This window comes from Malania oleifera, chromosome 5 (genome assembly GCF_029873635.1).
Source record: "Malania oleifera isolate guangnan ecotype guangnan chromosome 5, ASM2987363v1, whole genome shotgun sequence".
NCBI lineage: Eukaryota > Viridiplantae > Streptophyta > Magnoliopsida > Santalales > Ximeniaceae > Malania > Malania oleifera.
In genome coordinates this window covers 96,931,530-97,003,618 of record NC_080421.1, presented here as the reverse complement: position 1 = coordinate 97,003,618, position 72,089 = coordinate 96,931,530, and the positions used below count along the sequence as shown (strand labels likewise).

General features: G+C 36.8%; 1 protein-coding gene across 2 annotated transcripts; it reads right to left on the bottom strand.

Moving 5' to 3' along the window:
- Positions 1–21,558: 21,558 nt before the first annotated feature.
- Positions 21,559–43,712, bottom strand: LOC131155586 (OVARIAN TUMOR DOMAIN-containing deubiquitinating enzyme 5). Of its 2 annotated transcripts, none has more exons than XM_058108822.1 (4): positions 43,562–43,712; positions 37,384–37,496; positions 22,428–23,304; positions 21,559–22,057 (listed from the first exon to the last, which is right to left on the bottom strand). In XM_058108822.1, exons 2-3 carry the CDS (start codon positions 37,485–37,487, stop codon positions 22,428–22,430), a joined length of 981 nt encoding a protein of 326 aa, XP_057964805.1. In that variant the 5' UTR covers positions 37,488–37,496; positions 43,562–43,712; the 3' UTR covers positions 21,559–22,057. The 2 variants fall into 2 exon arrangements, with proteins under 2 accessions (XP_057964805.1, XP_057964804.1); XM_058108821.1 differs by having other exon boundaries at positions 21,559–21,935.
- Positions 43,713–72,089: the final 28,377 nt, after the last annotated feature.

Below are 72,089 nucleotides of genomic sequence, written 5' to 3'. Positions count from 1 at the left end.
GTGTTAATGCAGCATGGAAGAGCCATTGCTTATGCGTCTAGACAGCTTAAAGAATATGAAAAGAATTATCCTGTGCATGACTTAGAATTAGCCGTAGTGGTTTATGCTTTAAAGATCTGGAGGCATTATTTATATGGTGGAAAGTGTGAAATTTTCACAGATCATAAGAGCTTGAAGTATTTCTTTACCTAGAAAAAATTGAATATGAGGCAAAGGAGGTGACTAGAACTTATTAAATACTACGATTGCACTATTAGTTACCACCTAGGGAAAGCGAATGTAGTAGCAGATGCTCTGAGCAAGAAATCAGTGGGATCAACGCTAGCAATTATGGAAATTCAACATACGATCTTAATGGATCTGGAGAGACTTGGTGTGGAGTTGGTAGAGGATGGTCCACAGGCATTTATTGCCAGCCTGATTGTACAGCCAACACTATATAAGAAGATTAAGATAGCTCGGGGTGATGACGCAAAATTGACAGAGGTAATGGCAAGAGTGCAGAATGGTCAGGGAGAGGAGCTCAGTATCTCTGATGATGGAGCTCTAAGGTTTCGCACCAGATTATGTGTGCCTACAGATGATGATATCAGAAGAAGGATTTTAGAGGAGACACACAAATCACTATACACAGTTCATCCTGGCAGTACTAAAATGTACATGAATCTGTGAGAGTATTTCTGGTGGAGTGGAATAAAAAGGGAGATTGCAAAATTTGTACAGCAGTATTTGACGTGCTAGCAGGTTAAGGCTGAGCACCAGAGACCAGCAAGTCAGTTGCAACCATTGTTCATTCCAGCGTGGAAATGGGATCATGTTCCTATTGATTTTGTTACGGGGTTACCATTAGTGCAATAGGGGTTGAATTCAATTTGGGTGGTTGTTGATCGTCTGACGAAGACTGCTTATTTTATCGCTATTAAAGTCGATTATTCCATGGAAAAATTGGCAAAAATATTTGTTCAAGAGATTGTTCGCATCCATGGGGTACCAGTATCCATAGTCTCGGACCGAGATCCTCGGTTCACTTCACGATTTTGGAAAAGTTTTCAGGAGGCTATGGATACCCAATTAGCATTCAGCACTACTTTCCACCCCCAGATAGATGGGTAGACCGACAGGACAATCCAAACATTAGAAGATATGCTTCATGCTTGCGTGCTTGATTATGGGGGGTACTTGGACCCAGTTTATGTTGTTAGTCGAGTTTGCTTATAATAACAACTATCAGGCTAGTATCGACATGGCACCTTATGAGGCACTGTATGGTAGGAGATGTCGTTCTCCTCTTTTTTGGGACAAAGTAGGAAAAAGGTGAATTTTGAGTCCAAAGATAGTATAGCAGGCTTATGATAAGGTCCGACTAATTAAAGAAAGAATCAGTACCACGTAGAGTCAGCAGAAAAGCTACGCAGACACTCGCTGCCAGGAATTAAAATTTGATGTGGGGGATCGAGTATTCTTCAAGATAGCTCCCTTGAAAGGAGTTATGAAATTTGGGAAGAAGGGCAAGTTAAGCCCTACGTATATTGGCCTTTTGAGATACTAGAGAAAGTAGGGTCAATTGCCTATAGGCTAGCTTTGCTGCCAGTTCTGTGTCGAATATGTTTCACATTGCTATGTTTAGAAATACATCCCAGACCCGTCCCACATAATTAGCTATACAGAAAGAGAGCTTAAGGATTCACTAGCCTATGAATAAGCACCAATACAGATCTAAGACTGGAAAACATAGGAACTACGCACTAAAGAAATTCAGCTAGTGAAAGTTTTGTGGAGGAACCATGCTATAGAAGAAACTTCATGGGAGCTTGAAAATGAAATTAGACAGAAAATACCCGCATTTGTTCCAAGAGGTTTAGTGGTAATCAAGTAAAATGTAAATAGTTAGGTACTGTTTCTTTTGCAGGTATATGTATTGATTTAGTTAGTAGGTAATCTTTTAGTTTTATATGTGTCATCTCCTAGAATTTAGAATGTAACCACGGTATTCCTCCGCTATAAGTGAGGGTAAGTAATAAAAAAAGTAGACCATTTGCCTCATGGGATGATAGATTATATGGATGGTGTCCAACACAGAAAGTAAATTTCGAGGACGAAATTTTATCAAGAGGGGAGAATGTAATAACCCAAGAAATTAATCAGGGTCTCGTCGATGAACACAGGGGATTCATCGACGAAAATACATGAAGGTCTCATCAACGAGGACATGTCTCGTCGACGAGAAGTTACCGAGAGGGGGTTTTTGGCAGTCTGAAATTTGTCAACGAGGAGTGAAGGTTCGTCGACGAACTTCTTCAGGGACGCATCGACGAGATAACGTGTCTCATTGACGAATTCAGGGCAATAAATAGTTAAAACCTGGATTTTTCAGTAAAATTTGGCGCAAGAATCCTTCCTTTCTCTCTCTCTGTCTCTCTCTGTCTCTCTCTCTCTAAACGTCTCTTTCTCATTCTCTCTTCAATCCCGACTTCGTTTCTCACCTAATCAACAATCTGAAGCCACCACGACGCTCCTAGGAAAGTTCTCTGCAAGTCTACCGGAGCAGTTCGTTGGTGGAGTTGGTTTGAATACCATCCCAATTTTAGGGTAAGACATTTTATTCAGAATTTTCCTTTCCCATAGTTATATAAAATGTTGTATGTAGAAAAATAAGAATATTTTATTCTGAGAGATGTTATTTTCAGGGTGTTGAGTGGGGAACCCTACGGGAGTAATACCAGGCTCAGTAGGGGGCTTTTTCGGAAATCAAGGGAAATATGCTATGCTAGGAGTTTTTAATCAAATTATCAGAGACTTTATGTATATACATGTATACCAGTTTATTATTTAGTTTTTACAGAATAAGAGTTTTTAATGAATGTGTGGCCTAAGTAGATATTTACATGATATAAAAATTACACAGCTTTTTAGCATATCATGTTATATAGTATATAGACAGATATTCAAAGATATTTAACAGACATATATAAACAAAATTTATTCAGTTCAATATATTACAGTTGTAATAACCCAAATAAAAATTAATTAGGGCCTCGTCGACGAACATAGGTGATTCGTAGACGAGGGTGAGTTTCGTTGGCGAGAAGATACCGAGGTGCTATTTTTCCAAGTTCTGAATTTAATCAACAAGGAGAAGGCCTTCGTCGATGAACCTACTTCTTGACCTCAACGACAAGATGACGTGGCTCATTGACGAAGCCCATGGTATAAATAGTGCAAATCTCATATTTTTACGCAAAAAAATCGACAGAAACACACTCTCTCTCTCTCTCTCCTATCTATGGTTTCTCTCTCCTCTCTCTTCAATTTCAGCTCCGACGTTCGTCGAATCTACAATCTAAGGCCACCATAATGCTCCTAGGGAAGTTCTCTCCAAATCCATCGGAGCAGATCGTTGGTGGGACTGAGTTGAAATTCATCCCTAGTTTAAGGTAAGGTTTTTTATGCAAAATTTAGTCTTCCAATAGTTATAGGAAATGTTATTCACGAAGAAATACTGAAGCTTAGTTCTGGGAGTTGATGTTTTCAGGGTGTTGAACGGGGAACCCTACGGGTGCAAGACGAGTACATTTTAGGGGGTTTCTTTTCATTATCAGGTAAGGGAATAAACTAAAGCAGTTATTTTCCATGCACACTATATTATTATTTATCAACAAATTTATTTTCAGGAAGCATGTATTATATATATATATATATATATATATATATATATGGGGGTTGGTAAAAATGCATATTTGGGAAAATACTGCTATTATGTTGAAATGTATACATATACTAGTATGAAATGCCAGAAAATATGATTTTAGAATGGAATGTATGGTTTATTTAGCATTGTGTGGCATGAATATTATTTTACATGAAAAATACCATGTTATGGCAATTTTATGAATAAAGCATGATTTTAGAGATTATAAAATGATGCAGTATATTATGATTTTAAAATACATAGTAAATGGATTTTTTATTCAGACTGATATGTAGGAAATATTCGGCGCAAGACCATGATTGGTAGCTGGCACAAGGCTGTGTTATATGTATGATTTCAGCTCAATGTCATATTTATGAGATATTCGGCGCAAGGTCAAAGATATGAAAGAAATTGGCGCAAGGCCATATATATATATGAAATTATAGAAAATGCTATTAATCCATTTGTGTTAAACATTATATTATCATGTATTATATGTTATCAGAACCCAGATGGTAGTTCAGTTCAATTCCAGGAACATGGTACCGTAGCTACACAGATTAGATTACTATGTTCAGACTTGTGCTAACTGCCCCACAAGGGGGTGGGAGATGGATAGTTGATGTGGCTTTCATTGTAGATTTGTAGACGTCCACTTGGCAGTCCGGACCAAGATGTGGCGAGCCCATCGTACTTACAAACATTTTTGACTCAACAGTGGTCGGCCATCCATTGTCGAGTCCTGCCTTCAGGCTGCATAACCTATTATGAGGTTGTAATACATCACATCAGCTAGCTATATATCCCGTGTAAATTTTTAGTATTAACAGTTATATCAAACATTTCATGATCAATATGAATTATTAGAAATTATGAAGGTATATGATTATTCCATTATGATATGATGAATGTTTTCTAGCATACGAAATGTACTGTATATGTATTATAGCATGAAATATTCATGTTGCCACACACCTGTATTTAGTTTATTTTTCCTTACCGAGAAGTGTCTCGCCCTCAAACTTAAATAATTTTCAGGAAACCCAAAAAGACCAGCGGATCGAGGCCGCCGTTGAGATAGTGTGGTTTTACCCTTCTAGGAGAGTAAGTTTTTGATCTAGGAATAGAAGATTTATGTTAAAGGTTCCTAGATATGTATATATTTTGTATTTTTGGGAGATTGTACATAAACACAATATTTTGGGATATAGTTGACTCTGGTGTTATGTATTTTATGGTTATAAAAATATGATTTAAATTTACCGATGCTTAGGTTTCCGCTGTGAATATCAGGTGTGTCCCCATTACCCATGGGTTCGGGTTGATATTATTTTTAAATATGTTTTATTATATGATAAGATAAGTAGGTCGTTACAGTTTGGTATCAGAACCTAGGATACTAGGTTCTGTAGACTCAAGAATGCAGCAGTAATAATACCAGAGTATAGGATAAAGGAATTTGAGGTCTGGTTTTGTGGTCTAGATGCAGAACTTCCGTGGTGGTTTATGTGATATTCCTAGGGTGACGATTTCAGGAAAGTCAAGGTAAACTATCGTCGAGTTAGGTATTTAGGTTGCAGGATTGAACCTTGAATTAAGGTTAGGAGTGATGAATTAATTAAGGATATATTATATTAGTTGGATGATATGTATAGTGAAGGGGTTCTAAGTTAAGTTATTTTTTTTTCAAGATGGACCCTGGTGGCAGTAGTGCCCATGCCAGTGGAAACAAGGGAGTTGGAACCTCAGGCGCTGCGAGCGGTGATTCAGATGCAGTTTTATGCATTGTAGCACAGTAAGTTATGGCTGAAATTGCCAAGAGCTCGAGGGAACAGGGTGGTCTATCGGCAAGCCACAATAGCTCAATCAAGAAATTCATTAAGATGAATCCTCTGATTTTCTCAAGAGGAATTGATCCTGCAATTGCTGAAAACTGGGTGCAAGAGATAGAAAAAGTATTTGCAATGTTGCAATGTTCGGAGGAGCAAAGGGTGCTATTTTCTACCTACAAATTGATTGGAGAGGTCGAGAGATGGTGGACGGGTGTGAAACTCTTAGAGCAGCAGAGGACAGTACCTATGGAGATTACGTGGGAGTGGTTTAAGGAGACATTCTTCGACAAGTATTTTCCAGCCTCGTCCGGGGAAGCTAAGATAGAGGAGTTCCTAAATCTTAAGCAGGGACAGCAGACTGTACAGCAGTACGCGGAGAGATTCATCGAAGTATCTCGCTTCATCCTGTATATTATTCCAGATGAGGCGAAGAAGGCCCAACAGTTTGAAAGAGATCTGAGGAGAGAAAAATATAAGTAGGTGTCGATTCTGAAGTTGCAGGATTTTGCTGAGCTGGTGAACAGAACCACTATAGTAGAGATTGAAGAGCGGTTGAAGACTGAGGAGTAGAGACAAAAGAACAGATCCACACCTTCTGGTTCCTAGCAGGGAGTCGACCATAGTTCGTGAAAGAGAGGTGGCTATTACAGGGACCGGAGGCAAGAGACAGGGAATCGTGGATTTCAGGGTATGCAGCCACTTCCAGCTTGCCCGACTTGTGGGAAGAGACACCCGGGGGAGTGTCGTGCCGGGCGAGGTTTTTGCTATTGGTGTGGGGAGCCAGGGCATGTGATGAAAGATTGTCAAACTCAGATTGGTGCTGCTCCTACTTCTAGACCTGCTCGAGGAGGCTACCAGGTGCCACGGGGAGGCCAACAAAGGAATATAGCCCCAGCCAAGGTTTTTGCTCTGACATCGGGTGATGCTGAGACAGTCAGCGACGTGGTGACAGGTATAGTTAATATGCTTTCGTTTAAAGTTATTACACTATTTGACTCGAGGGCCACACACTCGTTTGTATCTATGGGGTGTGTTAAATTATCTGGGGTAGACACACAAACATTAGATGTTGAATTATTAGTAGCTACACCGACCGGGTCAGCAGTGAGATGTAGTAGGATGCTCCGTGGTTATCCAATTGATGTTTAGGGGAGGATTCTATCTACTGATTTGGTAGTGCTGGACATGCATGGGTTTGATATCATTTTTTGCATGGATTGGCTAGCAGCTAATTTTTCCAATATAGACTACCGTGCGAGAGAAGTGATATTCAAACCGCCAGGAAGACCAGAATTTAGATTTACAAGGTCATGAGTACAATCTCTACCTTAGATGATCTCAGTTATCCAGGCAAGGAGACTACTCCTGAGTGGTTGTCAAGGATTTTTGGCCTTTGTGAAGGAAACAATAGGGAATGAAGTGAAGCTCACATGTACGCCAGTAGTAAAGGAGTTTACAGATGTGTTTCCAGATGAATTACCAAGTTTGCCACCTGATCGTGAGGTAGATTTTCCTATTGATCTATTTCTAGGTACAGTATCGATCTCTAAAGCACCGTATCGAATGGCGCTAACAGAGTTGGCAGAACTGAAAGATCAATTTCAGGATCTACTTGATAAGGGTTTCATACAACCTAGTGTATCCTCGTGGGGAGCTCCAGCATTATTTGTGAAGAAGAAGGACGGGTCTATAAGGATGTGCATAGATTACAGAGAGATTAATAAAGTGACAATCAAGAACAAGTATCCTCTACCCTGCATAGATGATTTGTTTGATCAGCTCTAGAGTACACGGGTATATTCTAAGATCGTCCTCAGATCAGGCTACCATCACGTAAAGGTAAGAGCGGAACATGTATCGAAGACGATTTTCAAGACCAGATATGGGCATTACGAGTTCCTTGTTAGTCTGACGAATGCTCTTGCGATATTTATGGATTTGATGAATAGGATTTTTCATCCATATTTAGATCAATTTGTTGTGGTTTTTATTGATGATGTACTAGCATATTCGAGGAGCTATAAGGAGCACAAAATATATTTGAAGCGGGTTTTACAGATACTCATGGAGAAGAAGTTGTATGCCAAGTTCAGTAAATGCGACTTCTGGCTCGAGAAAGTTGTGTTTTTGGGGCATGTTATCTCAAGAGATGGAATTTCTGTGGATCCTAGTAAGATTGATTCGGAAATGAATTGGGCTAGACCAAGGAACGTCAGAAGATTAGAAGTTTCTTGGGGTTAGCTGGTTATTATCATCATTTTGTTGAGGGATTCTCATCTTTATAAGGGCCTCTGATGCAATTAACCAGGAAAAACATCAGATTTGAATGGGACGATATTTGTGAAAAGAGTTTTCAGGAATTAAAGTAGAGGCTAGTCACAGCACCAGTATTGATCATCCCATCAGGGGGTGAGGGTTATATCATTTATAGTGATACATCCTTGAAGGGACTTGGCTGTGTATTGGTGCAACATGGCAGGGTGGTGGCGTATACATCTAGACAGTTGAAAGAATATGAGAAGAACTAGCCTACCCTTGATCTTGAATTGGCTGCAATGGTACACACATTGAATATTTGGAGGCATTACTTGTATGGCGAGCGGTGTGAGATTTTCTTCAACCACAAGAGTTTAAAATATTTCTTCACTCATAAGGAATTGAATATGAGACAAAGAAGGTTGTTAGAGTTAATTAAGGATTTTGATTGTACTATCAAATACCACCTAGGAAAAGTAAACGTGGTAACTGATGTACTGATCAAAAAATCCGTGGAATCAACATTGGCGACTAGGGAGATCCAGTATCCGATCATAATGGATCTATAGAAACTCGGCATCAAATTAATTGAGAGTAATCCTCCAATATGTATCTCCAGTTTAGTGGTACAGCCTACTCTGCAAGAAAGAATTAAAGCCGCTCAGAAGGAAGACCTAGAATTAGCAGAGATATCAGTTAGAGTGCAGAATGGACAGGGGGAGGAATTCTATTTGTCAGATGATGGAGCTTTGTGGTTTCATTCCAGGTTATGTGTTCTTGCCGATGCTGACATCAGCAATACTATTTTGGAGGAGGCTCACAGATCCTTATACATAGTTCATCCCAGCAGTACAAAAATGTACTTGGATCTGCGAGAGTTTTGCTGGTGGAGTGGTATGAAGAAGGAAATTGTCGAATATGTAGTGCAGTGTTTGACGTGCAAGTAGGTAAAAGCTGAGCACCAGAGGCCAACAAGTCAATTGCAGCCGTTATTTATCCCAAAGTGGAAGTGGGATCATATATCTATTAATTTTGGCTCAGAGCTGCCATCGACATCTCATGGCCAGAATATGATTTGGGTGATAGTAGATCGGTTGACTAAGACTACCCATTTCTCCCTATCAAGATTAGCTACTCCCTCAACCGTTTGGCGGAGATTTACATTCATGAGATAGTTCATTCTCATGGGGTGACAGTGTCTATTGTGTCAAATCGAGACCCACGTTTCACGTCACATTTCTGGAAAAGTTTGTAGGAAGCTTTAGGGTCTCAGCTATCGTTTAGCATGACATTCCATCCTCAGTCATATGAGCATATTTAGAGGACGATACAGATACTAGAAGACATCCTCCGAGCATACGTATTAGATTTTGGGGGCAGTTGGACTCATTTCATGCCGCTGGTGGAATTTGCGTATAATAACAATTATCAACCCACCATTGGCATGGCACCGTTTTAGGAACTGTACTGTAGGAGATTTCATTCTCCTTTATATTGGGACGAGATAAGTGAGCGCCGAGTTGTGGGACCAGAGCTTGTATAACAGGTGTATGATAAGGTTCGGCCATCAGGGATAGAATCAGTGAAGCTCAGAGTCGACAAAAGAGCTATGCCGATAATCGCCGCAGGAAATTATTTTTTGATATTTGTGATTATGTATTTTTGAAGATAACTCCATTAAAAGGGGTCATGATGTTTGGAATGAAGGGTAAACTTAGCCCTAGGTTCATCGGTTCGTTTGAGATTTTAGAGAAGGTGGGATCAATTGCCTACAAGTTAGCTTTACCACCTGCGTTATCTAGGATGCATGACGTATTCCACGTTTCTATGTTGAGGAAATACGTCCTAGAACCTTCTTATATTTTAAGTTTTGGTGAATTAGAGCTCAGTGATTCACTAGTCTACGAGGAGGTACTAGTGCAGATTCTGGATAAAAGAGAACAGGAACTACATAATAATAAGATTCCTCTGGTAAAGGTTCTATAGAGGAATCATGCAATAGAAGAGGCATCTTGGGAGCTCGAGGAACAGATCAAACAAAAATACCCACAATTGTTCCAAGAAGTTCTGATGTAACTAGAAATGTAAGTGATTGTATAATGTTTCTTTTGCAGGTACATGGAATAATTTAGTTAGTAAGTAATATTTTAGTTTTGAGGGAATTTTCTTTTTTATGTGTAATATTCCAGGGCTTAGAATGTAACCACGGTATTCGTTCGCCATAAGTGAGGGTAAGTAATAAAATAAATAGACCGTTTTGCCTTTAAGGGATGATGAGCTATATGAATAGTAAATTTTGAGCACAAAATTTTATAAGGAGGGGAGAATGTAATAACCCAAATAAACATTAATTAGGGTCTCGTCAATGAACACAGGAGATTCGTCGATGAGGGTACAAAAGAATCTCGTCGATGAGGGTGCGTTTCGTCGATGAGAAGATACCGAGGGGCTATTTTTCCAAGTTCTGAATTATGTCGACGAGGAGAAGGCCTTCGTCGATGAACCTACTTCTTGACCTCATCGATGAGATGACGTGGCTCGTCGACAAAGCCCCTGGTATAAATAGTGCAAACGTCGGATTTTTACGCAGAAAAATCAGCAAAAACACACACACACACACACACTCTCTCTCTCTCTCTCTCTCTCCCTCCCTCTCTCTCTCTCTCTCTCTCCCTCCCTCTCTCTCTCTCTCTCTCGTATCTATGGTTTCTCTCTCCTCTCTCTTCGATTTAGGCTCCGACGTTCGCCGGATCGATGATCTGAGGCCACCACAATGCTCCTAGGGAAGTTCTCTCTAAATCTGTCGGAACTGATCGTTGGTGGGACTGAGTTGAAATTCATCCCTGGTTTAAAGTAAGGCTTTTTATGCAAAATTTGGTCTTCCCATAGTTATAGGAAATGTTATTCACGGAAAAATGCTGAAGTTTAGTTCGGGAGTTGACATTTTCAGGGTATTGAATGGGGAACCCTGCCGGTGCATGACGAGTACATTTTAGGGGGTTTCTTTGCAGTATCAGGTAAGGGAATAAACTAAAGCAGTTATTTTCCATTCAAACTATATTATTATTTATCAGAAAAATTTATTTTCAGGAAGCATGTATTATATATACATGGGGGTTGGTAAAAATGCATATTTTGAAAAATACTGCTATTATGTTGAAATGTATACATATACTAGTATGAAATGCCAGAAAATATGATTTTAGAATGGAATGTATGGTTTATTCAGCATTGTGTGTCATAAGTATTATTTTACATGAAAAATACCATGTTATGACAATTTTATGAATAAAGTATGTTTTTAAAGATTATGAAATGATGCAGTATATAATGATTTTAAAATACATGATAAATGGATTTTTTATTCACACTAATATGCAAGAAATATTCGGCGCAAGGCCATGATTGATAGTCGGCGCAAGGCCGTGTTATATGTATGATTTCGGCACAAGGCCGTATTTATGAGATATTCAGCACAAGGCCGCAGATATGAAATAAATGGGCGCAAGGCCCTATATATGTATGTATTTATGAAATTACAGAAAATGCTATCATTTCATTTATGTTAAACACTATATTATCATGTATTATATGTTATCAGAACCCGAATGGTAGTTCAGTTCAGTTCCAAGAACATGGTACCGTAGCTATACAGATTAGATTACTATGTTCAGACTTGTGCTAATCGCCCCACAAGGGGGTGAGAGATGGATAGTTGATGTGACTTTCAGTGTGGAGTTGTAGACGTCCACCTGGCAATCTGGACTAGGGTGTGGTGGGTCCATCGTACTTACAGATATTTTTGACTCATCAATTGTCGGCCAGCCATTGTCAGGTCCCGCCTTCGGGCTGCACAACCCATCATGGGGTGTAATACATGGCATCAGGTAGCTATACATCCTAGGTAAATTTTTAGTATTAACAGTTATATTAGAAATTTCATGATCAGTATGAATTATTAGAAAGTATGAAGGTATATGATAATTCCATTATGATATGATGAATGTTTTCTAGCATACAAAATGTACTGTATATGTATTATAGTATGAAATATTCATGTTGTCACACAGCTATATTTAGTTTATTTTTCCTTACTGAGAAGTATCTCCCCCCCCCCCCAAACTTAAATAATTTTCAGAAAACCCAGAAAGACCGGCAGATCAAGGCCGCCGTTGAGATAGTATGGTTTTACCCTGCTAGGAAGTAAAGTTTTTTATCTAGGAATAGAAGATTTATGTTATGGGTTCCTAGATATGTATATATTTCGTATTTTTGGGAGATTGTACATAAACACAATATTTTGGAATATAGTTGACTCTGGTGTTATGTATTTTATGGTTATAAGAATGTGATTTAAATTTATTGCTGCGTAGGTTTCCGCTGTGAATATCAGGTATGTCCCCGTTACCCACGGGTTCGAGTTGATATTAATTTTAAATATGTTTTATTATATGATAAGATAAGCAGGTCGATACAACAGTATTTACAGAATGTCATGTTTTCTTAATGCCATAACACTCAGATTATATAGACAGGTTATACAGACAATTTATACAGATAGATTATACAGTTTAGCATCCAGATGCTATAATTATATTATCCAGTTATTACAGTATTTTCAATACAGAATTATAGTGTTATGGTTATTTTGGAAACATGATGAAAACAACAAAGATAATTATAGTACATGTATTTTATACAGTATCAGATCCTTGAGTAAATAATACAGACAGATACAATCTACAGAACACGGTATGGTTTCTATTTACAGAATAGAGTGCAACCACATATCCTCAGATAGTTTGTGGGTACCGTCAAACCGTGCTCAGAGTGGATATAGCTCCCCAGTTTCTGGGCTGAGGGGGCTGGTTTGACGAGGTAGCAGTCTAGTTCCATGCTTAGGAGAGGATGCAATGTTTTCGGACTGAGGTAGTATAGAGTACAGTGACTTACCTGGTAGGCCAATCAGAGTTAAGTCCCGCCTACGGGCCCCACAACCCTATCATGAGAGGTCAAATTATAATATACATATTTCTAGGAAAAAGCCCTGTTATGTATATGTATACAGTTTTATTGCATTTGATATATATAGTATGATATTAGCAGTATGAAAAATAGAAGGTACAGATGATATAGTTATATTTTAAGTTACGATAAATGTAAGATATATTTTTACTGATTTTCCAGCTTATACAGTTTCAAATGTTATTATTATAGTTATGCAACTTGGTCGCCACACACTAATAATAGCATATTTCCACTTACTGAGCGTCAACTCATCCCATTATTCTAATATTTTTCAGGTGAACTAGTTAGGCGAGCAGATCAGGCTCGCAGATAGAGAGACCCCTTTTGATTGCCCTGTATATAGGGTAAGTTTATGTAGGGAAGTTGAGTTTTTGGGGAGATGATACCGGTGTATGTAATTATGATGTGGGAAAGTACTGAATTCTAGTATTGTATGTATATATGTGGTTATGTGATTTATGTTTTTCTGCTGCATAGGTGTGCCCATTACTTACAGAAATACTTCAGTGCTTAACTGATGCCTAAGAGACTATAACAAGGACATTAAAGTGATATTTATAGATATATATATATATATATATATATATAATGGAATAATTTTTGGGTCGTTACAACTTGAACAGGTTAATCATTCAGGACACACACATGTAAGTGAAGTGGAAGCTAGAAAGAACTCAAAGCACATAATCATGGTTGATTCCATAAAGAGTCAAAAGCAAAAGAAGAAGACATTTGTTTTAATTGTAAATACATTTTGTTTCTTTATTTGGTCTATAATATTGTGGTCTGTAATAACTGCATCTCATGCATGATAGGCTTGTTGGTGTATATGTGTGCAATGCCCACCTCCCATGAATTAATTGGCACACTAACTTGGCGTATGGTTCAGATGAGGTCAAAGCGATAGACCGCCATGGTACTACGAAGACAGAAAACGTTCCCCTCCGAGACACGGGGGTCCGAAGGTAGCGCCCCCAGTGGGGGGGGGGTATGGGGCAATGACCCCCGAGATGGTATGGCCTCTCCGGTGTGAACGGTGGACATGGTATGTCAAAGATGGCCACTAATGTCAAAGATGGCCACTAATGTCAAAGTTGGCCACTAATGTTAAAGTCGGCCACTAATGTTAAAAACGGCCACTAATGTCAAAATCGGCCATGCTAGGTGAGCTATCATCACCTACCATGGTGGGTGAGCCACCTATGTGCTTCTTCCACAAACCAGAGGCTATAAATAAGACCCCCCCCCCCCACCGGGGCACCAAACACATATCGACTGCAAGATTGTGTCCTCTTTTGTTTTTCTATTTGTTGTCCTTTCGCCATTGAAGCTCACTTAGTGAGTGCATGGTTGGACAGATTGTTGTAATTCGATTATTGTAATAAAACTTTGTGTTATCTCTTCAATCGTTTCTTCAAAATAGATCTTGGTGTTGTTATTATACATGGTATCGGAGATGAAGGCTACTAAGAACAAACAACTATAATTGTTGAGACGTTGCAATGGCAGGAACTTCATCTTCCGCTACTGCATCTCCACCAGCACTTCAGATACGTCTACCAGCATTCACCAAAGGAAAACTAGACGGAACGAACTACACTTTGTGGAAGTTTAAGATGAGTGCTATTTTGGATTCATATGAACTACTTGATACAGCTTAAGGTATGGATCTAGAACCGATTGGCACGCTTGATTCCACCAATCATAAGGTAATCATCCCTTCAGATGCTGCCCTCATCAAAGCATGGAAAAGGCGGAATGCAGATGCACTTTGTGCTATTGTTTAGGTGGAAAATCATATGCTTTTGTTATTGTTGATGACTATTCTACGTTCACATGATTTTATTTCTCTCACATAAAAATGTATTATATGAATAATTTACTAAGCTATGCAGGAGAATTCAAAATGAAAAAGGCTATAAGATAACTCACATAAGAAGAGATAGAGGCACTGAATTTAAAAATGATGGCATAGAGAATTATTGTGACCTGGAGGACATATCACACAACTTTTCTGCACCTAAGACCCCTCAACAAAATGGTGTGGTAGAAGGAAAGAATAGGTCATTGTAGGAAATGGGTAGGACTATGTTGAATGAACATAAATTTCCTAAATATTTATGGTTTAAGACTAAATACTGCATGTTATGTCATGAATAGGGTGTTAATTAGACCTTCACTTAACAAAACCCCATATGAATTATAGAACAACCATAGACCTAATATTTCTTATTTTCATGTTTTTAGTTGTAAATGCTTTGTGCTTAGGGATAATGAGCATCTAGGGAAATTTGATTCTAAATCTAATGAAGGCATTTTCCTTGGTTATTCTCTTAATAGTAAAGCATATAGAGTTTTTAATAAAAGAACTTTAACTGTCATTGAATCTATTCATGTTGTATTTGATGAATCTAATCCATTTTCTAAGAAAGATGATGAAGATGATATTGACATTAGAAAATTCTTAGACAAGCCATCTATTGAGAACAATATGAATGAAAATTCAGAAATAAATGATAAATCATCTGAAGATAATCAAAATGAGAATGAAGTTTAGGGATTGCCTAGGGATTGGAAATTTATTAGGAACCATCCTATAGATCAAATCATGGGTGAACCTTCCCATGGTGTAGTCACAAGATCTTCCTTAAGAAACCTAGTGAGTCACTCTGCTTTCTTATCCCAAGAAGAACCTAAAAATACTAAAGAAGCCATAGAGGATGAGTCCTGGGTGATGTCTATGCAAGAAGAACTTAATCAATTTCAAAGAAGCAAAGTGTGGACCCTAGTTCCTAGGCCTAATGATCATACAATTATTGGAACCAACTGGGTGTATAGAAATAAGAAGGATGAGAATGGGATAGTAACTAGGAATAAGGTTAGACTAGTTGCTCAGGTTTATAATCAAGAAGAGGGGATAGATTTTAATGAAACCTATACTCCTGTTGCTAAAATGGAAGTCATTCGTATGCTACTTGCTTATGCTGCTTTTAAGAACTTTAAATTAAACCAAATGGATGTTAAAAGCGCATTTCTTAATGGCTACATTAACGAAGAAATGTATGTAGAATAACCACCCGGTTTTGAAAATCATAAATATCCAGATCATGTATATCGATTGCCCAAAGCCTTGTATGGATTGAAACAAGCTCCTAGAGCTTAGTATGAAAGGTTTAGTGATTTTCTACTAAAAAATTAGTTTACCCATGGCAAAATTGACACTACACTATTCATCAAATCCAAAAATGATGATATGCTTATTGTTCAAATTTATGTTGATGATATCATTTTTGGAGTCACTAATGTTGAGTTGTGTAATGAGTTTGCCAAATGCATGCAAAGTGAATTTGAAATAAGCATGATGGGTGAACTTAGTTTCTTTTTAGGGTTGCAAATTAAACAAGCTAAAAATGGTACTTTTATATGTCAATCTAAATATGTCAGTAACTTGCTAAAGAAGTTGAACATGGAAGATGGTAAAATTCTTGGTACTCCTATGAGTTCTTCCTTTAAACTTGATAAAGATGAGCAAGAAATCCCTGTTGATATTAAATTGTATCGTGGCATGATTGAGAGTCTTCTATATCTTATAGCTAGTAGGCATGATATAATGTTTAGTGTGTGCATGTGTGCTAGGTTTCAAGCCGCTCCTAAGGAATCTCATCTATTAGTAGTAAAACGAATCCTTAGGTATCTAGTTGGAACCATAGAGTTAGGATTATGGTATCCTAAGCATACGACCTTTGAGATTGTTAGTTATACAGATGCTGACTTTACCGGTAGTAAGGTTGATAGGAAGAGTACTAGCGGCACTTGTCACTATTTAGGACAATCTCTAGTTTCTTAGTTCTCCAAGAAACATAACTCAATTGTCCTATCCACAACCGAAGTAGAATATATTGCGGTTGGTAGTTGTTGTACTCAAACTCTATATATGAAACAACACTTGTAGATTTTGGGTTACACTATGATACAATACCGATTAAATATGATAATACTAGTATCAATATTTCAAAGAATCCTATCTCACATTCACAAACTATACATCATTTCCTTCGTGATCATGTGCAGAAAGGGGATGTGGCACTTGAGTTTGTGTGCACAAATGAGCAGTAGGAAGATATTTTCACTAAACCACTTCCAGAAGATAGGTTCATACAGATTAGACATGAGCTAGGTTTAATGCACAATAAGAATTCCTCCTAGATATTTGATAGATTGCATAAACTTAGGAGGAACTTTCTAACAATCTTAAGTCTAAACAATTGATATAACAATCGGTATCACTTTAAATCTTTCATTGGTTTAGACTCTATGAATTTGGTTGTGTTTTGAAATGCATAATCTTCATATCTATGTTTTATGTCTTGACAAGCCAAAATTCTCCAACGGGCATAAAACAACTTGTTTTCATCCAAACTATATATACGCCCTCTTAAGAATTAAGAACTTTAGATAACTAATCTAAAACAAGTGCTTTGGCCCTAAATTCTATCTTATTCTCAATATTGTCAATCCTTGGGAGAAAGCTCTTGAGCTCAATTTTGATTGTTCTTTGAGAATTTCTTAATTTTGTGAGCTTCATATTGTAAATCTTCCTTGTGAGAATTTTTTTTTTTTTTTGTAAGCTTTATTGTATTTGGTTTCTTTGGTCCCCAAAAAATAAGGACTGTAATTTGGTTGCCTTGTTTCCAAAAAACAAGGAGCGTAACTGGTTCCTTGGTTTCCATTAGAATAAGGGGTTAGTGGTATCTCAAGGTAGTTAGCCTTAAGAGAGTGGATATTGGCGGGGATAGCCAAACCACTATAAAAGAGTTAACAAAATTATTTTCTCTTCTATCTTTGATTTTCTTTAATATTGTTTGATTTGCTTGGTTTGTTTGAATTACATTAGATTTTGTATCAAACAAATTTAATTTTATTAAACTTAATTCACCCTCCTGCTGGGTTGCCACTTGGGCCAACACATATGTTGATTCATACACTCCCATGCTCACAATCATCACCCTATGCATGTATATACTCAGCATATACATACTATTGTAGGAAGCGAGAGAGAGAGAGAGAGAGAGAGAGAGAGAGAGAGAGAGAGAGAGAGAGAGAGAGAGATGTCTAAGAGAAAAAAAAAAGAGTTTTTGCTCGAGAGTCCTCCAGAGAACTTCAAATTCCTCTCCTCTAGTGCTTTGTTCTAGATTTTTTTAAAGGTGAAATTGGAATAAATAATAATAATAATAATAATAATAATAATAATAATAATAATAATAATAATAATAATAATAATAATAATATTGACCTTATTGGTCATATCCCGTTTTGATCATGATAAATACATTGGTATTTATTGTTTGTCGAGTTTGTGTGTAGGATCAATTAGCAAAATCATATGGTGACACATGATGACTCAAAGGAAAAATGAAGACCCAAAGTGTTTTAATTGTTGTAATTTATATTCAATTCATTGGGTCTGTAATAATTATTTCAAGGTCTATAATAATTTATGCGTATCATGCATGTAGGGACTATAAACTCAAGACCATAGATGGACCTTAGGGATCACTGGTCAACCGACGCCGGATTTTTAGGGTTAACTCAAAAGGTCCTTCGGAAGACCTTAGGACCTTGCACAAGCACTTAAGAAAAATCCCCATATTCTTACAAATAATATATATGCAAAATGGGGTAACTTAGGACTAAAAGCTAGACCAAATCTCAAGTTTGAAAGGGCTTCGGGTGACCAAACTTGTGCGTTGAAAACACCTCGGTCGACCAAACAAGTGAAAAGTCAAAATGTTGACTGTGGCTCGGGCGACCGAACCTATTTGAACTAATCATCAACGGTTTACCAAGCTCGAGTCTTGACTTTTCCTAGTATCCTCAGGCGCCCGAACTTCAAGTTCATTTTGAGCTCGGGCGACCGAACATGTAAGTTCAGCAAACCAAACTTAAGTCCAAGTGACCGAATCTCAGACATTTTGAAAAATCGTTTAGTCACCCAAACCATTTTTCAAGCACCCAAAATTCAAAAATTACTTTTCTTTATATGTCTGTTCGGACGACCGAACCTATGGCTCGGTCAACCGAAACTCTCGAGTTGACCTAATTTTTACTGAGGTTAATTAGGGTAAATTAAGGTTATTTTTACTAAACTTATTTAAAAAAATTTTAATAATTCCCCTGATGTCCCCAACTGTTAGCTTTATTGTAATCCCAAGAGGGGGGGTGAATTGGTATTTTAAAATTTATCCCCTAGGTCAATCCACTAACAAAAGAATTATACAAGCCTAAGGTCAATCTAATGCATATAAAATGAACCAATATATATTTTTAGCGGAAATTAAACTGCACTAGAAATTTAACCAAGCATGCACAATAAAGCAGTAAAGAGGACAACACCAAAAATGTTATCAAGGTTCAGCAAACTGTCTGCGTCCCCGCCTTGACTAACAAGCACAAGGATTACACTATAAGCTCACTTAGCAGGTGGAGCGGCACATAAAACAATTAGGTCAATTAGCATAGGGCTGACCTCAACCTTTACATACAATTCTTCTCGGACTGGATTACCGCCTCCTCAGGCCACACTTAGAAAACAACAGTATTTCTTAATAATAAACTGGATACATTGATTATGATTCTCAATCAAGCAGATATGTACCAAATGTAATCAATCAACCACACATCAATAGTATAGGAAATTGTAAGCTCAGTGATGTGATTTTGTGCAAGCAAACACTCAGCAAAGCATAGTCACAAATATGATCAAGAGTGTTCTAACAAACTATTTCTTTGAAACAAGATATAACAAATCTTAATAATAGATTAGGGTTTCAAAGATGCTGATCAAATATTTAATCTAACTCAAAATATTTTCCTCAATGAAATAAGCACAAGAGTTATTTGAAAAATATAACTTGTAAAATACTTTGCACATAAAAATTATAACTATAGGACTCTTGCAATGACAATGTAAAGATCCTCAAGCTACTGAGTTTTCCCAACACAAGATTTATCCAATTTAAATCTATGGGTTAACTCTTTGCTTAACTCTTCAAAATCAATAACAATCAACAACAAAAATATTGAGAGTATTAAGCAATCTATAACAAAGCAATAACACAATAAGAACTCTCACAATAGTAGGATTGATAAAAGGAATGAGTGTATGAGAGGATTTGGAGTAGAATGGGCAAAATAAGCTTTTTGAGTTTGAGAGGATTTATTGCTAATGATTTCTGTAATCTCCTCCTAATCTTCACAAATGAGGTCCTATTTATAGAAGTAAGCCAAATTATAACCGTTAAGGACTCATAGGGCATTATTAGAATTGTTTTAAAACCATTTAGAAAAAAATAACCCTGTTTAACTAATTTTAACCTCAGTAAAAAAATAAACAACCCGAGAGTTTTAGGGTGCCCGATCCATGGTTCGATCACCCAAACAGACTCAATTAAAAAAGTCACTTTTGAACGTTCGGGTGCTCGAATTAGGGCTTGGTTTGTTGAACCAAGGCATTTCGATTCCGTCCGCATTTCGGTCGCCTGGTCTATAATTCAGTTAACCGAACTCATGTGTTCAGTCTCCCGATGCCCATTTTGAACATAAATGTTCGGTTGGCTAAGTTGGTGAAAAAGGTCACCTCATCTGTTTGGTCGACCGTGGACGGTATGTGTATTTTAGTTTGGTTTTCTGAACTCAGGTCAACATGTTGACCGGTCCACGGTTCAGGCCCTCGAGGTGTTTTGAACACAATGAGTTTGGTAGCTCGACCTCTCACAATTTTGCCTAAGTCCAATTCATTTCAATCCTTTCCCCTAATAATGTAAGCGGTTATGGGGACTATTTTGTGCATTTGTGTAGGGACCTAAGGTCTTTCTAAGGTCTATATACTTACAACAAACCTATATGCATGATATGCAAAGATTATTACAGACCTTTTTCGTATAATTACTATTACAAATCCGAATTGAATAATAATATAAATTACAACATAAAATAATTTTTAGGGTCTTCAGACTTTACTTCATGTGCCATCAATTTATCTGCTAATGTAAACCAGCACACAAACTAGATAGCCATCAAATACTTGAGTATTTGTCATTATCAAAATCGGGTATGACTTATGAGGTCAACATTCTCCTCCTTTTTTATGATGATAAATATACCATGCAAAAAAGTGAGTATAGTCTTGAAAGGCTCCCCCTAACAGTATGCATAATGTTAAATATTTATCAATACAAACATTTTTTTAAATACGACCCAATTTTTGCCTCTTCTCTTCTCTCCCTTTTGGCAACAGCAAAAAAGGTTATAAAACAAATAGTCATAGGAATTGGGTATGATGCATTAATATACAAGATAGATTTGAGAAATTTGTAGAAATTTCGGCAGCATGCCGTTTGAAAATAGGACATTTTCTCAAAAATACCTATATAGAAATGACCTGTTTTGTGTTTTAAAAATTAACAATTTATCCATAACTACTTAATTTATCCAACTTGACCATCATCCCTCGCTTAATTTCATTGATTTGGTCTCATCAAACTTAAATGTTACCGATCAACTCAATTGGTATTTGGCTACGCCCATTTAACTTCTTATTAAGGTCAAGTTCTCCAACCTCAAACTTGTATCTATCAAAAACAAGACATTATCATCATCATCGTCATCAACATAATGCTTTCACAGGATGCTTATCAATGAGTTCAATAATAATAATAATAATAATAATAATAAATAATGCTTCCATGGATAAAAAATAAAGAAGATTCCCCATTAAGCAAATTGAGTACTATACATGACATAAAATATTCTTTTCACACTATTTTCTTATCGTTTTCAAAATCCAAGTTATTCCTCAAATCTAAGATCGACATTAATATTCAGGATGCATGGCGGTTAGCAAGAGGGATGATCCGAGGCCACGTTGCATGCGATAGGAATGTTGGATCGGGGCATCTTCATACATGGGAGGTGCCATTGTTTCTCGTTTCCTTTTATATCCCTCACCGCCACAGCCTCCGCCAGGGCCACCAACACCATCACGTGGGTTAATTTGCCATTTTATTTTATTATATCAATCAATTCCACGGCTGCTGCGCCACCACCTAGCACCCTAGCAGCTCCCAAGCCTAGCACATACATATAACAAACACGTCATAGTGATGTGGAAGTGCACCATGTATACGCCTATTCCTTCATGGGCCGCAGTCAATCCTTTTCATCATATGCACGTAGGCAGATGATAGATAATCTTGACGCAAGAATTAATAGTTAATTGGCGGATGCAGATTTAAATTTCATGGTAATATATATATATATATATATATATATATGAAGCCAAGAACAAAGCAAGACATGAGAACAACAAAACACAGAGAAAAGCTGAGAGCACCATGATGGGTGCCCTACTAGGCACCCAGTGATCCGCTGAATCCCCTTTTTTCATTGAAAAACAGAAAATTTGATAATCACAAGTAGACACTGTTCAGGGTATGCCCTGTTGGAAAAAAAACTACGGCATTTTTTTTTTTTGAAAACTTTTTTGATTCAATAACCAGGAAGAGACATTACAGAATAGTGTCAAAAAAGTTTTAATCTTCCTGGATATGACATAACTGTACCTATCTGACCGAACAAGGGACAACAGAATTGTAGTGCTCCCCAAGACCAAAAGCATGCTTGTGGTATGATAGCATAATACTTGGATTTGTTTTGCCGGTCGTGGCATCAAATTTGTACTCTTTTCCCATCTCCACATCCGGGAAGGATCCTGAAAATATCAGTATGTGTTTGCTCAGGCAGTGAGTTAAAGCACCCAGCTCAAGCTGCCCTCCCCACACTGCTGTGGACTCCACTTCTCTACAGTAATTCTCAAATCTATCTGTAAGTGAATTTTCAGAATTTTCTTCTGCCGCGCTCTCTGACAGGAAAAAAGGGAGGAAATCAGATGCATGTTTCCTCATGTAGGAAGCTGCCATTTCTCGAAGCTCTTGGTAGGTGTAAGGTGGAGAACCGCATGATAGGAGGGTCAGTTGGTCTTCAACAGCTCGGTAAAGGCAATGCCCATCTGGTTTTATCTCATTCACAGTCAATCCTAGTGGTTCAAGTTTTCTCTCCAACTTTTCATTTTCAATAATTCGATCACTTACAATACTGCTCTGCTCTTCTTGTATTCTTTGCTCTCTTTCTGCTTCTTGTTGAGCTCTTTTCCCTCGTCTCTTGACACTCTTGCTGGGTTTCGAATGGTCAGCATGAGTGGCAACTGAAACTCCAGCTATGGCCTTCACCAAATTGTCAAGATCAGTCTTCTCCTTTCCATTGCTGCTGCAATAGCCTAAGGAGGCAAGTTCCTCCGCATGTGTTTGTTTGAGCTTTGAGGAAAGTTGAGAAATCTCTTCCTCCACCTGCTTTTTCTTAGCTTTTTGTTCAGCCTTGCTGCCTTTAGCAGCTGCCTTTTTCAGTGCAGTTTCCTTGTTTTGCAGCTCAGCTCTCTCCTTCCTGCAAACAAAGTAAAATCATTGAGAAAAATAAATAAATAAAATGAGAGCAACCCGCAGGGAAGGACAGGATGAACAAATTGGAGGGATAATTTGAATAACATAAAAACATACCAGTTCCATTAACTTACAATGAACCTTTGTATGCTACTAAGCCAACTAACATTGCAACCACCACAAGAAGTTTAGAAACCAAGGAGGAGTAAACAAAAAAAAAAGGGGGGTCTCATGCAGTTATATTTCATGTATACTGTAAACTTAGCACAATAGCCGTCTTCAGAACAAGTTAGAGAACAAAAGAGGCATTACATACAGCAACAACCACCAAAGTCTCACCAGGCGGATTTCACTGTCATTTTTTGCCATAATGCGCACTTAAGGGTGATATTCTCATAAAGTCAGACCGCTTCCACATCCTGTTTGCCCTTCCCCTCCCTATGGCCTCTAACATCAACTAAATTACTTTTGGTCACAAGTGTTATTTCCTCAGCACTAAAAGTGCCCAAACTATCTTACCTCTTCCTCTCACCTTAAATTTACAACAGATGCAATGCCTAGCTTACCACAATTGAGTCCACTGTAACCTCATCTTTAGAACAAAGATAACTTCTTGCATGTAGACGTCAACTTAATCGTGAAAGAAATACCATTTGCAGAAGGTATTAAGGTGACTGGATATCCCACAGATACAAAAGCAGCCTGAGTTCAAATTTTCAAGAAGTGAAAATTGCTTGCCTAGGTTGCCGAGGCACTTGGGCAAGCAACATTTTTTAAATGCACCAGGACACTTGCCGGGTTTCAGAAAACAATGTTTGTTCCAGAATTTTTTATTTCTTTTTCAGGAGAATTTAATTTCTTTTTCTTTTTCTTTATTGCCTTTGTAAAGAATTTCTGCATTCTACCATTCTCTATTATCTGGATTTTAGGTTTTGATGATGCAGATGAAGAATATGAAGTAAAAGATTTGAATTTTCATGGAAAAGTGGAAATGAACCATCAAGTTGCAAAGTCAAGGAATCATACAATGTTTTGGGCTAACTGCCTAGAACTTTTGATTTATTGATCTTCAGAACAACTTTTGATTTATTGAACTTCAGAGCATCTAAGGATTTTTTTTTCTTTCTTTTTTGCCTATTACAGCTTTTGGATTTTTTTTTTCTCATTTATTGAACATTGAAGCATTGTAGGATTTTGTTGATGGTAGTATCATACAATCGTCAATGCATCTTTATTTGATCATGTGGAGCTTATACTTTTAAAGATACTATCAATTTTCTGTGCACCTTATATGTTTAGTGGGAATAATGCTAAATGACACAGGCCTGTGGTGTTACAGGCCTGTGGCATTCAGCATTTTCCTTTTAGTAGTAGTTTTTAGTTGATGATTATTTTTATTGGTTTCTACATTAGTCAAACTTTTGTACTAAATATTTACTAATTTTTTTAACCAGCACCTCACTTAACTCATGTGAGCACCTAGCATGGTGCCTAGTGCCTTGGGATGTGTTCTTTTCATAGGCTTAGCCTATGATTGATGCATGAAACACAAGTCTAGGATAGGGCAGGATAGTAGTGGGCTAACAAAAACCAGCCAGCTCAGGCTAAGTTAGTCCTTAGTCAAATGGATAGAACTCTATCTATCAAAATGAACAAATGTCAACCCATGATCCAAAATGACCCCTTCAAATTAACCTCTAAACCCTCCATCACTGCCATTTATTTTGGCTCAGTAATAGACAAGGCAACAGTAGATTGCAAAGTCGCTTTCCAACTTACAGACTTTCAACCATAAACAAAGCGAACCACAATACCAGGACTCCTACCAAATTACAGACAAATATCTATGGTACCCCATATCAAAGAATCCATTTCACCACTTGCAAATGTGCCTTCTGGATTAGCCATAAATCCGCTCACCACACTAATTGCATGTGAAATGTTGGGGTGAAAGCAAACTGTATATCATATAATGCCACCACCTGCACTAGAGTATGATACAAGAGATATACTCTTCCTCTTAAATTGATTAAAGCTCACGACTGAAAGTCTGAAGTGCGCTGCAAGTGGAGAATTACCATACCATATATAATGCTGCCAACTGCACTAGATTATGACACACATGACATATTCTCTTCCTCGTAAACTGATTAAAGATAGTGAGCTACAGAAAGTCTGAAGTGTGCTGCAAGTGGAGTTTCCATGAACTTGGCATTTTTCATGCTAAAGCACTCTAAAACCTTTTTATCGTACTTATTTTGAACCAAATACAGTTTCTCGGTTATCTGTTCTCTATGGAGCTCCATAAGAATTTCCTTTGTTGCAGCCAACTCTTGCATCTCACATGCACCACTAAGCTTAGCTTTTAGTCCATCAACTGCAATCAGCATATTGTTCTCATATAACAAAAGATAAATAAACCCTCGAGAAGCTTTTTCAAGTACAAATGGCCGTTATACAAAGTTCAAGAGTAGTTTGCAACTAGCCATAATGGGGTGTTCGGTTCACGACATCAAAAATATTCCTACGGAATGACAATCCTAGAAATAACATTCCCAAGAATGGGATGCCTGCTTCATGGGAATATTTTTGTTTGGTTTATGTTGCAAGATTCCCAAGAATGTACACAAGATTCCCATGTCAATGTTTAGTTCAAGACAGGAATCCTTGCAGGCATTTCAAGGAAATGAACATTATAACCTTGACATGTATACCAAATATCAACAACAGACACAACAACAAACCAAGCCTTAAGTCCCACTAGGTGGGATCAGCTACATGAATCATTTTCTGCCCATTTATGCAATCATAGATGATTTCCTTCAACAAATTCAAGGCTATTAAATCCTTACTATCTCATTCCAAAATTATTTTAGGTCTACTCTACCCCTTCTATTACTCCCCGCAATAAGTAACTCACTCTTCCTTATTGGTGGACTATGTGGCCTACATTGCAAGTACCCAAACCATCTGAGTCGTCCCTCCCTTATCTTCTACAGGAACTACATCTAACTTAACGCAAATATGTTCATTTCTTAATTTATCTTTTAACGTTATACCACTCATCCATCTAAGCATTCTCATCTCAACATCTTTTACTTTTTGAATATGTTGTTTCTTAGTAGTCCAAAATTCTAACCCATATAGCTTGGATCAACACTTAAATATCCAATGAACCGATAAAAATTGGGGTAATACGACGTATAAATATTAATTTTTAAATTATACTATCGTAACACAATAATAATATTACTTTCAATTTTTTAATAACTTATTATTTTAAAACGTTAGTTCAGGAAACTATGATTAGATTAGCAACTTGGAATATAGGGACACTAACGAGTAAAAAGCATGGAAATTGTGGATACAATGATTAGAAAAAGAATTAATATAATTTGTCTTCAAGAAACTAAGTGGATGGGGGAGAAAGTTAGAGAAATCGATAAATCAGAATTTAAACTTTGGTTCACTGGAAAAGAAAAACATAAGAATGGAGTAGGCATTATTATAGACAAAAACTTAAAAGATAGCGTTGTGGATGTAACTAGAGTAAGGGATAGAATTATAAAAATCAAGATGGTATTAGGACAAGAGATAATAAATATCATTAGTGCTTAAGCTCCTTAAGTTGGCTTAGCAGAAAATCTTAAGAGAAAATTTTGGGAAGATATGGATAGTATTATACAAGGCATACCAGGGACTGAGAAAATATTTATAGGAGGAGATCTAAATGGACACGTTGGAAGAGATAATAAAAATTATGAGAAAATACATAGAGGATATGGATATGGAGACAAAAATGAGTCTGGGGAGATGATCTTAGACTTTGCTATGTCATATGATTTTAGTATAATGAATATTTGCTTTAAGAAGAGAGAAGAACACTTAATAACCTTTAAAAGTGGACAAAATAGAATTTAAATAGTTTTTTTTTTAACTAGGAGGGTAAATCGTTTATCATGCAAAGATTGTAAAGTTATTCCAGATGAAAGTCTAACCACACAACATAGAGTCTTAGTATTAGATATATGTATTAAAAAATGGAAGAAAAAGGATAAAATAAACCAATGTAGGAGAACTAGATGGTGGAACCTAAAGGGAGAAAATATAATAAAATTTAAAGATAAAATGATCAAAGATGGGGATTGGACTATAGAGGATGGGATAGATACAAATACTCTTTGGAATAAATTAGCTAGCTCTATTAAAAAGATAGCAAAAAAAATTTTAGGTGAATCAAGGGGAAGATTCTCGAATAGAAAAGAGAATTGGTGGTAGGATAAAGATGTACAAAAAATCATAAAGACAAAAAGAATTTGGTATAAAACATGGCAAAAATGTAGAAACAGAGATAACTTTGAAAAATATAAGGAGGCAAGAAAAGATGCAAAAATGGCCGTTAGTGAAGCTAAATATAGATCTTTTAATAGTTTGTATGATAGATTAGGTACAAAAGAAGGGGAAAGAGATATATTTAAACTTTCTAAAGCTAGAGAAATGAAGAGAAAAGACTTACGAAATGTAAAATGTATAAAAAGTGAGGATGATAATGTCTTGGTTAAGGACGAAGATATTAAAGAAAGATGGCGAAGTTACTTTAGTAAGTTGTTTAATGAAAACCAAATAGAAGACTTAAACTTAGAATTGTCAAATGAGGAAAAGACTACAAATATAAGATTTATTCGCAAAATTAGAGTTAACGAAATTAAGTTTGCACTAAAAAAGATGAAAAATGGGAAAGCTGGACCAGATAACATCCCAATTGAAGTTTGGAAATGCTTGGGTGATAACAGAATTATATGGTTAACCAATTTATTTAATACAATTGTAAAAACTAAGAAAATGTCAGATGAATGGAGGAAAAACACTTTAATACCTATATACAAAAATAAAGGAGATATTCAAAATTGTAATAACTATGGTGGAATTAAACTTATGAGTCATACGATGAAACTATGGGAAAGGGTAGTTGAACAAAGATTAAGGTTAGAAACGAAGATCTTAAAAAATCAAGTTGGTTTTATGCCTGGGAGATCTACCACAGAAGCTATTTATCTTTTAAGAAGATTAATGGAAAAGTTTAACGAAAAGAAGAGGGACTTGCATATGATATTTATTGACCTTGAGAAAACATATGATAGGATACCTAGGGAAGTTCTATGGCGGGTTTTAAAAAAAAAGGGTGTATGTTGTAGGTATACCGATGTCATTAAGGATATGTACGATGGAGTAATGACCAGTGTAAGGACTATAGATAGAGAAACTAGAGAATTTCCAATTACCATAGGTGTACATCAAGGATCTGCTTTGAGTCATTATGTTTTTGCTTTAGTGATGGACCAATTGACTAGGAGTATTCAAAAGGAGGTTCCATGGTGTATGTTGTTTGCAGATGATATTGCATTAATTGACGAAACTAGGGATGGAGTAGAGGCCGAGTTAGAATTATGAAGAGAAGCTTTGGAATTTAGAGGCTTTAAGATAAGTAGAAATAAAACAAAACATATAAAATGTAATTTTAGTAATGATAGGAGGAATATTAGAGACAAAGTTAAACTTAATGATAAAGAAATAAATAGTACTTGTAGATTTCGATACCATGGATCTATTATGCAAGATAAAGGAGAAATTAAAGATGATGTACATAGAGTTAAAGCAGGTTGGGTAAAATGAAGAAGTGCTTCAAGTGTGCTATGTGATCGTAGAATACCCTTAAAATTGAAAGAGAAGTTTTATAGAACAGCTATAAGACTAGCTATGCTATATGGATCGGAATGTTGGGCGACGAAGAAACATAATATCCAAAAAGTAAAAGTTGCCAAGATGAGAATGCTTAAAAGAATGAGTGGTATAACATTGAAAGATAAATTAAGGAATGAACATATTCGTGATAAGTTAGGTGTAACTCCAATAGAAGATAAGATAAAGGAGGGACAACTCAGATGGTATGGACACTTGCAACGTAGGCCACATAGTGCACCTGTGAGGAAGAGTGACTGTTACTATGGGGGGGCAGTAGAAGGGGTAGGGGTAGACCTAAAATAACTTGAGAGGAGATAGTGAGTAAGGATTTAATATCCTTAAATCTATCTTAATAAAATGGTACATGATCACATAAATTGGCAGAAAAGGATTCATATAGCCGACCCCACTTAGTCTATCTTAATAAAATGGTACATGATCACATAAATTGGCAGAAAAGGATTCATATAGCCGACCCCACTTAGTGGACTAAGGCTTGGTTTTCTTCTTCTTGTTGTATTATTTTAAATATAATAATAAAGTGTAATAATACTGATTACAGGGGCATTGTTCCACCTAGCCAAAATAACAAGGAAATTTGGTCAAAAAGTAGGATTCCTAAGAAACTTAACCATGGAAGAGGATGAGAATTAGATGCTCATTTGTCGGAATCCTTCATTCCCAAGAATATAAAGATGCCTATCACGTAAGATTCCCATGCCTAAACAAAAGTGGGAATGAGATACCATGGGCATCACTTTCTCAGCAAGGCTCGAAGATGCTGAAAACCAAACAGCCCCAAAGAATTAAACAACTTGCACCACTGCCAAAGATACTGTTTTTTTTTTTTTTTGAATATCAAAAGAAGAGATCTCATGTATTTTTTAATAGTAAAGAAGAGATTTCAATAGAAAGAGAAGACTTTAAAAAGAGGAGAACAAGACATCTCCCAAAAATTCTGGAAAAATCAAGAAAAAGAAACTCAAAACACAAAAAAATACTTTGAAATTTCAAAAGAAAAAAATCCTCCAATCTCGCTGAATTTTCAAAAGGTTCACTCCCTTAAAGCGACTAGAACCAATGCACAAGCCAAATAATGAATATTCTCTCAACCAGCTGTCTGCTCAATTTTATCCCTGGAAAAAATTCTGTGCATTTCGCTCCAACCATAAGCCCCACAGCACTGCGAAAATTCCACACCTCCACAGAGCAGTCAAATCCTTTTTCCTTCCGAAGCCCTCAAAAGAGATAGCCAACATTCCATCCACCATCGCTGGACAAACCCAAGCTTATCCCAACACGCCAAATAAATTATTCCAGATGCTCCAAACAAAGTCACAATGTAATACATATAGTGATCTCTTTGAAAATCAAACTGTTCTTCCTTGGAAGTGCTCATAAACATTAGCTCCCCAAGTTCATTATGTAAGCAAGCTATTTTAACATCCAGTCGCTGCAACCCCAAATTCTGCATAGCAACTAATATGAGTATGACATGAATAAAAGTACGCTTCGCTATTAGAGAGTACATATTATTGAAGTCTGTACCTTCAAACTAATTGTAGCCCTGAAGACACTAGCCGAACCTACTACAGCATCCATTGGGATTTCTTACATTCTTCTGAATAGGTATTTACAGCCTACAATCTTCTTTCCATTTGGCAGTTCAACCAACTCCCAAGTTTGGATTCTTAGAAGAAACTTCATCTCTTCCTACATAGCAACTAACCACATGTCGAAGCTAGCACAAGAAACGGGCTATACTGTATTGGTCATCTTGTGCACAAGCATTCGCATCAATATCATCAAGCTATTGAATTAATGAAGAGAGAAATTGAATCAACTTTCTCAAGTCTTGGATCAACAACCAAATGATATCCCGCTTCTAGAGATTCTCCTGTAACATGAGACTCTTCGCTTGGAAAAAGTGTGCCAGAAAGTAACATTTCTACTAATCATTCAGTGGCTTATGATCAGCACAATCTATATTTCCACACCCTAGAGGCATAACCCAATTATATGCATCCTGGAGACCAGAGCTTTAACTTATCATAGTCTACATAAGCATAAGCCATGCAACCAAATATCCTCAAACTAGAATAATAAGCAGGAACACCAGACCATACCTCCTCAAGAGTTCTATAGTCAGTGGATCTGTGATAAGAATGATTGACAAGATAACAAACTGTAGGGATAGTATATGCCCAAAATTCCTTAGACAAGTCAGCATCTAAAGGCATGCAGCAAATGCTCTCTTAGACAGTCCTATCTATGCATTCCGCCGCTCCATTTTTGTTTCTGCCCTTAACCATATGAAGTCTCACAATATCCTCATTCTAGCAAAATTCATCAAACCATGATGGGCAAGATTCCAGATCATTCATGGTTTTAAGCCACTTGATGCTCTTCTCCATTTTGTTTCTCAACCATAGCCTTTGATTGCTTGAAGTGTTCGAACACCTCACCTCATAAAGGTCCAAAACTTACATGGAACATCATCTATAAAGGTGAGCACCACCCATAGAAGGAACATGAGGAGGTCCCCAAAAATCCAAATACAAGTGGTCCAAAGTACCTTTAATCTTGTGCACCATCATCTTAAATTCGAAAATTTTGCCAAAATTTCAGTCAAAACTTCAGATTTGAGGAAAGTTCAAAAGGAAAACAGGTTTTTAGTTTCCATTTTGAAAAATTTTGGTCAAAATTTCAGTCAGATGAAATTATGAAGACTTAAAATATATATATTAGTGTTTTAAAAGGTGAAGGCACAAGGCAAGGTGCTTTAACCCTTAAGAGCTGAGGCATACGCCTTAAGGCATTCAGGCATAAGCCTTTTGAGAATTTTTTTTTAGATAAAAATATATAACTAAATCGCATATATTTTAAAAATAAAGAAAAATTTAAGAAAATCATAAATATAATGTAAAAAAAAAATAAAGAATTTGCAAACTACTTATTGAACATTCAAAAATTGATGCCATACATCCATTTACATAAATGATGACAAGAGATACCTATAATATTACTAAGTTAAAATTATTTTCAAGATCTATGATACAACTCTCAATTATTTTGGAAAGATTGAGGTCCAAGAGTTTTAGAAATCAACTCATAATATGACATTCCTTTTATGTAAACATGAAGTTAAAATTATCTAGTAAATCCAACTTAAGAATCACAGTATCACACACCAAAAATACGTAAGCCACAACTAAAAAGGTGCAAAAGACATGCCTTTTGTACAAATGCATATGCTTCAAGGTGTATTGCATGAGCCTTTTTGGGATTTGGTATTTTAGATTGAGCCTCAAGGCATTTTGGGCATGCCTTTACTTGAGGTGAGCCTTGATTGAGCCTTTTAAAACATTGATATATATTATAAAAAGGGTGAAAATTAATTATTCACAATCATCTATTGTAATATTTCCTAAATTTGTATTCATAATTTTCATAGTTATAATAAGTTTACAGTGCTTCTTCAAATCAAAATTGAGAATATCCATAAATTGAGCTCGAATATTTGGTCGAAACCTAAATTTTAGTCCTTGCATACTGAAACTAACCCTTTTCTACTTCTCAAACATGCAATGCTCACAAAATCCATCTTTGTTGAACCATGACCACAATGTAGACATCTTTCACTCAACTATCATACTAGAATCAGCCCCTTGTAGAGCCTCGTATGCCATAATTTGGCACTGTTGTGGTGAGAAATAGAAGATGTAGAAGCAGCACCTGCACCTATAACTGTGGAACATTAGAACATAAAGGTTCTCACGCTTGTTACCCTACATCACAATAAAAGTAACAATGCTCACCCTCAAAGCTCCCCCTTCAAGTGTAAACTTGCATCCATATAAATCAAGAGTGCCTAATGAGATAAGATTCTTCTTCAAAACATCAGTCAGAGTCTTAAAACTGCATCATCATGCATACAACTCTGAACTATTCATTTTCCAACTATACCACACAAAGCATTATTTATTGCCCATCAATACAACACCTTGAATTGATTCGTGAGTGGAGAACGAGTCCTTATTAGGGCATATGGAGATAAAAAGAATTTTTTTTCAGATAACAAAGGAAGATATACTAAGAGATGAAAGAGAGATTACAACCTAAAAAGGACAAACAATCCTCAAGGGGAGAAAAACAAGAAAATAAAAACAAACCCAACAAACAATCCAAATAAGAACCCTCTCTTTAAAACCTTGCCTCTGTAAAGCATTTCAAATTTTCTAATTAAGTTGTCCCTTCTTCAACTTCCTTTTTGCCCCCATCCAAGCAACTTAATTAGCTTGAGAACAAGATAGCCACAATCCCATCTCATCCAACAATGGTTGAGATTCTGAGTTCTTCCCATCAACCTCATCTACTGGAGTAGGTAAAATCCCATCCTTGCATAGCTGCTCCTTACCTGTTTTGCCTTCCTCAAGTAGTGAAATATCCTCTAAAATCTTCAAACAGAATGGTTGCATGTACAATATATCCCCAAGTAAATCAGATGATTCAAAAACATAGTGACATTGTCCCCAAATCTCATCCAGAAGCAAACCACTCCCGTCCACAAATTTACTAATATCATCACTATCATTATCTAACATATCACCCCATTTTTCCTTCTCCTAACCCTTGCTACTCCTCACATTTGTCTCTCCCTTGTGAACAATCTGGACTTAACAATACATAAATTACCTTGAGCATCGTTCCTTACATCTTTTTTCGTTGTCCCAGCAGAAATCTCACTTGTCCACTTTTCATAGATAAACCCTCTCAAATCTCCTTCCCTTTCCAATAGATTTAACCCCTAATCATCAACAATCCTATGGAAATCATTGAAACATCCTTCTGGGCCTTAGTGAATACCCCCCACCCCTTTCTCAACTATCGCCAACGGCATCTTCCTGATCAAGCTATCGTCCAGGCAGCAGCTCTCTCATACCAAAAGCATAGGAGCATCAACAGAAATCATAAGGCTAACTGAATCACTCATGTCCCTGACCATAATCCGCCCTACAAGATTCACCTTGTCCTTCATCCTTTGCTTGCAAAGCTCACTAGCTTTTGTAATCATGTTTAGCCTACTTGTTTCCCTTTCTAAACACACGTTGCCTACGGAGGTGTTAAAAATGAATTACATTGCCAGTTTACTACATGACTTGTGTCTACTTTCATACTTATTTAGGGGTGAAACCTCAGTATACTTCCAATTGACTAGTTAAGCAAGAGTGCTATAACTAGTGCTGCACAACCCCTCACAAGGTGTGAGCTGTTCGGCCTGTGACAGTGTGGAAGTTGTGGTTCCACTTTTTCAGCAATATAAATGTGGTGTGCACCCTATTTTGCAAATGGGATAAAGTTGTCTCTTCCTCCATATTTCAATCAATTGTACCAGGAATATACAAGCCCTTCCTGAAATTCACACTAGGCGGATTACCTTGATCATGTAGTTTAGAGATTTGGACTTGAAAAGGAGGCTTATTTAGCTCTACCCTTCTTCAGGCCTACACTGGACTTTTCTTTTCCACCTCACAATTAACTATGTCCCTACCCATGAGTGTTGGGCCTCTTGACCTCCCAACAAGGCTGAATTATGGGCCCATTCATGTTTGAAGCCCACTTACCCAAAAATGGGCCCAAATCTAGCACAATGGCAAGCGCCGCTATGTCAAGCACACACAATCTTATGTATATTGGTATATTTACATGTTTTAAGCTCACAACCCTTCTTCAAAGGAGTTTCAGTGCATTTTTGTCCTTTAGTTCAACTTACTAATATTGTTTAATAAGGGCAACAAACTCCACATTTGTTTTAAACTTCTATTGATAGAAAATTTTACACACACACACACACATACATACATACATATATATATATATATATATATATATATATATATATATATAGCTCTTCCACTAATCATATGTTTGATAAATTAATTAATTAAACAAAATTCATTATCCACTCCACCATCTATTAGGCACATAAGATGTACAAATAATATATTAAATTAAACAAGTTCTATTATTTTATTTGTTGAAGTAATAAAAATCTAATAAATTGAAACTAACAAGTTACATTGTATAACTATTACCTAAAGTTTAAACTATAATATATAATCATATATCATTAAATAAATATAAAATATAATCATATATCATTAAATAAATAAAGTACTAACAAGTTGAACAAGAAGGAGAAAACTAGAAAAAGAAGAAGGTTGAAGTTGAAAAAATATTTTTTTTAAATCAACTTACTAATATTATCAAAATAAATATCTAACAAAATAGTGTTAATATCAAATTATTAATTAATGCATCTCTTGTGAATATTAAAAAAATAACTTTTGTATCATTATCATCCTCATTATGACCTCCCTCCCTCCTCACATACCTTACTGAGAATAATTTAAAAAAGGAGAGGAAAAAAAAGAGAATAAAAAGTTATAAAATTTTTAAAAAATCTTTTTTTCTTTTTTTTGGCATAATACTGTAATAGTCTTGTAGCAATTACATAATGGTCACATTGGCCATTACATAACGGTAGTGGTACATAACGGTAGTGGTCCATAATGGCCACTATGACTGATTTTTCTTCTGGCCAATTTAGCAGGGTGCAACAGTGTTAGAGACCCAAAAAACTGTCACATAACGGTCACAGCCGCTATTTAAAACCATGACCGCTTCTACCGTGAGCCACTTGCCATCTCTGCACCTCATCCTTGTGACGGCCTCAGACCATCTTCAAGTACCTTCCTCTTCCAAATCTCACCACACTTCGCATAGAGACAATTGTTCTCTTGTGACACAACTTCATTCCATGATACAAACATCATGAATAAAAGTGTCCTATCATCCTTGGACCTACAACAATCAGTGATTGAGAGAATATTACCTTTCAAAGAATTTCTCTCTGCTACACTTACTATTGAGAGTTTTTTTTTTCTTTTAATAACCTTGTAGCTTTTTCTTCAATTCATGAAAGTTTGATTTGATGTGTCCTTTCTTCTGGCCATAATAACATGTTAAATTCCATTGTCTAGGCTTTGATCTAGATTTAAACTTTCTGCTTCCTGAAATTGAACTCCCCTCCATTTATCTACACCGAGCTTAAGCCTTTACTGGATGTCCAAGTCAAATACATCTCTATTAATTCCTTTGAAAATAAAGGTGACTTAAATCCTCCATGAAGACAAAATCTCTCTTGTATATAACCACTTTGCAAAAACTCTTATAAGAAATAGGTTACGAATTTAACAATAGGAGGGCCTGATCTTCATCTCTAATATAATATCCAAATTTAAGACTGAAGAATTTAATTAAAGGGAGTGTCTCAAGCCATGCTTAACATTTACAAACGCTGCTTGAGATGGAATTTTATTATGAGACTTAGTCATATAAAGAGACTCCAACTTCAACCATAAACCAGCAGCCAAATTTTCATAAGAACCTCTTGTAGGACTTCGTTTGACATAACGTGGCTAAATTTATGTGAGAGCCTATTTTCTAATTCTTTTTTTTTTTCACCTTGAGTCATGCATTTTCTCTTTTCCAATCAAACAATTTCACCAAGCCTTGCCGACTCAAAGATTCTTTGATTTTGAGTTTCCATAAACTAAAAATTATGACATAATAAAACTTCTCAATTTCAAACTTTATATACATCATTACACTCAACAAGGATTAGAAATTCTTTGGTCTCATACTAGTTTGTTGCAGAATATTACAAAAGGATCAACACAGCTTATCTAGTTAAAGCGCAAGAATATAATGAAGTTGAGAAATAAAGAAAATAAAAGACAGAATGCACACACAAATTGACATGATTAGACTGCAAACTTACATCCAGAGACACCAGAACAAGTAAAAAACCACTATGACCCGAAAGAAACACAAAAAGATCAAACTACATTACTCTCTCTCCAAAACCCCAATTACTCACAAAGGAACTCACAGTCAAAAACACCTAAACAAGTCTGGAGAGAAGTTATGAAAAGTTCTCACACAAATTGCACAAGACAAATAATTGAAATAGGCAGTTTGGAGTAGTTTTCCTTGAAGGATTAGTCAACCGATTCATAAGTGAAACTGGTGGAGGGAACAATTATGTAAGGGTCAAGTATCAATCAACCTATTTAACGAAACCAAAAAATGACTCCAACAGAAATTGAGCCGCCACACAATAGTTATGCCTTCATTCTTGCAAATTATACCACCTACTTGCATGTTGATGCCACATTCATCCAAACAAACATCAATGGTTCCGAAGAGTTCAAGAGATCAAATCAAACCAAAGACATTGAGAAAAATAAGACAGTAATTTACTGTAATCATTCGTCACCTGTGCCTAGCAAGCATTTCATTAGAAGTTTCTTGTTTCTTGTCCAGCACACACTCTGGAATTTCTACAGATGGTTCGTCGCCTTTCTCATGGGTGCCCTCCATTTAAGCAACCTGCCATCAAGGGGAAAGATAATGCTGGAAAAGAGTGGCCTCCCAGGGGTAGATGGATAAACTTCGCAGTTATTAACAAGAAAAGAGGAAAATATATATTTATATAATTACCAATTGGGGGGGGGGGGGTGGAAGGTGGTTTATCAAAATGATAAAAACAGAACCTTTCATAAGATCAATGAGAAAGTAAACTAACAGAAAAAAGACTAATGAGAAAGCAAAAAACTAAAAATAGGGAGATCATGGGTTCCTCCATTTTGCTTCAGTTAATCATGCAGAATGGCTGAAGAGGATTCATGTAGCTAGCCCCACCTCTTATGACTTAAGGCTAGGTCGTTGTAGTTGTACTCTATTTAGGGATAATGAGAAAGTACTACAATTGTTTAGAAGCCCAACAAGTTGGGCATTATATTGAAGGCCTGTTTATGAACCAATTTGGTCTGAAAATGTAGTCCAAAATGCCCGTTAACTGGTCAGCTGGTTCCTAGGAAACACCGATACCAATACAGAATATGCCAATATGGATACAAAACAATACGGATATGGTGATTTTGTAAAAACATGGATACAACACAGCCAGGATACGTTACTTAATTAATATAAAATATATATTTAGGCATGTTTTTCCTTTTTAAGTGAAAAGGATTGAGGTAATAAGCACCAGTCATTGGGTTGTAAGTACACTCTGAAGGTAAAGTTGCATAAACAAAAAGCAAAGTGACAGAACCATGTTCCTGCTGTCCTGCATCTGTTCTAATAAAGCTAGCAGCCCCCCTTTTAATTCGTTATCTTTAAAATGTTGAAACATTAACTCTAGTCTCAAACACCACACAAGCAATTGACCAACGAGAAGAAAGAGAGCCTTTAACAATTTGAAATCTGTGTTTCACACTCAATCAGATTTCAAATGCCTGTAACAAGCAATTGGCTCGGCCACGATCAGATTTCTAATGCCTAAAAGGTTGGCTTGCTCGACACCTTCCCTATTACGTCAAACATCAATGTTGTGCTTACCAACCAATGCTTGGGCACTTCAATAGTTCAATCATATTGCAAACCAGCAGAAAAATGGTAAGGAGAAGGAAAAGGGAGGGAAGGAGGAGGGAGGGACTCAAGTTGCAAGCCTTCAAGAGTCAGAAAGCTTCCCTTCCCTAGTGGCATCACAGATTGGGTCATCCTTCCCTTGCTCTCATCCATTGTGTCCTTCACACCAACTGTTTGACGCATTACTCCTCAGACGTCTCCTTCAAATGCCTGGTCTGCCCTCTTGCAAAATCATATCAGCTTCCCTTTCCTTCAAGTCGGGCCGTGTATCGCAGGCCCTTGGAATTACTTTGTTCGGACCTTTAGGGTCCATCTTCTTTTGTATCTCATTTGGGTTATAAATATTATGATTTTTGTGGACCACTATACCCGATTCACTTGGTTATTTCCTATTAAACAAAAATCTGATCTTGTTCACATATTTTTCAATTTTTTACCCTTTGTTGAGTAAATGTTTAACACCAAATTAGTAACCTTACAAACTGATGGCGGTGGTGAATTTAAGCCCATAACCTCCATGTGTCAAAAACTTGGCATTCAACATCGCCTTTCATGTCCTCACATCCATCAACAAAATGGACTTGTTAAAAGAAAGCACCTGCATATTGTTGAAACCAGGCTTGCTCTCTTGGCCCAAGCATCTCTTCCTTTTTCTTATTGGGCCGATGCCTTTGAAACTGCAGTTTATTTAATAAATCATCTTCCCTCTCCAACATTAAATCATAAATCTCCTTACTCAATGGTTTATCATCGTGAACCCGGTTACAACCTTTTAAAAGTGTTTGGTTGTTTTGTTGGCCCAATCTTCACCCATACCTTTCCCACAAATTTAATTTTCGGTCCACTCCTTGTTTATTCCTGGGCTATAATGTTTCCCACAAGGGATACAAATGTTTGGATCTCTCCAAAAATAGACTATACATATCCTGTGATGTCACCTTTGATGAAACATCATTTACCCTTGCACAATCTCACCCCACATCCTCTTATCAGTCCATTACTTCACTTCAGGCCTCATTACCCATTCTCTCATCTTCAATTCTTGGCCCATCTCCACACTTACCTCCCGCAAGCCCATCTCACCCTCCATCATCTTCAGTTCTCGGCCAGGCCCCAATTCTTCACCGCATACAGCTTCTCCTGCACCTTCTACTATCTCTAGATCTCCCCATACATCAAATCTTTCATCTCCTTCACCCCTCATTCCCCCAAATGTCTCTCCAATCCTTGTCCCTCCTCAGTCACCCATTATAGCTCTCGCCCAAACAAATTCCTCTTGCCCTCGAGTGTTTTCAGATGGTATTGTGCCCTACCCAGCTCTCCAGTGCCTCACCACTACTATTTCTGTTCCCGATGAGCCCTCAAGCTACACAATTGCCTCAAAATTTTCAAACTGGCGTGTGGCGATGGCTCAAGAATTTGCTACCTTGACTCACAATCATACCTAGACTCTTCAACTGCCTGTTCCCTCTTCAAATATCCTTGGGTGCCGATGGGTCTATTGCACCAAGACCAATGTCGATGGTTCGTTTCAGCAACGGAAGGCCCATTTAGAGGCCAAAGGCTTTCATCAGCAGCCTGGTCTTGATTATCACGAGACTTTCAGTCATGTGGCTAAACCTTTGACAATTCGTCTCATCTTGTCCATTGCTATGTCGCGGCGCTGGCCATTGCGCTAGCTAGACATTAAGAATGCCTTCTTACATGGAACTCTTACTAATGATTTCTTTATGCAGCAGCCTCAAGGTTTTGTGAATCCAGCTCATCCATGGTTTTAAATAAAGGCTGCGACCGTTACGTAATGCCGTTACGTAAAGGTTTTTTGGGTTACCAATACCGTTACACACCGCGAAATCGGTGGGAAGAAAAATCATGGCCGTAGCGGCCGTTATGGCCCGCGACCGTTACGTAAAGGCCACTACGGCCGTTACGTAATCGCTACAGGACTGTTACACCAAAAAAATATTTTATTTTTTACTTTTTCTCCTCACTTTTTCTCTCTCTTTCATATATCATTCTCAATATACCAAGTGGCAAGAGGGGGAAAAGATTATAATGAGGATGACAATGATACAAAATTTACTTTTTCTTTAATATCACAATAGATGCATTAATTAACAATTTCAAAATACTAACTTGTTAGGAATTTTTTTTTAATAATATTAGTAATGTGATATTTATGTTCTTTATTTTTCAACTTCAACCTTCTTTCTTTTCTAGCTATTTTATATTTATATTATTTGTATGTCTTATGTGTCTAATAGACTAATGGAGTGTATAATGTATTTTATTTTATTAATTCATTTAGCACACATAAGAATTTATCACAGATAAGAACAATGAGAAATATAAATACGCGCACACACGTAATTTTCTATCAATGATGGTTTAAAACAAATGTAAACTTGTTGCCCTTACCAAATAACTTAGTTACTCGAACTAAAGGGTCCAAAATACACTAAAACCCTTTCTAAGAATGGCCAAAAGCTTAAAACATGCAAGTATGCTAATATGCACAAGGTTGTGCGTGCTTCAAAAAAATTCACGGCCGTTACACCCGCTTCCCGTTATGTAACATCCGCTACTCCTGCTTCCCATTACACCTGTTACCGTTACGTTACGCTACCCACTACCGCGATTTAAAACCATGAGCTCATCCTACGTTTGTGTGCAAGCTCAACAAGGCAATCTATGGATTGAAGCAAGCTCCACGAGCCTGGTTTGATCAACTCAGTTCCTGGCTACTTGAGTATGGTTTTCTTGTCTCCAGAGTTGATCCTTCACTTTTCATTTTCAGTAATGCAGCTGCTAAAATTTTATTGCTCGTCTATGTCGATGACATAGTGATAACAGCGTCTCACTCCTCTGTCATTGATACTTTAATTGTTGCCATGAGTCTTGCCTTCACTATTCGGGATCTTGGAAATTCGTCCTTCTTTTTGAGTCTTAAAATTGATCATACCATTGCTGGCTTGTTGGTCTCCCAAATAAAATACATCAAAAATTTACTCACCCGCAGCAACATGCTTCATTGCAATCCCATGTCCTCACCAATGGCTGCATCTCTCAAGATCTCTAAATTTGATTCACCTGATTTTGATGATCCTGTTCTCTACAGAAGTTTAGTTGGAGGTCTTCTATACCTCAACTTCACCCACCCGAATATATCTTTTGCAGTGAATAAACTCTGTCAATTTATGCACTCACCCAAACTAACTCATTGGAGTGCACTGAAAAAGGTCATGCGATACCTCAAGGGTACAATCAATCATGGTTTACTTTTTCTTCTCAATTGAGTTTTGTCCTTCAAGCTTTTTCGGATGCGGATTGGGGTGGTTGTCCTGATGATTGACGATCATTCGGTGGCTTTTGCATCATCTTGGCAATCATCTCATCTCATGGAGTTCTAAGAAACAGAAAACAGTAGCTAGATCATCCACAAAAGCTGAATATAAATCCTTGGCATCTTCGGCTGTTGAACTACTATGGCTTCAAACTCTTCTCAAGGAACTTGGTCTATTTTTACCTCAAGCACCAACACTTTGGTGCGACAACCTTGGTACAACATATCTTTGTGCTAATTCTGTTTTCCATTCAAAAACCAAGCACATGGATATAGACTAACATTTTGTTCAGGGTCGTGTAGCTGCCAAAACACTCAGAATTTCCTTTTGTAGCTCCAAAGATCAACTTGCGGATGTTCTCACCAAACCGGTAATAGCAGAACGATTTAATCATTTTAAAGCAAGTCTCAACGTGGTTGACGCCCCCTTGGACTTGAGGGGACATGTTAGCCCATGTGCTCCTATACACAGCTCAGCTACGGCAGGGGTTCAGTTACAGCAAGAATAATTTGTAACCAATATATTCTCTTCTATTGTAACTATTTTATATTCCTTGATTCTTCATGTAAAGTCTATATATAGACACAGTATTTAATAAATAAAATATAGAACACACAGAAAACTTTCTACTGCTGTAATCAAAATTCTGCAGCTCTTCCTTTCCTGCAAACAATACACAGCAGGTAGTCACTGCTGTAAACAATACACAGCAGGTACTCACTGCTGTCAACAAAGAGGCATCCAATTGAATGTTCGAGTGTTTGATCCTTCAGCAGAGAAGAGGCTTCAACACTCTTAACCTTTTGAAGTGTCAGTGTCTCCAAGCTAGTAGCAAACGCATGGCACTTTGACATTTTAAAAATTTTTATCACTGCATGTTAGGGCTAAGGAGACTGATATTAAACAAATCTATATTCATTTTGAGAAGCATCAATAACCATTAATCCAGTTCAAACAGTCGCACTGCTCTTTGGGTGATGGGTAATGTAATTCAACATACAAATAGCACATTCAAAACCCCAAGAGATATCTCCAGCAAAAAATAAATAAATAAAAATAGAGAGGTATGAACACGTATAAAAATTCCAAAATGTCTGTTCATCCAACATTCTGATAGGAGAAAGTTCAATACCAGCTACAGCGAATGAAAAGAGCAAACTCGCAATAAGTGTGCATTGATTGAAATGAATTATCAATCCACAACGAAAACCCATAATGCTTTAATTTCGATCAGACAATAAGAAATACAAAAATAAATAAACAAATAAACAAAACAGCCTGATTCGAGTGATACCTCAAATTTTCCAACCGTTTTTATTTCGATCATACAGCATGAAGTTACAGATAAGTTCGTTTTAACATGATAGAACAATGTAATTGAATTTGCATACGAAAATTAATAGGTAAAAAATGAAATTAATGAGAAAAAAAAATTGAAATCTTCGTATATTTGAGGAAAACAGATATCAATAGGGTTTTGCAGGTATAATCGACCAAAAAAGACCAAAAAAAACAAAAAAGAAATAATGGGTTTTACTTCTCTGTAACCATGGGGCGGCGGGCAAGGAAGGGGAAATAGGAAAAACATTAGGAGAAATCAGAGCCCAAAAAAAATCAGAGAAGGATGAAGAAGAAGAAGAAGAAGAATAAGAAGAAGAAGAAGAAGAGAAGACTTACCAATGATTGGAGAAGGAAATCGAAGGTTCTCTTGCCTGGCGGAGTCGCTGCTCCGCTTCGGCAGTGAGGAGCAGATGCGAAACGTAACAGCAGCTTAGGAAGGGTTTGGTGGTCCACTGGTTTGGTTTTACGTTAATTTCACTTTCTTCGGAGGGGCAAATGCGACACACGCCTCGTAAAATGGCATCCGACAGTCTCTTCAGTTATTGCCTCGCGACATCTTTTAATTTTCCTTAAATGAGCATCAGATTTTATGGTTTGTTTGGATATAAAAACTTTATAAGGCTCATCAACCAAAATTCTCTATGAACATTTTACTTTTATCTTCTATGTATAAATTTCATAAAAATCTTATTTTTATAAAAATAAATAAATTCTTTTTATCTAAATTATCCATTTTACTTTACCAAATTAGACAACAATATACATATGATGCATTATTACAATCTATTATTATATCTATTATTTCATTATAATAATTTAATTTATTAATATTTATGCACCTATTACCTCAATTATTTCAGCTAATTGGATAATTTAAGAATTTTATTTTAATTATGATTGTTGAGAACTTCATAATATTGGTTTAATTAAGCATATATACTATTATTAATGTTTTTTTTTGTTAAAAATATAATTATTCAGGTATGCACATGTTAAAGGAATAATAGTCATCTTTTTGAAATATTTGCTAAAATTTTTATGTTAAAAATTTTGTGTGCGCTATTGTAAATCTTACAATGCAAAACCAAACAAAACCATATGAGATAGGCATCCCACTCTTGAAAATGAAATTCTCAAAAATATCATTTCATGAAAATATTTTTGATGCCACAAACCAAATGCCCCCACCCCGCCAAGACTCTCATGCCGCATCTACCCCCTTAGGCATCTACTAAATTTTTGTTGTAGAGACTATGGAGTTATGAAACTGTTCATTATGGAACGAAAAAACACAAATGTAAAAGAACAGGTGGCACCACTTTCCAAATCTGGGGAATAGGATGTTAGTTTCCTAGCATCAGCTCAAGAATTTACAGTCATACTGAACAACGCAAGGGATGAAAAGAAACACCAATACTAATCCATCTCGGTCACAACTCAAATATGAAAAACTTAAAAAAAAAAAAAAAAAGATGTGAATTACAAGTACCCAACTCAGATTTTGCAGGTAACATGCCTAAATGAATTACCTCGTTGAGGATCTTTGTCCCCTTTATTGATTTTTTTTATCATTTTATTTAGTTGAAAAATTGGGAAATCAACACAGCAAGGCTTCGGTTTTCTCTGATTAGATTGCATTACTTTGAGGTTAGGCCTGAGGAAGTGAGAATGCCCACACTAATCAGTGGTATTGTATTATATTCTTTTCCTCATCTAGAGAGTTCTACATGTAGGATAAGAGGGGTCCTTTGTTGTCCCCTATTCAATTTTTTAGCTTTACATTTAATTTTCTAAAATTTCTCCTCAATTCTTTTGTTATCAATTTCTTCATTTTAATGTGTAGAAATCCCGTGTATATTGGAGAGATTTAGGGGGGTATTTATTGTACATTATTAAGTGAGAGATTGTTTCCATATTTAGAGTAGAAATTGTATTATAAGTAGTTTGTATTGGCTTATATAAAAGAATAAAAAGAACTACAGATTCATTCTGTTTTCATGGTATCAGAGTTAGGGTTTCTAAACCTTAGTTAGCAATGGCAGACGGTGCCGTGAACAGCACAACTTCGTCATCCGATCGATTCCTCAACGTATGCTCTCTATCTCAACCAAAAACCACAATCGATGGCGGTGGTGACAAGCTCGATGCATATGACATCTTCTAGACTAAAGACGTCGACATGGATCAGGTGCACTGCCATGTCATCGTGGGATCCCGCAGGCAGAGAAATCCAATATCCTGGCCGCATTGCCTAACGATGACCGGGATGGGATTCTCAGAGGCTGCGCGATCTTGTGTCGCGAAGCTTCAATTTCCTCATCGTTGTTGTTGTCATCGTCATCATCATTATCAAGGATGATTCCTTCCACGACCATAACCTCCTTGTCGCAGATCCCCGACGATGCGAGCTTAAGAAATTCAGTGATTGTAGTGCTTGCGCCAGGTTCCAGAGGTTCTACCACTACAAGGCGTTGGAACCCATCCTTCTACTTGGCCGCCACCACTTCAAAGGGGTCAACTTGTGCATCTGCGTCAAGGGCAAAGGCCACATCTCCCAGATCTATGCCATCTGCCTTCTACATTCATAAATGCAGTATCAACCGTCACACAGATCAAATCCCCCTCAGCCCTCACAGAGATGTCTCAATTAACGAACCAATCAAATCGATGTGCTAAAAAAGACCAAGTGATTTCTCTAACCAGTCAGCATTGCCTACGCATCTCGTCCGCAGCCGCCGGTGACGACAGAGCGCGAGTAGGATGCGAAGGGGAAAAATGCATTGTGTGGCAAAGAGATTGGGATTGATGAGAAAAAGTTGAGGCAGTAGACGAACCAGACCTTGTTTGGATATTACGGAGCTTCTTCTTTCACAAATATTTCTTCGAGTTTTTTAGCCCAAAAAGGTAATTTTTTGCAAGCTTTGAATATAACCTCTAGATCCAAGACTCATTGGATTATTGATTCTGGTGCTTCTAACCACATGATTGATGCCTATCATCTTTTTCATCATATTCACCCTATGTTAAAAATTTGAAAGTTAAAATTGCAAATGGATCACTCTCATCTGTTACAGGCAAAGGAAATATCCGACTCTCTAACTCCTTCACACTAAAGTCCATTCTTTATATTCCTAATTTATTATATAACTTACTATCCATTAGCTAGTTGACTAAGAATTCCAATTGTTCTGCTAACTTCCTTCCCTCTCATTGTGTTTTTCAGGACCTATCATCGGGAAAAATGATTGGCCATGCTAAGGAGTGTGAGGGACTCTACTACTTTGAGGAGGCGAATGTGAGTAAGCAATGTAAAACTATTATTTGTTATTATGCATCTATTTCTAGGGATAGTGAAATTTTTTTATGACATTCTAGAATGGGTCATGCAAATTTTCAATATCTAAGACGTTTATTTCCTTCCATTTGTTCAAATAAAACGTCTTCTGAATTTTAGTGTGAGATTTGTAAACTTGCAAAACACCAGCGTAATTCATTTCCAAAATCCACATACAAACCATCCAGACCCTTTACCATGATTCACAGTGATTTATGAAGGCCATCACTCTCTCTTAATCACACTCACACGAGATGGTCTGTTACTTTTATTGATGATCATACTCGTATTTGTTGGGTTTACCTGTTGAAAGATAAAACTGAAGTCTGTTCTATATTTGTCAGTTTTCACTCCATGATTCAAACACAATTCCAAACTCACAATCAAATTTTACGTACTGATAATGGTACAGAATATTTTAATAATATCTCGGGACATTATCTTCAAGAAAATGGAATTATTCATCAAACTTCCTATGTGGATACCCCTTAACAAAATGGGGCTGCTGAACGTAAAAATAGGCATATTCTTAAAGTAGCTCGGGCATTAATGTTCACTACAAATATGAAAAAATATTTTTGGGGCGATGTCATTTTAACAGTTACATATCTCATTAATCGAATGCCTAGTCGGGTTCTTTCTTGTGCCACCCCTCTCTAGAAATTCCAAGAATGTTTTCCCAACTCTCAGCTCCACTCCAATCCCTCTCTGAAAATCTTTGGGTGTACTACATTTGTTCATGTCCATGCTCACAATCGGGACAAATTGGAACCTTATGCCATTAAGACCATTTTTATTGGTTACTCTCCTACTCAAAAAGGCTATAAATTTTATGATCTCGTTACAAAAAAATTGTTTGTTAGCCTTAATGTTATGTTCTTTGAAACCACTCCTTACTTCCCAAAGCCCTCTCTTTGGGGGGAGAAATAGAGTGAAGATCGATTCTTTGATTTCTCTATTGATGAATTTGTGCCATACACTGAATCTACCATTGCATCATTTCTTGACTTGTCATGTACAAAAGATCACTCGGGGGAAGATGCATAAAACCAAAATAACATGGAAATACTTGTTTACTCAAGAAAGTCAAACACAAAGAACAGGGAGAACCTCATACCTGAGGTACCAAGAGAGTTGGAACCGGTGATAGCTCCAAGCAACCATGAGTCTACGCCCAATCCCGATCAGGTAATAGATGGCCATGAGCTCCCTTTTGATAAGCTCATACCTGATGACATCAATTTACCCTTTGTAGTCAGAAAACAAACTAGGTCTTGTACTCAATATCCCTAGTCAAAATAAATGTCTTATAACAGCCTCTCTACAAAGTATCGTGCTTTTATTTCTAACCTTGACAAGATAAAAATTCCAAAGAATATCCAAGAAGCCTTGGAGATTCCTAAATGGGGGGAAGCTGTTATGCAGGAAATGTGGGCTCTAGAAAAGAATGAAACATTGGAACGTGATAAATTTGCCAAGCGGGAAGAAGCCAGTAGGTTGTAAATGGGTATTCATAGTGAAATATAGAGCTGATGGGACAATTGAACAGTATAAAACCCGACTTGTTGCAAAAGGGTTTAAACAGACCTATGACATTGACTACATGGAGACATTTGCACCAATGGCAAAATTGAATATAGTTCGGGTCCTCCTATCCTTGGTAGCCAACTTGGATTGGCCATTGTAGTAACTTGACATTAAGAATTCTTTTCTAAATAGAGAGTTAGAAGAAGAAGTCTACATGATGATACCTCTAGGTTTTAGTAAAATAGGTGAAGAAAACAGGGTATGTAAACTCAAGAAGTCCCTATATGGACTCAAGCAATCTCCTAGAGCATGGTTTGACAAATTTGCGAAGGTGATAAAAAAAACCAAGGATACTAACAAGGGCAATCAGATCACACCATGTTTTTTTATCAATCTGAAAGTGGTAATAAAAAAATTCTGATTGTGTGTATTAATGATATAATCATAACTGGAGGTGATACAGTGGAGATGGAAAGATTGAAGAAAGTCCTAGCTACTGAGTTTGAAGTTAAAGACCTGGGACAAATACAATACTTCTTAGGAATGGAAGTTGCTAGATCAAAAAAGGGTATCAGTGTCTCTCAGCGAAAGTATGTCCTTGATTTCCTAACTAAAACAGGCATTGAAGTAGTAAAGAGAGTTGAAGACTATGGAATATCAGTTGAGAAGGAGAGGTATCACAAATTGGTTGGTAAACTCATCTATCTATCACATACCAAACCCGACATTGCATTTGTAGTTAGTGTTGTAAGCCAACACATGCATTCACTTAAAAAGACTCACCTAGATGTTGTGTACAAGATCCTTAAGTATCTCAAGGGCTCTCCAGGAAAAGGACTTTTCTTGAAGAAGCACGAAAGTAAAGAAGTAGAAGTTTTCATAGATGTAGATTGGGTAGGATTAGCGGAAGATAGAAGGTCTACCACCTAATATTGAACCTTTGCATGGGGAAATTTGGTGACTTGGAGGAGTAAAAGCAGAATGTAGTGGCTCGAAGTAGTGTTGAGGCTGAATTTAAGGCAGCTACATAAGGGATATTGGTTACGGAAACTCTTGGAAGAATTACAAATTCTGGTGAAATTCCCTATCAAACTCAATTGTGACAACAAAGCACCCATCAGTATCTTTTTCAATCCAGTTCAACAAGGTAGGACTAAGCATGTAGAAGTGGACTGACACTTTATCAAAGAAAAGAATGAAAAAGGAACCATTTGTATGATGTATGTACCTACTAAGGAACAAACAACAGACATCTTTACCAAAGGGTTAGTCCAACAGAGTTTTGATAATTTCATTTGCAAGTTGGACATGATCAATATCTATGATCCAACTGGAGGGGGAGTGTAGAAATCCCATGTATATTAGAGAGATTTAGGGAGTATTTATTGTATATTATTGAGTGAGAGATTGTTTCCATATTTAGAGTAGAAATTGTATTGTAAGTAGTTTGTGTTGGCTTGTACAAAAGAATAAAAAGAAATACAGAAATTCTATTATGTTTTCATAATGGTAGCACTAATTGCTCATCTAGCATACCTTGATTTACTAAGAGTTGCAATATATAATTTGTGGGTGGAATTGATTATATAAACAAATAGCATTTTTCTTTGTTACTTTTTTTATTGTACTTCCCTTTCCTTTTTTTTTTTTTTTCCCTTTCCTTTGTTACTTAGTTCCATGATGCTGAATTAACTCACTAGTGATGTTGACTACTTTTAGACCCATTAGGTTTTCCTTATTGACGACTCAATCACAATGCTTAAAGTATTTGAATTGGGGCCCAACAGGCCTAGGCTTAGGGTATGGAGCTGTCCAGGAACCTTTGAAAATCAAAATTTTTTGATTTATGACTTATATTCAAAGAATATATACACTTGAAAGTTGTTACAAATTGAAGGGCTCAAGGGCTCTGCATTAGACCTCCCTACCTACCTAAACTAGTTAAGTGGGGGTGTGTTGAGAGGGTTTGTCTCCCGAGGTACGATACAATATGTTTGAATTAGGGTGCAATGTAAGTGTATATCATATGAGAGTATTTTAGAATTTTTATATGGGACGATATACAAATGTCGAGGGTTGAAACCTTGAGACAATTTTTTTATTTGATAGTGAAAATTATGCAAAGACTCTGTAAACATAAGCATATTGCCGAATCATATAAATTCATGTTCTTCTTCTTCCTTTGATTTTTCTCTAATTTTCATATTTTTTGTGTATACACGCATAATCATAGGATATAATTTCATAACATTAACTTAGAGATTTCAAAAGAAGAATGGTAGATACAAGCTTAATTGAGTGCAGGGTTATTGCATGTTGATTTTTAAATATGATCCATCACAACTAGCCTATAAAATTTATGGAAGTGTGACCAACATTTCCTTTTTAACCATTAAGCTAAGGGATATATGTCACATAACTCTTTAGCCTCCATTGTATTTTAATCCAAGATGCACTAATTTAATTATTAGCTTTGAAACTAGTCAATTTGATGCTGTTAAATGTCGGTCTTAGGAAATGATACTAGTCAAATTGCAATGAGTTCGTCAATGCCTTGATAACATACAATTAAGACCTTTGAATTTTTAGCTTAAACTATGATAAAATAAAATTATCCAAGCAAGTAAAAGTAGTGGCTGTAGGAGCGGGCCTTGCTGGTCTTGCAACTACTGCATGCCACGCTAGTCTCTCTATCCCAAATATAGTAGAAGCTGAGATTTTAATGATTGAAGCTCCACCTAGCTAGGAAAAAAAACTCTATAAGCTTCCCCACATGCCTTGTCCTCCATAGTCAACTCTTATCCCTAAGAAAGACTTCATTCACATGTTGTAACAACAATTTCATATCAATACTAAAATATGTCATTGGTTTTTTTTTTTTTTTATCAGGGTACAATGTAATTTTATTATGATATGATAGTATTTTGAAAATTTTTATGAGACTATATATACATATTGCAGTTGAGAGTTGAAACCCTAAGACAGTTTCCCTTTGATAATGAAAATTGCATAGCGACTCCATGAATGTAAGCACATTGTCAAACCACGGAAATTCATATTCTTTTTCTCTCGGTTAATTTGCTTTATTTTTCATATTTATTGTATGTGTGTGTGCACATATAATCCTAGGGAGTAATTGTTGGATCAAAATTCAATTATGGGCTTATATGTGAAACAATTATGTGTTGTGGACTGTTTAATAAGGATAGACCCTATTTAATTTGATCAGTTATTTTGGATAATGATGGGCTTTAATGTTTTTGATAGGTTGTGGACCTTTATTGTATAGATACTTTAGTGGTAATTTCCGTTTATTATGATGGGCAAAAATGGGAATACACATATATGGCCAATGGATATATAAATAGTGGTTATGGTCCTCGGATCGCACAAATGGTTCCAAAAAATTTCTCTTTTGCCATACCATCGTCAGAGAGAATACAGAGAATGCTAAAGGAATTCTTTGGACATTACGTGTTGATCTGGAAGACCATCTGCACGACTCGACACATCTTGAAACGCTATGGATTCAGGTACGCTTCCACATTTAGTTTAATATTCTTGATGATTTGACATGACTGATTTTGGCTTGATGATGGTTTTCATCAATCAAAAGGAAATATTTTTAAGATTGTACAAGTGGTATCAGAGCGGCTTCATGTTGTGTTGACTTTTTGAGTCTGATCCCTATTTTGATTATGACAAACCACAGTATCTCATATATGTGCTAAGGGTATGAATAGGTTCAGTTTTCTAAGCACGGATGATAGATGATAAATGGAAGCTGAAAAGTACTTAAATGCGCACACCATTCAGCGCAACCCATGAAATTGCAAAGGTGCAGAGCATGAAAATTTTTGTTTCAAGTTGTAGTGTAATGCATTTATTATTTGGGTCTATAATAAGATGGTTTGTAATAATTGCATTACATGCATGATAGGATGCATAAGCTCAAAGACCATAGAATGATGGTCGATCGACATTGGATTTTTGGGGCTAACTCTTAAGGTCATGATTGACCATAGGTGTAGAGACTTGGAAAATTTATTTGTGGAGAATAATAAAGGAGTGAAGAAAGGGAATTTAAAAAAAAAAACAATAGGCTTCGTAGACAAATCCCCTATTTTTGTCAACGAAGGTCCTTCAGTAGTTCATCGATGAAGTTCAAGTGTCGTCGACGAAGAGATCCCGAATGAAAAAAATTTCAAAATTTGGGTTCGTTGACGAAGATGTCATTTCGTTGACAAGGTTGGCCGAGTCAATAACTTATAAATTGAAATTTTCATTTCTTACTCATTAAGCAACCTGAAATCTCTCGTTTTCTTTCTCTAAAACAATGTTCCTCAACTTCTTTCTTCAATATCTTGTCATTCGTTGGCTGATTTGATGATCGAAAGCCGCTACCAGGATTTAAGGGAAATTCTTTACAAGTCTAGCAGAGTGGATTTTCGAACGAGATCTTTTCAGGATTTACCCCAAAGTTAAGGTAAGGGTAGAAATGAACTGTTTTTCTAGTATATGATTATTTAAAAGGGGTATATAGGCTTGGGGAGGTTTAATAGTTGTTGATCTAGGGTTTAAGTTGATTAACTAGGGTTTTGAATCAGGGTTCAGGTGAGCGTCACAAGCATCGTTTTAGGGTCTCTGTTAACGTAGTTTAGGAAACCAGGTAAGGGGAATAGATTAAGCCAGTAGATTTGTAAATTTCACCGGTTTAAATGGAAATTATTTGCATATTTATATGATTATCCTACGAGTATTGAAAGCCAACCGTTTAACTGAGATTTTTGAGCCTATAGTTGTGCTATAGTCATTATTTACGAAAATGGAATGATTAAATTAATGATGTGTATTTTTAGTGAAACGAATGATGAACATGGGTTGGCTTATTATTTTTGATGATGTATATTTATGTGTATTATTTAAAATGTGTGGCATGAGTAAAATGAATATACTGAGCTGAGTTGTGATATATGTATGACATTTTGGAAATAATGAAATATATTGGGATTATATTGCATGTGAATTGTTTAATCAGAGCAGGATGTGAATGTTAAATTGCAATGTATGATTTGAGAACTCTGGTGGACCATAGTTAGGTACAGTATTTGTTGTGCGTAATTTTTGTAGAGCTTAGTGCACCCACACGTCTTAGAAAGAGTGTGGAGACAAGATGGTTGATTGGGCTGAGAAGGGTAGAGTCCCTCATGGAGTCTAGACTAGTATGAGAACAACCAATCTGACTTACAGACTGAAGAGGTTGTTACTGATTTAACTCTGGTGGGCCAATCAGGGCTAAGTCCAACCTATGGGCCGCATAACCCATCATGGGGGGAAGCATGATAGTGTTTATCCATCTGGCAATGAGTTCTAAATGCATAATTGTTAATTTAACCAATGTATAATATGAGAACAGCGTATGTGAAATGTTTGTGGATACTGCCTATGTGAAGACAATTAATGATTGTTGAGAAAGGTCTCGGGGGACAGCGTTACGTAATGCCACGATGACAATGATTGTGAAAGGCAAAGGGGGACGGCAAGACGTAACACCCCGATTATTGGGATTTAGCTCGAGGGCTTGTTGTGAGGGATAACGATACGTAATGCCTTTCAACGAGTGCCCAATGTGTATGGCTGGATTGAGGGATGGCAATACGTAACGCCTTAATCTCAGCGAATGTGAACTGTAGTATTAAATGTATTATATATAGTAGTATTATATTTATTTAGGGCGAGGTAAACTCTCCACCCGAGGGCTTGCTGAGAAAGGCGAGTGCCCTGATAGGTATTAGATATAGCCATATTGGAGTTGCATAACGTATTAGGGCAGAGGGAAGCTACTTGTATGGGCGGGTAATCTTCCATATTCTCGGGAAGTTCTGTCTGTAAATATTTGTGTGAATGTGTGTGAATACGAGATAAACTATCCACCTGAGGGCTTACTGAGTAAGGTAAGTGCCCTAGTATGTTTTAGTTGTAGTCATAGGTTGCATAAGGTATCAAAGCAGAGGGGTGCTACTTGTATGGATGGGTAATCAACCCAATCCTTGGGAAACTCTCGTTAATAAAATACGTTGCATGTGTGTGAGTAAGGACAGAGAATGATTTCATAATTGTGGATTAATTTGTAAATGATGATTATATATTTTGTACACAAACCTCATGATAGCCACACACTGGTGCTAATCTATTTCGTCTTACTGAGATGTGTCTCACTCGATATGAAATTTTATTTTTTTTAGGACCTCCGCGTGATCGAGCTTAGTGAGCTCAAGGCTTGGCGTAGCATTTTTGAGAGAGAGAGAGAGAGAGAGAGAGAGAGAGAGAGAGAGAGAGAGAGTGAGTGAGAGAGGGTATAAACTTTGGTTATATTTTTGGGTTGTATTATAGTTCTCTTTTTTGAGTTGTATACTTGTGAATACTAGATGTTGGAGAATACCTTTTGAGATTATAAATATGTAGAAACTCTGGTATATTATTGAGGAGTTGTTATTATTTCCACTACGTAATTGATGTTAGAGTATCAGATACAGGTAAATGGAACACGTGGCACCGGGGCCCACTTGGCGGGTTCAAGGCATCAGAATAGGACACATCATGACTGAGTCCTTTGAACCTAATTGCAAACATATACAAATAGGGACAAAATCATATAAGGTCAAAAGAAGAGGAAACATTTTTCAATGGGCTTCGGTCGACCGACCTATTGGCATTGTCAACACCTTGGTAGACCGACCGATAAGAAAGTCAAAGTGTTGACTTGGCTCGGTCGACCGAACCAAAAATGAACATATTGTTCACGGTCGATCGAGCGTAAAGCTGACACTTTTTACCTTCCCCGGCTGCCCAAACTCTAAGTTCAAAATCACCTGGGCAACTGAATTATGAAGTTCGATAGACCCAACCGTTCACCGGTTGACCAAACCTCAAACGTTTAGAAAATCGCCTTGACCCAGCCATCCAGACTCGTCCTCAGGCACCCCAAAGTCAAAAAGGTAACTTTTCTATCTGTGTCTTTTCAGGCTACCAACTCTAAGGACCGGGTGACCAAACCTCTCGGGTTTCTTGATATTTACCGCGTTTCAACTAGGTTAATTTTCATTAACCAACATTTAACTTTTCCAAAATGACCCTTGTGTCCCCCAACGGTTATAATTTGTTGAAAACTTATAAATACCTATTCATTTGGTGAGATTAAGAGGGAATTAACAAACTTGATTAGCAAAAACCTCTATGAAATTCTTGCAAATTTTTCTCATACTTTCACTTCAACAAACTCATATATTTTACTCCCACTGATTTCTTATTACAAAATCATTCTTGTAAGAGTCTTTTGAAATCATCCATCTCATTTACAAAAGTTCACACTCCCATTGCACCTTCACATTATATATTGATTTCAGAAGAATGAGTTAGAGTTTTCCCTTGGTATTTAATCCATAAATCTCCTTTGGGCAAACTCTTGGGCTTGTGAGTCTTACATTCTTGTTGCAAGATTCAAGAGCTTGTATTGTGATATTGCCAAATATTTTCTAACAAACTTAATTTCGAATATCTCCTATACTTGATACTTGAAATTTGTTCTAGAGATATTTGATTGTGTTCTTAAGATCTTTGAGGTTGTTCTTGTGATTAAGATATATTGCGTGACTCAAAGATTTATTCACAACATTCTCACATATTAACTATTATAGTTGCATATTATTGAGAGTTGGCATATAGACTTCACTAAGCTTATACATTCCTATCATACTGAAGTGTAATTTGTTGTATTGTGCGTATTGGTACATATTTGCTTATTGAAGAAGCAATGAAATTGTACACGAAAATTTATATTTGAATATATGTTGTATTCCAAATATGGCCTGAAGGGGTTTTAATCTAACCCGTAAGGATTGACTGTAAAGGTTGAGGTCAGCCTTGGTAATTTGACTTGGTATTGTATACGGCGCCGCTTCACCCGTTAAGTGAGTTTTAGTGGAATCATCGGGCTTGCAAGCTGAGATGGGGACGTAGGCAGTATTGGCCGAATCCCGATAACATATTGTGTGTCTACTTTTAATTTACAGTACTTTATATTCCTTCACATGTATGTTATATTTGATAAATTGTGAATGCTGCGCATAATTTAATTTTCACATATTATTTTTATCTGCGCAATTGGTATATGTTTAGAAAGATCTTAGGTTGTGTATTACTGATATCTAGTTTAACCTAAGAAGAAGTTTTAAAATTTCAATTCACTTCCACCCCCCCTCTTGGGAATACACCAATTCCAACACGTTGAATCATTGGAAATAGTTTCTCAAGTTTGGTTTGATTTGAATCAAATTAAAAGGGTGTTCTTGTTTTTGCCTCCATTATCTTCATGTTGATAAAGTTTTTTTTTTTTTTTTAAGAATAGTCCTTTAGTTCAATTAAGAAATTGTCAGATCTTTGTTAGCTTTATTGTAATCCCAAGAGGGGTTGAATTGGTGTTTTAAAATTTTTCCCTTAGGTCAATTAACCAGCAGCAGTATTACACAACTCTAGGGTCAATCTAGTGCAGATATAAAATAAATCAATATATATATATATATATGTGCTAAAATTAAATTACACAAGTAGCTAACTACACATGTAAGGTAAAGTAGGTAAAGAGAAATAACACTAGATATGTTATCAAGGTTCGACAAACTGCCTACATCCCCGCCTTGGCTCATAAGCACAAGGATTACACTAAGGCTCACTTCACAGGTGGAGTGGTACCGAAATACAACCAGGTTTGATTAACACAAGGTTGACCTCAACCTTTTACAACCAATCCTTCCAGGCTGGATCAACGCCCCCTCATGCCATGCCTGGAATACAATAGAATCACAATACAGAATGTGTACAAATTATATGTTTCTCAATAAAGCAGATCTGCACCAATCTAATCAACACATACCGATAATGTAAGAGCTATAAGCTCAGATGTGTATGTGTGCAAACAACACTCAGAGCAATGTCTATATTCAGTCACGCATAAGAGTGTATCAACAAGTTAATCTTTGAAACTATGTGTAGATGAAAATCTCAATCACAGTTTAGGGTTTCAAATATTGCTACCAAGAGTAATCAGAATATCTCAAAAATATTTTCTCAATAATCAAGCACAAAGACATATTCAAAAGTAAGCTTGTGAAAAAAATTTTGCACACTCAAAAATACAAGTTCAATGAGTCTTGCAATAAGAATGCAAACAATCACTAGCAACTTGATTTTCCCACACACTGGTTTATCAAATAAAATCCAGGGAAAAATCTTATGCTCAACTCCTAATCCGAAAATTAAATGCACAATACAATGAGAGTTTCCTAACAAAATAAAACAATGTATAATCACTCAAATAATTCTCACAAGGTTTGGTTTAGCATATGAATGAGTGTATGAGAGAGTATAGGCTTTGTATTTTGCAAAAGGGTTCTAAAAAATACAGAGAATATTTTGCTAATCGGATTGCTAATTACATCCTAATCTGAGCAAATGAACCCATATATATAGAAAAGGCCTAAATTATAACCGTTGGGGATACATAAGGAATAATTAAATTTGTTTTAAATGAGTTTAAGAAATTTAACCCAGTTTAACCCCAATTAACCGCGGTAAAATTTAAGCCAACTCAATAGTTTTGGTTGATCAAGCCGTACATTCAGTCCCCCGAACAGACACAACAGAAAAAGTAACTTTTCTGTATTCAGGTGCTTGAATGAGAGTTCGATTTACTGACCAAGGCGATTTTCCAATATGTCTGAGGTTCGGTCGCTTGGTCTCAAGTTCGATCTGCCGAACACGAACATTCGGTCGCCCAGGGGTATTTTGAATGTGAAGTTCAAGCGCTCGAGTTGTTGGAAAAAGTTAGGGTTTGTATTCGGTCGACCGTGGACACTCAGTTCATTTTGAGTTCGGTCGCTTGAAGGCAGGGCAACACGCTGACTATTCAACAGTTCGGTCGACAAAGGTGTTTTAAACACCAAGGTTTGGTCACTTGAAACCCAAATAACTTAACACCTTAAGTCTTGTTTTAATTCAATATGTAACGCCCCGGACCAGCCACGGGGGGCTTGGAGTGTTAAGAGACTAATCACGCGTCTCTGATACCATTCACAAAGCATAACTAACTAAAATACCTCAAATAAAATACCAGAGTGTTATATATACATATTCAAACCCATAAAAAGGTACATCCATATTCCATATAACATAATCAGGACAAAATATTAAACACAGTCTATACCCATATCCGTTCTTTTATTTACTCACAAAACTACCCCACCCTGGAGCTTTCTAAGCTCGATCATCTGGAGGACCTAAAAAGATTAAACATTCGCCGGGGTGAGACACCTCTCAGTAAGGAAGAAATAAGTTACAACAGTGTGTGGCTGAAGTGTTTAATATATAATTACAAAATATACCTACAATTGTATTTCACTATCAATAGCAACTGAGAAAATGCATTCTTAATCACGTCATTGTCAACTTCTCTGTCACCCAATCACATACACACTAACATAACTATTTTTACTGATAATTCCTGAGAATAGGGAAGTCTACCCGCTCATACAAGTAGATTCCCTTTGCTCTAGTGCTAATACCAGGGCACTCACCTTTCTCAGTAAGCCCTCAAGTAATGTATCTAGGTAAAGTCTCCAAGAATAGGAAAGGTCACCTGCCCATATAAGTGGCTTCCCTCTACTTTGATACCCACAGATAATTACTAGAGCACTCGCCTTCCTCAGCAAGCCCTCGGGTGGAGAGTTCGACTTTACCATAAATATTTATGCAATTAAAGTAACACGCAATCAATGCTAATCATTTCACAAAGTTCCACATGTACACACATATCACAATTAATCCACACAAGATAATCTGTACAGTTTTCATTCACACCGACACAAGGTTCATATCCACACAGAATACAACGTCCACATGGGACTCTCATTCATACAAAACACACGGTCCACAGAAGACTATCATCAACACATGGCCCACACAGGACTGGTCCACACAGGACAAACATCAACGCATGGTCCACACAGGACTGGTCTACATAGGACAAATATCAATGCATTGGTCCACACAAGACTAATCATCACATAGATTACAACACATACCACCCTCTTCATGATAAATAAGTAAAACAAACTCCTCATACCACTACCAATGTTTTACCCCCCAATACAAACACCTATATAATGACCTCCTCATACCACTACCAACGTTATATAACGGTTATATCAGGTACGATATAATGACCTCCTCATACCACAGCCAACGCTATATTGCAATTTACATGAACCACAACACAAATCAATAACAAAACCAACCACTCAAGAACATCACACATCTACCACAGTACACAATCAGACAATATCCACAACCAACTAGTATTTTCAACCAAGTAGAATTCGCAACCCAAACAGTATTCACAAATCCACAATAAATTATAATTTCGCAATACTCGCAACCATTTAATTATCAAAGTTGTTTTCATGCCACACGATTTTCCCCAATATAATATATAATCAAAAATAATATTCTCAATACTTGCACCGTTCAGAAAATTATACCTATATATATATATATATATATAGAGAGAGAGAGAGAGAGAATTTTATACCCAAAATTTAACTAGTTTAAAGTTAATAAAAAGTTGTTATAAAGTATTTCCCCTTACCTGCTCTTCGAATTTCTGCCTAAACCGAACGGAAAACCAAGACCCTATAATCCAAAATTCCCAACTCACTCAAATCTCAGAAAAATACTCATTTAATACTTCTTAGGCTCCATATAATTATATTTAATAAGAAAACTCCAAAATATCTCACTTACCCTGATTTTGGGATGGTGCCCCAAAACCCCAAATCAACGATCAACTCCTGCAGCTTTGTAGAGAACGATCCTACGAATCTCGTGTTGGTTCCGAATCGTCAAATCGGGTAAAATCCATCCCGAAATCGAAGAGAGAAGGCAGAGGGACCGTTTTCTAGAGAGAGAGAGAGAGAGAGAGAGTTCATGCAAGATTTTCTCGCTAAAAAATTAAGCAAACTCTATTTATAGGCAAGGACTCATCGATGAGACACGTGGATTCATCGACGATCCCATGAAGAACACTCGTGGACAAGACCATGAGTTCGTCGATGACTTTCAGATTACTTCAAGGCCTTTCAGTAACTCCTCATTGACGAGACATTGCCTTTGTCGATGGGCCAAAGAAGAATGCCCGTCGACGAGACCAGTTGGTTCGTCGACGAGTTCTCATTGACACCCTTTTAAATATTCCTTTTTCTTCCCTCTTCTCTTTCCTTTCCTTTTATTTTATTATTTTTATTAATTAAATTTTTCGAGTCGTTACATTCTCCCCCCCTTCAGAAAATTTCATCCTTGAAATTCGTTAATCACCCATTTTCACAACAAAAAAGCTAACTAACCACATTCATACATTTCAATCAATTCAAACATATGCAACACCAAATCATGTAAAGTCAAAAAAAATTAATACACATGCTAACATAGACATATTACCTGCGCCTTTAGCGTGTTCCCCCTCAGGTGTACCTAACTTATAAACACATGTCGGGGTACCGCCGCCACGCAGCACTAGGTCGTTCCTCTGATTTTGATTTGGAGCAGGTGCATTGTTTGGCGGTTCTCCACACTCCCGGGAAATATGACCGTATTTTCCGCATCTGTAGCACACAATGCCTCTACCTTGGTATTCTCCCCAATGACTTTGATTACATTTAGGACAGTGGGGGCATGACGAATCACCCTAACATCATCGATCATTCCTTTCCTACCCCTGACCTGCAGCATCTCGATCTCCCCTCCACGACCTTTGTCTAACATTTTCTTGGGAACGAGGAGACACAAGTCTCCTTCTTTGTTCTAATGGCTGTACACCTCTCTATAAACTCGACTCTGCAACAGTAGCTTTTTCCACCATTTCCAAGAAAATCCTGAATGTGCAAACATGCCATGTGCTCGTAAATCCTCTGATTCAAACCCATTTCAAAACACCTCACCTTTTGGTATTCATCTAGAACCATGGAAGGCGCAAAGCGGGAAAGTTCCAGAAATTTAGCAGCATACTGTTGAACAGTGAGACGCCCATAAGTCAGGTTGAAAATTCTTCTGCCTTTGCATTTCTAGTGGTAATGGGGAAGTATAGGTCGTAGAAGACTTGCTTGAAATGACCTCAGGTCATCGCTATAGGCACTGCTTGCTGTACTTCCAGTAGTTTCATCGCATGCCACCACCGTTTAGCCTCCCCGATCAGCTTATAGGTGGTGAAAAGAACCTTTTGCTCCATAGTGCAGTTCAACATTGCAAATATCTTTTCCATCTCTTGCATCCACATCTTAGCCCTAATCGGGTCTGTGCCACCCTTAAAAGATGAGGGTTTCAGGCAGGTGAATTGATCAATCATGCAACCTTGGTGCACTGGTGGGTACCTTGATCCCCCGAAGTCTCGTCCCATCTCTTCCCTAACCTGAAGAGCTATTCCTTGCAACAAATGGGAGGTGTCAATCTCATCCCTACTAGAAGCTCCCAACTCGCTTCCTCCTCCTTCATCCAAGCCTTTGCCTCTAGGATTCATCCCTGAATATATATATATTTCAGAGGCAAGTTTAAAATCTCTACATCTTAATATATTTAACAAATCGTAAAACAAGAAATCATTTTAATATCCAAATCCTCAATTAAACATCCGATATTCAATTATCTACAATCATCTTAACTTCCAAACTCAAATTCCATATTTCAATTTCTCAACTTGGAAACAGCACCGTCAATGGATTCACCGTGGTTTTCTGAAACCGTCGACTGATTCAGAAAATCACAGAAGTCCATCAAGGGATTTCTACCTTCAAGCTATGAACAAACTCAAATTCCTGCCAGTACCTTAATCTACCCAATCCTACCCTTATCCAACTCAAACCTATACTCTGGTATTAATCCTCCTAAAGTCTGCAAGACCGTTATGCTCTGATACCAACTGTAACGCCTCGGACTGGCCATGTGGGGTTTGGAGTGTTAAGAGACCAATCATGTGTCTTTGATACCATTCACGCAGCAGAACTAACTAAACAATCTCAAATAAAATATCAGAGTACTATATATACATATTCAAACCCATAAAAGGTACATCCATATTCCATATTACATAAGCACGACAAAATATTAAACACAGTCTATACACATATCCGTTCTTTTATTTACTCACAAAATTACCCCTCCCTAGAGCTTTCTAAGCTCGATCACCTGGAGGACCTGGAAAAGATTAAACATTCACAGAGGTGAGACACCTCTCAATAAGGAAGAAATAAGTTACAACAGTGTGTGGCTGAAGAATTTAATATATAATTACAAAATATACCTACAATTGTATTTCACTATCAATAGCAGCTGAAAAAATGCATTCTTAATCACGTCATTGTCGACTTCTCTGTCACCCAATCACATACACACTAACATAATTATTTTTACTAATAATTACTGAGAATAGGGAAGTCTACCCGCCTATACAAGTAGATTCTCTCTGCCCTAATGCTAATACAAAGGCACTCACCTTTCTCATTAAGCCCTCGGGTCATGTATCCAGGTAAAGTATCCGAGAATAGGGAAGGTTGCCCGCCCATACAAGTGGGTTCCCTTTGCTTTAGTACCCACAGATAATTACCAGAGCACTCGCCTTCCTTAGCAAGCCCTCGGGTGGAGAGTTCGATTTTACCATAAATACTTATGCAATTAAAGTCACACACAACCAATGCTAATCATTTCACAAAGTTCCACATGTACACACATATCACAATTAATCCATATAGGATAATCCGTACAGTTTTAATTCACACTTACACAGGGTTCATATCCACACAGAATACAATGTCCACACGGGACTCTCATTCATACAAAACACACGATCCACATAGGACTATCATCAACACATGGTCCACACAGGACAAACATCAAGGCATGGTCTACACAGGATTGGTCTACACAGGACAAATATCAACGCATGGTCCACATAGGACTAATCATCACACAGATTACAACACATACCACCTTGTTCATGGTAAATAGGTAAAACAAACTCATCATACCATTGCCAATATTTTACCCCCAATACAAATGCCCATATAACGACCTCCTCATACCACTACCAACGTTATATCGCAATTTACATAAACCACAGCACAAATCAATAATAAAACCAACCACTCAAGCACATCACACATCTACCACAGTACACAATTAGACAATATCCACAACCAACTGGTATTTTCAACCTAGCAGAATTCGCAGCCCAAATAGTATTCACAATCACACAATAAATCTTAAATCTGCAGTACTCGCAACCATTTAATTATCAAAGTTGTTTTCATGCCACACGATTTTTTCATAATATAATATATAATAAAAAAAAAATATTCTCAATACCTGCACCGTTCAGAAAATTATACCAATATATATATATATATATATATATAGAATTTTATACCCAAAATATAACTAGTTTAAAGTTAATAAAAAGCTATTATAAAGTATTTCCCCTTACCTGCTCCTCGAATTTCTATTTAAATCAAAAGAAAAACCTAGACCTTGTAATCCAAAATTCCCAACTCACTCAAATCTCAAAAAATACTCATTTAATACTTCCTATGCTCCATATAATTATATTTAACAAGAAAACTCCAAAATATCTCACTTACCTTGATTTTGGGATGGTGCCCTAAAACTCCAAATCAACGATCAGCTCCCATAGCTTTGCAGAGAATGATCCTACGAACCTCATGGTAGTTCCGAATCATCAAATCGGGTCAAATCCTTCTTGGAATCAAAGAGAGAAGGTAGAGGGACCTTTTTCTAGAGAGAGAGAGAGTTCATGCAAGATTTTCTCGTTGAAAAATAAAGCAAACTCTTTTTATAGGCAGGGACTCGTCGACGAGACATGCGAATTCGTCGATGATCCCTTAAAGAACACTCGTCGACGAGACCATAAGTTCATCGACGACTTTCAAAATACTTCAAATCCTCTCAGTAACTCCTGGTCGACAAGACATTGCCCTTGTTGATGAGCCAAAGAAGAATGCTCATCGATGAGACCAGTTGGTTCATCACTGAGTTCTTGCTGACACCCTTTTAAATATTCATTTTTCTTCCCTCCTCTCTTTCCTTTCCTTTTTCTTTTATTATTTTTATTAATTAAATTTTCCATGTCGTTACACAATAAGTTCCCCTGATAGTGTTAGCTTTGGTGCAATCCCAAGAGGGGGGTGAATTGGTATTTAAAATTTATTGCTTAGGTTAAACCAGATAAACAGTATTACTAAACCTAGGGTCTGTCCATGCAAATGTAAACCTAATCATTCACAATAAAAACATACACGTGCAGTAAATAAATTACAGAAATGTAAAGAACACACACGATATGTGACTGGGGTTCGACCAATTGTGCCTACGTCCCCACCTCTAGCTCGCAAGCCCGAGGATTCCACTAATAGCTCACTTAAGGGCGGAGTGACACCGATTACAACCAGGTTAATTAGCACAGGGTTGACCTCAACCTTAACTAGGTCAATTAGCGGTACTAACCTCAACCTACACGCCTTAAGAGGATGGCGCACCTAGCTTTCCTAACCGGGTCTAAGCCAATCCGGGACTATTCTAGGGCTAGTCTCCCTCTTCAGGCCCGTGCTTGGAAATACAACAAATGTGTATAAAATTTGTACACAGAAATATGCTTTTAAAAAGCAGATGTGTGCACCAATACAACTCAATTAATAATGCAAGCACGAATAATATGTAGATATGCTCAGTGCTCTAATGTGTGCTAAACACTCAATCAAGTATGATAATCAATCAAGATCTAGAGTGTGTATCTAAGCAAGATTTGAAACACAATATTCGAATATCAAAAAATCATATCAGGGTTTCAAATATGCTAAGCAAGATAGATCAAACAAACTCAATACGATATTTCTATGTCTAAAGCACAATGGAGTTGTTTGAAAGACTAGCTTTTCACAAAAGGATTTTTGCACACAAAATTTAGGTTAAGGTAACTTGCAACTATAATGCAAGAACCACAACCCTCAAAGTCTTCCCACACAAGATTTATCAAATGAAATCTGTGGAAGAACTTTAGGCTATACTCTCAAATAAAATCAATCAACAAAAAGAGTATTAGCTAGAGAGATTACGCACTATAGCCTTATATAGAAATACTCACAATGCTTAGAGAAATCAAGATTGAAGAGTATGTGAGTGTTTACAAGAAGTATTTGGCTAATATAGGGTTTTGAGGGTTAAGAGAGTTTTTGCCCTAATTAAGTTTTCAAATCCACTTGTAATTTTTGCAAATGATGGGCTATTTATAGAGAATGGAAGAATTATAGTCGTTGGGGACCTATTGGGCATTATTAGAAAAGTGTTTAATCATTTTAAAATAATTAACCCTGTTTAAAAAATTTAACCACAGTAAAAAATTTAGGGCAACCCGAGAGGTCCGGTCGACCAGATGCAGTTTGGTTGACCAGGACTCATATGATTCGGTCGACCAGGGCATTTTTTAACTGAATGGTCGGTTGACCAAAAGTGCCTTTCCAAAGGTGATTTTCCATTTTATCGAGGTTCAGTCAACCAGGACATTTTGAACTGAATGGTTCGGTCCACCAAACAGTTGGGATTTCTCCCGAGGACCCTCGATCGACCAGGTAGTTGGTATTCATTTTTGGCTTGGTCGACCAGATGGTCAAACTGTTGACCTTAGGGGGTTTCGGTCGACTGGGAGATTTTGAACTACATTGGTTCGGTCGACCAGAGCCATGGTAAACTGTTGACTTGGACCTGGGGTCGGTCAACCGGGCTATAAATGAACTATCTGGTCTAGTCGATTGGGCTGAAGTCAAATTGTTGACCCAGGCCGGATTTGGTCGATCGAGGCAAAATGAACTGCCTTGGACGGTCGATCGAAAGTGCACAATATGTGCATTTCGGTCCTTTTCAATTGTGAAATCACCCTATTCAAATGACCAAATATATATATGCATGTGTGAGTGTTCTAGGGTCATTTCTAGGCCTTTTTCAAGACATTGAAAAAATCCGGTGTCAATCGACCGAACTAAGGTCTTTCTATGGTCCGTGTAGGTACCTAAAGTCCAACTAAGGTCAATTTGAGCATACCTACCTATCATGCATGAAGTAAATTATTACAAGCCCTATGGGTGTATAGTCCATAATAAAATTACATCCTAGAATGAAGAAATTGAATAATAAATACAAATGCTGTAACGACCCGAATTTTAAATGAAATTTAAAATAATAAAGAAAGAGAGAGAGAGGGGAATATAGAAACAGAAACAGAAGGAGGTCATAGACTTCGTCGACGACAATACATTTGGGGAATAAAATAAATTTTTAAGAGATTGCCTGAATTCGTCGACGAACACAGGGTTTCGTCGACGAAGGCTTAAAGGATTTCGTCGACGAACACAGGGCTTCGTTGATGAAGAAATACCGAGAGGGGTTTTTGAGCTGATTGAATTTCGTCGACGAGGAGTGGATTTCGTCAACAAAATTTGTGAAGGACTCGTTGATGAAGGTCGGGCTTGTCGACGAATTCTATTGTATACATATATGAAAAATCTGATTTTTACTCATTTTCACGCTCCTCTCTCTCCTCTTTGGCTCTTTAACTCTCTCTCTCTCTTCGATTTTGGCCCCGCCAGTTGCTGGATCGAAGATTTGAGGCTACCACGACACTCCTGGCGAAGTTCTCCACAAGTTTGCCGGAGCGGATCGTTGGGAAAACGACGTTGGAAATCATCCCTAAGTTGAGGTAAGACTTTTTAAGCCAAATTAGACTTTATGGTAGTTAAAGAAATTGATGTATGCATGAAAATATTGAGGTTTAATACTGGAAGTTTTGAGTTTCAGGATATTGAGTAGGAAATCCTACGGGGGGTTAGGCTAGGAAATTGTAGGGGCTTTCTCAGTAGCCAGGTAAGGGAATAAACTAAAGCAGTCTTTTTCCATACAAATTATTATTGATTATGAGTAAATTTATTTTTAGAAGAGCATATGTTATGATGTGTATTACGAATGAAATGTACGATTGTGACAATACTGCTATGATGATTAAAGTGTATATATACATATGAGATGCCCGAAAATCATGACTTTAGTATGACTTTTAACAGAGCATGTGTGGCATGAATATTATTTTACATGAAATGAGATATGATATAAATGCTTTTACGAGTAAAACACATTTTCAGGTATTTTGGAAAGATGGGTTATGTTATATTGAGTTGACGAATATATGATAAATGAGCTATTTTCAAAATATAAATACCTGAAACGTATCTGGCACGAGGCCATATTTATGTTATCGGCACGAGGCCATATTTATATGATTTTGGCACGAGGCCATGTATTTATGCTATCGGCACGAGGCCGTATTTATGTTATTGGCGCGAGGCCATATTTACTATGATTTTGGCACGAGGCCATATGTATGATTTCGGCGCGAGGCCGTATCTATGTTTTTGGCACAAGGTCGTGATGATGTTATGTATGTTCATGTATTATATGTTATTATAATTAGGATGTTAGTTTAGTTCAGTTCAGGGCTCGGTATCGTAGCTATATTGTAGATCAGATATCTTCATCAGATTAGTGCTACCGTCCCACGAGGGGATGGGAGATGGATAGTCGATGTGGCTTTCAGTAGAGTGTGGACGTCCACCTGGAAGTCCGGACCAGGGTGTGGCGGGTCCATCGTACTTACAGACACAGTTGATTCGGCAGTGGTCGGTCAGCCATTGTCAGGTCCCGCCTTCGGGCTGCACAACCCGTCATGGGGGGTAATACATGACATTAGCTAGCTATTCATCCTGGGTTGATTTTCAGTATTATGAGTTATAACAGATGTTTATGCATGTATGTTATAATTTGTTAACGAATATGAAAGTATATGATTATCCAGTATGATATTATGATTATTTCCAAAGTTATGAAATGTACTATATATGTAAAAGCACTTTAAATATTCATGTTGCCACACAACTGTATTAGTTTATTTTCCCTTACTGAGAAGTGTCACACCCCCAACATTGATATATTTTTCAGGAAATCTAGAGAAACCAGTGGGTTAAGGCCGCCGTTGAGTGAGTGGAGCTTCCCTACTAGAAGGGTAAGCTTTGAACTAGGACTAGGAGATTTTTGTTGTATGGTTCTAGTATCATTTTGCCTTTTTGGGGATTGTACATATAAACAGTATTATAGATGAAATAGAAAGCTATGATATTAAGTTTTATGTTTGGATGTTGAGATTTTATGTTTACTGCTGCTGAATTTTCCGCTGTGTTTGACAGGTGTCCCCATTACCCACGGGTTCGGATTGACCATTTGATGTATTTTTTTATATTTTAATGAGGGACGTTACAAATGCAGCACAAGATTCTCCATTCATCGGCATGAACACCGCACGCCATCATGATAAGTCTTTTAGTCCTAAAGCACGCATAAGGTGAACCTGCATGCAATTCTTTGCACAACCATTAGTACTAAGAGTATTTGTTATAATCAAAACTGGGTGTGACCAATCAGGTCAACAGATAGTATATGTGATAATGCAGACTATCCTAAGTGTAAGTGCAAGGACCTAGGGTCTTTTCTAAGGTCTTTGAACTTATTAGTTCCTAAATGCATGATATGCATTAATTATTATAGACCTTTCCTACTTAAATATTACAAACCCAAATAAAACTTAACATAAATTACAACAAGTGAATCTTCTAGGTCTTCTTTTGCTTCAAGATAACATATGTCATCATACGATCTTGCTAATATGAACTTGCACACAAACTTTATAGATATTAAATACTAGAGTATTTGTCATAATCAAAATAGGGTATGACCTATAAGGTCAATAATCTTGTTTGCCCACGTTCTGGAATATGGATCCAGTTCATACAGATGTTCTTGTTTGGCATCCGTTATCTTCATTTGATAGAGTTATTTAAAAAAAAAAAAAAAAAAAACCTCTTCAGTTCAATTAAGAAATTGCCAGATCTTATTTACCCATGTTCTGGAAAGATATTTTTGTTGTGATTTAAATTTTAAATTTAAATTTAATTATTTTATTTTGAGATAAAGATTTGGTTTGAATTTTTGTTTTATCTTTTAGTAAATTCGAACCAAATTAAAATTATGGCCCAACAGTTTTTTTAAAAGTATTGAAATAACTAAATTGTGATTTAAATTTAAATTTAGTTATTTTATTTTGAGATAAATATTTGGTTTAAATTTTTATTTTATCTTTTAGTAAATTCGAACAAATTAAAATTGGGGTTGAGCCCATTTTTTAAGGGAGGATGGTCAAAGGATAGTCCATAAGGTTTTAAGGTAGGGGGGGTCATGGGTTGAATTAGGATCTAAGTAGGGCAAACCCAACTTGGTCAACCCAACCCAGCCAACTTAGACCCGATCAACCCAACCTGGTTGACCAATTTTGATCAGTTAGACCGGATTTGACCAATTTTGACCAATTTTGACCAGTTTGATCAATTTTGACCAGATTTGACTAATTTTGACCAGTTTTGACCAATATTTTTTTTAAGGAATAAAGTTATAAAATAAATTCAAATATGGGTATTTTTTAAGGACATATATATATATATATATATATATATATATATATGTCTTGAAACGAAGTTGATTAAAACAGCAAGTCGCCAAAGTGATCACTCCTATGGCAATCAATTTTGTTTTAATATATTAACGGTTTGTGTGCGTATGTAAAATTGATCAGCCCAAAGGAAGATAAATTTTTGACAGAAATTGCACGTGCACCTGTGGTAATAAATGCATGATAATTTTTTGGTCTATTTAACATGTGAATAATAATTCGGCCCAAAATAAAATTTATTATTCGACATATTCTTATTATCAGCATTTGATTACTACACCAAGATATCACTTACAAGTTAATATATTTGTCCAAAGATAAAATATTAATGGAGTACATGATATCTTGAGATGGGAATTACCTGTTTTTGAATTTAATTTTGGTTCAGGATTTATGTAAGCTTGCTTTAATTTTATGGTTGTTTTTTATTCTCTTTTCAGCTATGACACCTGCTAATATCACATCCAACATCAATTCTATTCCTATGCTAAATGACTTAAACTTTAAGTCATGGAAGGAGAACCTTTTAATTGTTCTTGAAGTCATGGACCTCGACCTTGCGTTAAGGGTTGATTCTCCCCCACCTATTATGGACAAAATTACCTCTAATGAGAAAAGGGACTTTGAAAGGTGCGAGAAATCAAATCGCATGTGTATGATGATAATGAAGAGAGCCATTCCAGAAGCATTTAGGGGCACTATGTCTGATAAAATAACTATAGTTAAGGATTTTGTTACCAACATTAAAAAGAGGTTTGTCAAGAATGAAAATTCTAAAATTAGTACACTCTTGACAAGCCTAATTTCAATAAGGTATAAAGGTAAGGGTAACATTAGGGAGTACATTCTAGAACTGTCTCATCTTGCTTGTAAGTTGAAAGCACTTAAGCTTGAACTCTTTGAGGACTTGTTAGTGCATTTGGTATTATTATCCCTTCTAGCACAGTTTAGCCAATTTAAGGTGAGCTATAACTGTCAAAAAGAGACCTGGTCTCTGAATGAGCTCATCTCATATTGTGTACAGGAAGAGGAAAGACTTAAGTCAGATAAGGCAGAGAGTGCTCACCTAGCCTCGACCTTTAAAGAAAAAAAAAAGAGGAAGAAGGATAAGATTGTTTCAGATAAAACACCTCAAAAGAAACAGCAAAAGAAACCAACCGAATAGGAAGGTACAGGTTGTTTCTTCTGTGGAGCTGAAGGGCATAGGAAAAAGCAATGCTCCAACTATCACGCTTGGCGTGCTAAGAAAGGATTTCCTGAATTGTTGAAAGCCAAATGATCCTGAAAGATACCTCTATGTGGGCAATGGAAAAATAGTTCAAGTTAAGGCAATAGGACTATTTATATTATTGTTAAAGACTAGATTTTATTTAGATCTTGTTGAAACATTTATTGTACTGTCCTTTAGATAGAACTTGATTTCTATTTCTGCTTTGGACAAGTCTGGTTATTGTTGTTCATTTGGGAATGGAAAATTTAGTTTGTTTCATGATTCAAAATTTGTTGGTTCTGGTTCTTTATCAGGTTGTGATAATCTTTATATGATAGATACAATTGCCTCATTTAATGAATCCATGCATTTAAGTACACGTGGTACCAAGATAAAATTAACTGGGGAGAATTGAGCTATGTTATGACACAAGAGATTAGGTCATATCTCCAAATGAAGAATAGAGAGACTTGTGTCAGACAAAATTCTAGACCCCTTAGATTTCACAGATTTTAATGTTTGTGTAAATTGTATTAAGGGAAAACAAACCAATAAAAGGATATTCTAGTAGGACCTTAGACGTACATATGGATATTTGTGGGTCATTCGCTACAGTTGCTTGGAATGGTCAACAATAGTTTATAATGTTTATAGATGATTTTTCTAGATATGGCTATATATATCTCATTCATGAAAAGTCACAGTCACTAGCTGTGTTAAAAAACATTAAAGTTGAAGTTGAAAATCAACTCAACAAAAGGATTAACACCATCTTATTTGATCGTGGTGGTGAATACTATGGTAGATATCATGGTTCAGGTGAACAACGTCCAAGGCTATTTGCTAAATTCCTAGAGGAATGCAGTACTGTCCTCAGTACACTATGTTGGGTTCGCCCACTATGAATGGTGTTGCTAAGAGACGAAACATGACGCTTAAGGATATGGTGAGGAATATGATTAGTCATTCCACCTTGCCAGAATCACTCTGAGGAGAAGCACTTAAGACTGCAGCATATATCCTTAACAGAGTCCCAATTAAAGCGACTGACAAAACCCCTTATGAACTTTGGACA

Coding starts and splice junctions, on each gene's coding strand:
- LOC131155586 (XM_058108822.1), bottom strand. CDS start 37,487: ATGGAGGGCACCCATGAGAAAGGCGACGAACCATCTGTAGAAATTCCA. Junction 23,305..37,383: donor GAAATGCTTGCTAGGCACAG/GTGACGAATGAT, acceptor CTTTGTTTGCAG/GAAGGAGAGAGCTGAGCTGC.